The sequence below is a fragment of the Neltuma alba genome, unplaced genomic scaffold (assembly GCF_004799145.2).
Source record: "Neltuma alba isolate B1F8T4 unplaced genomic scaffold, ASM479914v2 tig00010912_pilon, whole genome shotgun sequence".
NCBI lineage: Eukaryota > Viridiplantae > Streptophyta > Magnoliopsida > Fabales > Fabaceae > Neltuma > Neltuma alba.
In genome coordinates, this window is record NW_021635690.1 from 492078 (window position 1) to 564166 (window position 72089).

Genomic DNA, 72089 nt, shown 5'->3' on the forward strand with positions numbered 1-72089 from the left:
AGGCTCTAGTCTATAATGTACAATCAAGCGCTGTAACTAAAAGTAGAGCTAGTAATATGAGTTGGACCCACGAGTCCAACTCGTCAACTCACAAAAAATAAAAGGTTAGAGTTGGCTAAAAGTCAACTCGCTAATAAACAAAGATTTTCAACCTGCACTGCTTAACCTACAACCGACGAGCTAACCTACATTTATTTTTTTTTGTATTTTTAAATTTTATTAATCATTATATGTATATTATTATATTTTATATTCTATCTAAAAAAAATTAAAAAATACCTATATCACTTGTTTATTTGGTATTTTTAATTAAGTATTTGAGGAAAAGATAAAAATTTCATTATGTTTTTTGTATTGTCTCAGAAAAAACATTTAAAAAAGAAAAAAAAAAGAAAAAAGTTGACAACCAACATGGTGGGTTAGGGTTGGCTAAAAGCCAACCCATCATTACACAGCGCTTTTTTAACCCGTACCACTTGATCCACCACAGGTCAACTTGCAACCCATAGGTTGATCTGTATTACTACCTCTAGCCAAAAGTGGGAGCATTTAAGTGCTTAATCTGGTACGAGACCTTCCCAAGCAGTGCGATGAAGAATCAAACCCTCTCTCCCTCTAGTTTGCCTCTTTCTAACGCCTCATAAATTTTTTTTTTCTTTTGATAATTAGATTTCACATATAAAGTGAGTAACAGTTTGATATTTTATAATTATGAAATAGTGCAGTTTTCAATTTTTTACATGATTTTTTAAAGAAAATTATTCTGGAATTATGCGTTTTTATTTATTTTCTTTGAAAAATTATTAAAAAAAATCAAAACTGCACATTTTCTTCATCATAATATATCGAAATGTTACTAATTTTATTTAGAATCTAATAATCAAATGAAAAGGAAAAAAAATTGAAAAAAAAAGTATTAGAGAGAGGCACATTAGAGGTCTCAAGCCCCGAGTAAACTTTACAGCTAAACCCAACGAAGACGGGGTTTTTCACTCTAACATATTATTAATTTATCCGAAATCAAATAATCAAATCACTAATCCAATTTAGAAAACATGGGAGCGATGACTATATACATTTTAATTTTAAAAATTTTGGAGAGTTTAATATCAATTTTTTTCTAGCATTTCAAAATATTTTGTAGTGTATCTAGTATTCTAAAGTATTTTTTCTAGCGTGTCGAGCACCTTGAAGTAATTTTTGATGCATCTGGTATCCAAAAGTATTTTTTATTTAGGTGAGTCTAGCAAAGTAAAATATTTTTTAGTATATTTGACGCCAATGTCAAAAAAATATTTTAAAATATTAGACACATATGAAAAATATTTTAAGGAGCACCACAAAGTATTTTAGAGTGTTGAATGTTTTTTAAACCAAGAAAAAAGTTATATAGGTGTATAAACATGATATAAAGTTGTATATTAAAAAAAAAAACATATAAAGTTTCAAAGTTACATACTAAGCACTAGTACCCAACATAATACAATAATTTAGTGCCCCCACAGTGGCAGTTTCAAAGGGATATACAAATTAAACCTAACCCAAGAAAGCCATATATTTCTGAGTTCATTTCCTTCTTTAGCTCCAAGATCCTCCATTGCCCAAACCACGTTCTTTTCCCACCTCCTAAAATGAATTCCTCTCTCTCTCGCCCTCGATATATCCCCAGCCAAATTCCTGACCCCTTATACGATCGAATCCTGGACACCACCCTCCGCGACGGCGAGCAATCTCCCGGAGCTTCCATGAACTCAAAGCAGAAGCTCGAGATAGCACAACAGCTCGCAAAGCTCGGTGTTGACTCATCGATGCCGGGTTCCCTTCCTCTTCAAAAGATGACTTCCACGCTGTCAAGATCATAGCTCAGGAGGTGGGCAATGCCGTCGCCGACGATGGGCACGTGCCGGTGATATGCGGGTCTTGCAGATGTACCGAGAATGACATTAGGAGTGCATGGGAGGCTGTGAAGTATGCGAAGAGGCCGAGGATACAGACGTTTATAGCGACCAGTGAGATTCATATGAAGTATAAGTTGAAAAAGACGAAGGCGGAGATCATTGAGACTGCTCGGAGAATGGTAGAGTTTGCTCGGAGTTTGGGCTGCCAAGATATAGGGTTCTGTGCTGAAGATGGTGCCAGGTCCTCCCCCCCTTTTTGTTTTTGTTTTTTGTTTTTTGTTCCCCCTCCCGCTAAACTTTACCTGACCCCTAACTTTGGAGCATGTGGATGTTGTTTTTATAAGGAAAAAATGGCAATTAGGTTCCACTCAAGGGAATTAAATACAAGGGATTTTTTGCATTTAATTCTCTTAAATGGGACCTAATTGCAATTTTTCCTTTTTATAACTTCTGAAACTTTATAACCAACCCCTCTAACCCTTACATTTATGGAGTAGTTCCCGTACAATTAATTTTATACGTTACTTATTTGCATGTAATAACTTGAGAATTTGGAGAGGTTGTCCACAAATCAATTAAAATTTGAGGAGCTATTTGCACACAAAACTAAATTTTAAAGAGGTATAGAATTGATAGTTAACGGTTTTCTGCCCAAACTTGAAAGGTTTTGGAAGTTTATTACTCTCTCTAATACTTAATATAAGAATTAATTGAGAGGTTAGATTTGATAAGAAATATAAAATCTTAATTTACTTCTTATCTTATATTTATTATTTTTTGCAAACTAATTTATTTAACTTATAAACCATTACATAATCTATGATGTGTAAGAGTATTTTAGGAAGATTATGCCACGATTGTTATAATTAATTAATTTATTTGACTTTCTTAATCTATTTTTTGAAATGTCATCACTCCTCTGAGTCTTTGAAACCTCATTTTACCTTGCTCTTTGAATCTTACGTTTCTTTTCCATCACATTCGATCTCTAGGGCCAATAAACCGTGTATCATTAAGAGCAAATATTATATATATATATATATATATATATATATATATAGTACCTCCAGTTTTTATTATGCACTTTAAATAACTAATTCACAGATAATGAATGATTAGTTAAAATTAATTAAAAACAATAAACAGGTTATAAATATATTTTTATTTTTAAATATGTCTTTATAATAAATGTGAAAAAAGAAGAATCATAATGTATAGGTAAATGTGATAAATGAGAGTATGACAAATAAAAGAGAACAAATAATTAAGGACAAAATTGAAAAAAAATACATTAAATTCTAAGACAAACATCAAATTGGAGCTTACAAAATAGATTACATCCCTTCTCAAATTTGAAACTTATAAATAGGACAAGAGAAGTATATAATTTCATTGTTCATTTGTGTATTAAATTAACGTGATCAGGTCGGAGAGGGAGTTTCTTTATGAAATATTTGGAGAAGTAATAAAGGCAGGAGCAACTACTGTGATCGTAGCAGACACAGTAGGAATAAGTTTGCCAAGTGAATATGGCAAATTAATTGCTGACATCAAAGCCAACACTCCTGGAATTCAAAACGCCATTATTGCTTCTCATTGCCACAACGATCTTGGCCTCGCCGCTGCTAATACCATAGAGGTATATGTATGGATACACATATTCATGTATAAGCTAAGTCTAATTAAGTCATATGAAGGAGACACAGATTCGGTGCTTAGCATGACGTTGACAGATACTCATATAGTAATTCAACGACACAGTTTTGTACGGCGAGGTGCAATTTTGACTGTTCATGTGACCAAAAAAAGTTGACAAATGTGGCCCATCATAAATGGCAAAAATCTTTGAGATAATTTGGAGAATAGATTATAAATTTAGGAGACTGAATTAGAATCTTATATTTAGAACCGAAATAAATTCCTCTGCACACTTTTAGGCTTCGAAGAGTAGTTGCTTTCTTTCATTCATTCTTTTTTTAAAGTACATTTTGATTCCAAAACTCATATATTAGGAAAGAGGCCATCTAATTAAATTCATCATGTAGTCATATAATTACCAAAATGTTGCCTATTCCTATCTTAGGCAACACTTTTGTGCTATTGCAAAGTTAGCTGTTGTGATGATAGGCCAAAAATGTTGTAGTAAGGTGTCACTTATATCTCGCGCTTTATCTCTTTCTTTCTCCCCTCCTCAGTTGCCTAAATCTATTTCAAAGGATATGAATGTGTAATTAGATTTATGTGTCATTATATATGCTTACGGGGAACAAATTAAGATGAGTAAAAGTACAATTCTACTCCGGATCTTATTTTTCAGGTGTACTTAGAATCCTGATCTTTTTAGCGATGTAATTTTACCCATAATTTTTTGTACAATTTTATTCATGACTTGAGAAATAATGTCAGGGGTAAAATTAGACCTTTACACAATTAAAATTGCACTTAGTGCTATCTAATGATGTTATTTTCAGGGTGCTTGTTGTGGTGCAAGGCAATTGGAGGTAACGATAAATGGGATTGGTGAAAGAGCTGGTAATGCATCCTTAGAAGAGGTAAATAAATCTTCATCTCATATATTGTACTTACAATGCTAAATGTAAGAGTTAGATAACTAATTTGTAAAAATTAAAAGAACAAGTTTAGTTAGGTAACTAATTTTAGGTATTTAAATTTATTTATTTATTTATGTTATTTTATTATATCTAATTATTACTTTGTTAAAAAAAATTTGCATTTTAAAAATAATTTCATTTTATATATGCTCTTTCTAATCTAAGATAAATAAATAATTTTTTTTAATAAAAACGTGTATAACTAAAATTTTCAAGTTAAATCCATGTGCTACCTCTGTTCTTTAAGGAAGTTAAACAATTACTCAATTATATAGCATATGTTATATGATCTCTTTAAAACACTTTTATGTATCATTAAATTATATATAAGTTTATAAGCAAGGAAAATTAATTTGGAGAAAAATAATAAATATAATACATTAAAGTAATTTATACAATTTTCTTAATTTCCTCAAATTAATGATCTTATATATAAGTAGTGTTATAACAGCAAAACACTATATTGTTTCTATAAATTTTCTACTTTACCACCACTTTCTATTTCTTAATCCTAATGTATGCTATATTAGCCTCACAATATTCAAGAATACCCTATTAATAACTGATGTTTTATTAACATTTTTACTTTGTCCGTTTATACCTTTTTTTTTTTTTAATCTGAATTGTCCTCTTAGACTTTTAATTTAATTCAAATTAAAGAATAAGTACCAAGGTCCAAAATTTTGGCCATTCGACAATGATAAAATCGCGAGTAAATTAATTGGATATGTCTTGAATTTTATTACATTATACACACTTCTTTTTTAGTTATTGAAAATTATACATATTTTCCTTAAAAAAAATCGCATGCTTTCCTTTAATTACAAAGCAATTTCCTAAATTTTTTCTTTTTGTCTTAAGGTTGTGATGATCTTGAAATGCGGAGCGTATGATGTGCTTGGCGGACTCTATACAAGGATCAATACACGACAAATATTTATGACAAGCAAAATGGTTTGATATTTACAAATTTACTGTTTTAATTTTTTTTTCTTTTTATTGATGTTTATATAATAATATGTTGTGTTTATTTTCATAATCATTTTCAATAGGTAGAAGAGTATACTGGTTTGCATGTACAGCCACACAAGGCACTTGTAGGGGCTAATGCATTTTCTCACGAAAGTGGGATTCACCAGGTTGGTCTAAAATATATCTTGCAAGTTGCAACTCACTATTATATTATATTAGGATTAACTTTAATTACATGCAGTTAATTTTTGGAAATATTAAATTATATATAGATAAATTCCATGACATATAATGTCGTTTGAGTTGTGAGATAACAGATTAATTAACGGCATAATGGATTTAGAAAAAACTATCATAATACAATCAAATTTCGATTTTGAAAGTTCAGACTCGAAAAATTGTCCTTTAGCTCCAATCTACTACATCCACTACTTAATATGAGTTAGATAGCTAACTAATTTGTGAATATTAAAAAAATTAGTTAACTTAGTTATTTATAATAAATAGGTGTTCCTTTCCTAAAATACCCTTATTAATTATGTGCATTAGGATAAAAATAATTTGAGATGTGTAATCACCATGGGGACTACATTGAGGGGAAAAAAAATGAGGAGTTGATATAATCTTTGGTCCTTTAAGTTTGTCCTCATTTTGGTTTAGGTCACCATAGGTTTTGATCTCTCAAGGGCAAAATAATCCAAGTTTTTATTAAATTATGGGAACCATGAGGGTAAACTTGAAGGACCAAAAATTGTATTAACCTGAAATGAATAAATATGAGAGACTAGATTAGAATCTTATATTTAAATAAATTTTTGACTAACTCTTTATATTAGGGCCAGAGGTAATACTAATCTAGCAAGTAAGAGTGTGTGCGCATCTCCATTTTATAAATTGTTATTATCTTGCTGACCTTTAAAGGGATTGATTAAAACCTCGGTTATTAATGTAGTTTGAAAATGTTAGAGGTATTGTTGATGCCTTGTGAACAATTCATCATATTATATAATTTAATTATATTTGACAATAAATATTGATCTTTGGCCAATTGCTAATATATGCTGATTTTACTGCGGGATCATTATTTCAACCTAGCTTATGCAAATGAAGATTTTAAATCAACTATATATTTTCTCTTGTACAATAAAAGGGATTGATAATAATATCAAAACTTTTGAAAAATTGTTTTTTTTTCTAAATTTAAATCTTGCTGACAAAATATATGCACAAAATTTATATAAATAAAAAAGAGTTGCATACAACATAAGAGGAACCTCACTATTCATGGTTATGGGTAATATAATGAGTCTCCTAATGGCACTACTGGAAATAAAATATCAAATATATAAAGAAGATTTGTGTGACATATATTTTTAGTTTAAGTGAAGTTCATATAAGTTTTCAAAATAAAAAGAATGTTTCTATAATGTAGATAAAACAAAAGATAGTTTATATATTTTATTTGGGTCCACGGATAACTTTTAGGAAGAGGCAGTATGAGGTCTCAAGGAAGAAATGTACATAATCACCAAAAAGTCTCACAATACAATGTCAAGTTTCAGTGCAAAAAATGATTACAAATCCATATATATTACTCACTCGTTGTTATCACTTCTCAATAATTACGTTGTTTTCTTGGGACCTTGGAGGGATTTTGACTTTACTACAATCTTTTGGACCCTTGAATATTGTGCAATTAATTTTTTTTTTTGACAGAAGAATATATTTTATTTATGGAGAAGCCAGCATAATTAAAGCCAATGGAACAATATCAAATACAATAGAATATATCAACCAAATGCCCATTCGATCAACAGCGCAACCATCCTCAGTTTAGGACTAAGATTACTTCCTATAATAGTGGCAGCAGACCTTAGAATCTATTAGAAATGGGATGATACTAAAGTCAACACTCCATTGGAGCTCACCCAACCCCATTTTTAGCACAAGCTGCAACAAATCTACAAAATAATTTCCCTACCTTGCAGCCAGCAAAATCTTGACATGAGGCATTGTGTCTAGCAAACATAGGGTTTCAGTGAATAGTTGCACACACACTACCATTCAGTCTTAGCTATAGACTTATTCATAATAACTATGTATAACTCCTGGCAATCAATCTGTAAGTACACCTTAGGATAATGAAATTGGTAACTAAAGAAAATTGCTTTTTTGAAGGCAAGGCATTATAAATGAAAAGGAGAAAAAGCCTTCACTAATTTGCATACACTTCCAAGAAGCATGCCTTTGTAATCCCCACAGACGACCCAATCCCAGTACAATTAGGATTCTTCTTGAATACCCCATTTGCATTAACCTTAATTGCTCCAGCTGCCTGAACTTTCCAAGTCAACTCCTTTATAATGTGGTTACTTGTCTTTATTTGAGTTTGATCGGTATCAATATTTCTAACAGCCTAAACCTCATTTGCCAATAGGGTAGCCAAAGAAACCACTTTCATAGGATCAATCTGGACTCCTTGGAAGATAACCACACATCTAGCCTTCCAAATCCGCCAACTTAAGGCAGCAATAAGTACCTATCCTCTATCATTAATGTTATTATTGTGTAGAAATAATTGTTCAAACCATTTCCTAATACAAGCAACCTGATTGACATTAATACTCAAAGATGAATAGTGTAATGTCAATTATTTTACTCCCTTTTAGTACATATTCAGAAGTGCTATAGTTTAGAAGAATTAATAATTAACCTCCTACATTAAAATCTTGCATTTTGAACCTTAGGTTACGATTCATTTGGTAATTTTAGTTTTATAATCTAACTTTGAAAATTCATAACTAAATATAGAAATATCATATTGAGGTAATTCAAGTCTTCTTTCAAAGCTCCTTTAATTCTCTACAGGAAAAACTACTACTCATTAGATCAATTACTTGCTCGTTTAATACTAAAAAAGTATGAGAAGTGGCACTGTATATATGGTTAATACTATTTTATAGTTCAATATTTGAAAATTCATATCTATTTGCACACATATCCATTTGAGGTTATCTATCATTTGTTTTAAAACTTATGATGTGTACAATTAACTCATAAAATTTTATAGGCAGATTTGTTCATTTGCTTTGGATTTACTTTGTCTTAATTGCGCATACCTTCACATTGGAAAACTTATCCTCCTATTGATCATAATTTTACTAAAACATCTCTTTTATATATAATACTCATCTTTACATGCCAATATCATCATACATATTTTATTATTTAAATAGAATGTTCATACAAACATCCCATACAAGGAAAATTATTACATAATATAAAGACATATACATTTCTTCAATTCTCCTCATCATTCTTCTTGCTTTACCTTGCGCATTCTTCCTTTATGATCACTATACCTATTATGGTTGGATAAGACAGGGTGAGATTTGAGAGAATCTCAATAGTAAACATTACCTACTATGCATGCAAGATAGATGCTTGGTGCATGACATGCTTGCTTTACATAATTTCATATTCATATAATAACATGCTTACATACTCAATGTTTCATGCATACATGGCCATAGAACATACAAGAATAGAGCATCATTCAACCATTCATGTCTCTTATCATTGTCAAACTGCATCATACACATCAACATATAAGCATATATATCAAACACACAACAAAGATAAGTTCACTATATTGTAACTTTATATCTTCCTCTTGGTCCCTTTGTTCCAACCATTAAAATTGTTTAGTCAGCCTTTTCATTTAATCTTCTTTGACATCACATAGCTCCAAATATATTAACACATCATGCCATTCACTCACTAGAGCCATAATAGCAAGCATCATATGTACTTGCTCTTACTCAACCTTTTAACTCTAACTTTTGGATTTTAAATCTAATCCTTCTAAAAATTAATTCCACATGCTATTCCTACATAATTTTACATTTAAAATCCATTTATAAGCTCAAAATTAACAAGTTCCAACTCCTTCCCCATGATCTAGTCAAGACCAAAACATCAGGGTTTTTAGAGTAAAAATTCTGTTTTCAATTCTAATACTTTTAAACTTACTTTTTTTATTTGTACCCTACACAATTTTTATTTTAAATACATTGAGAGCATCAAAATCATCATAATTCATCATTATCTCAAACCCTAATTATGGCTGAAATTCATGAAGGGTTAACGGGAGGTTGGATTAATTCTTTCCAATTTCACGCAATAACACTTGATTAACCTTCTTTTTCACATCTTAATTCTTAATCTAACTTCAAATAATTCTTTTAATGCCTTTTATGGATTTGGACAGTACCTTTCTTAGGGTTTTAAGCTTCCAAAACTTATTAAATTTCATAAACAAACTTAACTACTCAAGCAACAACATCAACAATATCAATAACAACTAAAATCACAACTTATCTTATGTTAATGCTTGATTTGCTTAATGTTCCTTTCATTTTATTTTCTTCTTCTTCCTTTGCACTTTCCCTTCTCCATTTCATTTTCATTCTCCCTTTACTCTCTTGGCCAAAAACTCACACAAAGTTGAAGGGAAGGGGTATTTATAATGCTTCCAAAAATTAACTACATTAAAAGGTCGTTTCAAGTCCATTCTTTGTAATTACCATTTTATCTATTGATTTTTCCCTCAAAGTTGCATGAAATTACAACTATGAGGTGACAAGCTCATAAACTTTACATGTGGGATTTAACTCCAATCAATTTTATTTTGGAATCCACCAATCATAATTTTCCTCTTGTCTCATTTTCTAAAAACCTCACTATTTAATTCTTTTATTTCCATCACATGGCATTAGAAAAATTCCACAAATAGAGAGGCTGTAGGTGGTGCAATTCTTAAAGGAAAATGGAAGAGAAGAGTTCAAATCATCTCGTAGATTATAACACAATGCCACTCAAAAAATCAACCAAGAATTTGATCGTTCCATTATTTTCATTCACATCTTATTGTCTAGAATTCTTCACCTTATTAAATAGAGCATGTGAGGTTTAATAATAAAATCACATGGATATAAATTGAGCACATGGGAGAGGAGAGATATTTTTCATTTTGTCTCCCATGTTGGAAACATTTAATAATTTTATTTAGGAGTAAATTTTTTTAATGGTCCACAACTCATAAAATTCATCCCTTACATCCAAAATTTCCTTCTTATCATAGATTTTTTTTATTTTTCTCAAGCCAAAACTTGTCTCAGAAGTACTTCTTAAATTTCCCAAAAATTACTTTCTTTTGGCATAAATGGATTTTAAATATTTTTAAAGCCAATCTTCTTGTCTCTTGTCACATCCTAACTTTTGATATAAAAGTACCAGAATTAGCCTAAATCGGGCAGGCACCAGATCCTTTTTAGTAGAGATTCCCTAGAAGGACAGAGGGATTCCCAGGGACTAAATCACAGAGGGAAAGTTTTCTAAGACTGAGAAAAGAGGAAGTTAGAGACTCAGAAGAAGTCTGAGGGTCTAGGAATGAGAAATAGAGATAAATATAGGCTAAAGATTATGTTGAAGGCCTCAATGAGGTGAATTTTGAGGTTAAGCCAAACCAGGGACAAAATCATAATTTCGCAAAGTTTCGTGCTAATAAGGGTAAAAAAATAGAAACTATGCTTGAAAATCCCAGAAAATGAAAAATTGTAGGTCAAGGCCCAAATACTTCAGAAAAATTTTAGAAAAATAGTAATAAGATTCAAAGGCTTGTATGAGGCTAAAATGACAAAAATACCCTTAGAAGGAATTTGTGAAATTCCCAGGTTTTGATTGATTTTGAATATCACTGAAAATAAATTATTTAAAGTATAGGGAGGCCTCAGATAATTAGAAGACAATGGGGCAAGATACTTGAGGAATTATCACAGGTTTTAAAAATAATTCCATCCCCAGAAAGCGAAGAGGTTGGTTTTAATGGAATTTAGAGCCTATTTACATATTATCTGGGGAAAGTCAAAGTCAAATGTCTAGAGGTTGACTTTTGACTTAAGAAAAATTTGAGCAATTTCCTGTGATGAATAAATAGTATTGATACCTGGAGACAGATTCTCGGAGTTGTGGATCGGTAGAAAGAATTCGGTCAAGATCACTCCGAAATAAATATTATTAATTATTATTAATTATTTTAATGGAAGAACAAGGGAAGAGCATCACTCTCTCTCTAGGCATGTTATATAATGTCATGTGGATTTATTTGAGGTGAGAAAATAGTGCCATAACATGTCCCAGTGGTCTCAAGTAAGTCAGGGCCCGAAAAAGTATCGTATACGGTGCAAAACTCATTGTCAAAATTACAAGACCTCCCAGTTCTCCCTATCTCTTCCTTTCACATTCTAGTTTTCATTAAAAATATAATTGGGGGGTCTGATTTTCCTATAATAGTCTTCCAAGTTTTTTATTGTCAAAGAAACCCTAAACCTTAAAAATTCCAACAAATAAGCTTCATAATTCTAAGTGGGCTATTGAAGGCTAGCCACCCTTGCCCCTATTGTTAGAAAGAACCACAACACTATTAGCTACCTCTTTAGCCTTGACTTCCTCAAGGCTACCCTTCTCATCATTTTTGCCTTGATTTTCCTTAGACTCTCTGCAAATTTAGAGATAGAATTTCTCTTATCAATAACACCATTATCCAATTTCATCCTTTTCCTCACAAATGACTCTAAGCCATTGTCAGCCTCTCGCTTTAGGTCCAACTTTCCTAAGTTTGCGGCAACACTATCAAATTTATTAGCTTTATACACCACAATCGCTTTAAAACTATTGAAGTCCTCAGTTTGATTAGAAATATGTGGGCCAGGGTCTAAATTAGAGATATTGATTAGATCTCCCATAGCTACTTCACATTCTATAAGAAGTTTTCCAAGAACTGTTAGTCCACTAATGCCAGCTTCATGATCATTATTTCCAAATATCAATCTTGTAGCAGATCCACCACTGGTTCTGTCCATCAAAGATTCCAGAATGAGGTCATAGCACTATCATTCACCTTTTGAAAAGCCTCACTAGACTTTGCTAAATTCAGAATTTGTTTCTTACTCTTCATTTCCTCTTATAGATTACTCTTAAAAATGCTTCATTTATCCTCACCACACCAACAATCCATCCTACCCTTCTCTTCAACCATGCCCATTTCAAATTTGTCTTAGGCCATCCTTCATGCCACCTAACCACTGTCTCTTCCCAAATTCTAACTTGTCTAGTAACAGACCATGCCCCAAACCTTGGTAGTTGAGGATTTTGCACAGATATTAGTCTAGGTTGATTACACACACGAAAATCATGCCCAATACAACAACACTTATAACAAAAATCTTGTAGCTTCTCGTATCTAATAGAAGCCCAAGTTTTCCGACCATTAGGTTTATGTAGCCAAAATCAAGTGCACAAAGGTTTCTTTAAATCCAGAATAACACGTACACGGAGAAAGATCCTTAGTGCTCTATTGTTGAAGACAAAATTCTCAATCATAACCACCTCCCTAACTTATTTTCCCATCTGAACTGCATTTTCTAAATTCATGGCTTCCAACAGAACTCCATCTATTTGGATCTAAATCGAACATTTATCAAAATCATAGTCATCCACATTCTTAAACTTCTGCCATTCTACCAAATTAAGTAAATGGTCATTAACGGACCACAGCCGACCTCTCATGACACTATTATACTCCTCCATATCCAAGAATTTAAAAAGAAAGATATTTCTTGCAACACTAACAACATCTAGATCAATAGAAAGATTCCAGGACTTATGAATAATCGCCTCCATCATAGCTTTGGAGACCTCTTTATTAGCCAGAACCTTTCCTACCAGGACATTTTCTGACTCCTCTTGCTGGATCAAAGGTTCGTTGATTAAGAATTCCTCTTGTTCCTCAGCCCCTAAAACACAAGATCACAGACAACTGGACTCTCCCGTGCACTCTTCAACAAAAATGATGAACTTATTATTCACAACTAGCCGTTATGGTTGAAACCAACTCTCACATGTGAACACAGAGAGAACAAAGAAACTCTCATGCTTGGTGGAGATAACTGGGTATTAACCCACTTAGAATTCTTCATTGTTGCATCAATAAATGTAGATTACATGTAGATTATTCTTTCACATGCAAATGTGCGCGCCCCTATACACTGGCGGGTGCATGTATATACTTGTTCAGTCCATAAGACTAAGTCATTTTCTATACAAATATAATTCCAGTTTTTTAATACCTAGAACGCTTAGTTTTTGTATCCTAATTTGGGTCCTCTATACAATTAAACTTTATAAGTAAAATTTTTTATTACAATTAATATAGTACTGACTTTTGTCAGTGGCATAATTAAATAGCTATTACGAATTCTCTACATATTTCATGTTTAAACTATCTTTGCACGTGAGATGGCTAAACAAAACTTATATTATGGAGTGAGAGAGAGAGTGTGTGTGTGTGTGTGCAGTTCTTTTCTTAATAATTCATGAGAACTACATTCTGGTTTGCTTCCTTAGACTTCATCTAATATATTAAGATTTAGTTGTTCTCAAAAGTTTTTCATAATGCTGAAGAACCGAATGAATTGTTTTCAACCTCACTGGCGAACTGAATGGTGATTGATTAGAATTTACTATATTTAATTCTTGTGCTTCTACCAAATTCTTGTGTTTCTACCAAAGATAAATAAATTCAGATTATGATATTTATACCATTATGTGTCAGATCTTACTTTTATCTGTTTCTGTAGGATGGAATGCTAAAAATAAAGGTACATATCAAATCATATGTCCTGATGATGTTGGGTTTGAAAGAGCCGACGAAGATGGAATTGTATTGGGCAAGCTCAGGTGGGCTTTTATCACTTCGGTTCCCTGCTACCTTCATATCTTGCTTGAATAGTTCAAAATTTCTCTAATTATTTTTATTTTTTCAAAAAATTGTGAAATAAATAGATTATTTTTATAGATTTTCTTCTCCCCCGCGCCGTTCTTTTTTAATTATGTTCTACATTTTTCCTATAATAATTTTGTAGATGTTGTTTTTTAAAAATTTGTCTCATCTTCAATCTTTCTGACATTGTAATTTATTTCGTAATATAAATACCTTTCGTTTTTCTGGACAACAATATGCTTATATAGTATTAATCTTGACCTTATGATAACTGAATCCTGTCTCTTCCCTTACCATTATATATCATTTTATAAATTTGTATTATATTAATATATGTGATACATTTTATGGATAAATATGTCTGGATCGCATCTTCTCAAACCCATACTCTAAAGATTCAATTAATGTTTCTTGAACCCATCCAAATTCTTGTACAAAAGTTGACTTACTAGGAAGAGCAGGTCGAGTACACAGACACACGCACATAATTGTTTCATGATTTCGTTAATATTTATTTCATTTCTTTGGGCCAATCGAGACCTTTGTGCAATTAGCCCTAATGCTTGGTATATAAGGCTTCATTTGGTCCTTTAATTTTATAGAAGGGTCTTTTTAACCTTATAACCCTATTATTAGTAGTTTCATTAACAAATGCTAATAAATTAAAACGTTGACAAATGCTTATATACTAAGTCTAATTTTTCAAAATAACAATTATTAGTTCAAAAAATCATCGTTTGAGACTAGTGGTGTTAAGAGTTAAAGGATTAAAAAAAATACCTTATAAAATTAAGAGACCAAATTGAATCTTGTAAAAGTTAGAGGCCAAAAGGCGCATTTTTTTCTTTAATTATCTTCTCTTATATATTATGCTTCTTTTGATGCAGTGGACGTAATGGCCTGAGGAAACGACTGGAAGAGGTCTGAATCAATGTTTCTATATACATACTTTGTGCGTGTGTGGAGTTAAGAGCTAGCTTATTCTCTATTGTTTCATTAAAGTTTTATTCTCTTTTTTCCTATAGAGATTAAAATTCTATTCTCTATTGTTTTCAGCTGGGTTACGGGCTTGAAGATGAAGAAATTGATGCAATATTTTGGAGTTTTAAAGCATTGGCTGAGCAAAAAAAGGTAAATATAATAGCTACTCTTGCACCAAAGGGTAGTTTAAACCTGCGAGTATAACAATTAATGCATAAGAAGGAACACATTGACTTCCAATACGAGAAAAGTTTTGTTTAGAAGTCTGATAAGAATTATAAGCATATTCATTAAATATTTATTGAACCCCGTTAAAGTTAAAATTCTGTCTATAATTTACATTTGAGGATAAAAGGCACTGCTTATTAAAATATCTCACATGACAAGCGATTATATAAAGAACCATTAACATAAAGAGTGAAACCAACATTTGCATTCATATCGAAACTTCTTACTTCATCCAAAGCACTTTGCAATAGAGAACAAATGCTCATTTCCTACTCTTAACAAGCCATTTCTAGCTTCTTATGCTTCCAAAATTACATTTTTCCTTACTTAAGTTCGTATATAAAACTCAATTATGAAATCATGCTCAAAAGCACCTATTTTATAATACAGTAACCAATTTTTCCCACAACAACCAATTTTTTAACCCCCTTCCTTCCCCTCCCCTTAAAATGGGAATTTTTTTTTTTAAGTGAAGATGAGAGAAAATAAACTAAGGCTTCCTTATATTATTTTGAAAATCCCAAACTATCCTTAACATTAAAAAGTTATGTCTTATTATCTCCTCTTTCTCATAATAATAAAAAAATTTATTTAATGAAATCAAATATATAATTATAACATTGATATATTGGTTCTTAATGGAAAGATATAATCAATAAGTCGAAAGTGTAGACAATCTTAAAATAACAAACTAATAAAATATAATAAAACTACTTATTCTTCATTTCGAGTATAATATTTAATCTAATAATCAATGCAAAAGAATTAGAAAACAAGTTAAATATGGTAGAGGTAAAATAATCAACACATTATTAGCTCCCATTCCTCTCCTCTCCTAAACAGAACAAATTAAGCTTATTAAAATCCCTCTCCAACACCCCTCTCCCTCTCTTTGATTCCGTTGAACCTAACTAAAGTAACTCAATACTTATAATTGACTTCCAAATCATTATATGAAGCTCATTCAAAATACTATATGGATTAATTCACAACCAGTCTAGCCATGCATACCTTACATTTTAATTTCTAAAACTAAAGTCTCATTGCTCTTCTCATATTACGTCACCACTTGCATATGTGACTGTGAAATATAATAAATTTTTCTGCAGCCATATTACGTACAGTATGATCAAATGTATGCTCATAAGGGTTGCATTCCTAATTATATTGTCCTATATGATCATCTTTCACTATAATTGATAAAGTTAATACCTCATGCAAGGGATAATCTTATATAGGCTCGGTGAACTTGTAATTACTTGTAGCAAGCAAATATCATTCCATAGAATTGAGATTCGTGACAATTGAGGGGATGATAATGCAAGAAAAAGAGAGGTGAGATCCTAGTATACTATTTAATATAGATTCCTTCAAGTGACTTTGGGTAAAGTGAGAATGTGAGAGAGAGAGAGAGAGAGAGAGAGAGAGATTGTGGGCCACACGTTTGTGAAGCTTGCATGTGAGGAGGCCCCTTTGTCTCTTTTTCTGCTCACTTCACCGAAAGTCATATTTAGGAAACTCACACCTCTTTCTCTGGTTTTCCCCCTTTTCTTACTGACAATGCGATGGACCTAAAACTCACAATTATTTTTCATGGTATCTCCTAACTTATCTATGCATGCATGCTCTCTTTGTTACTTTTTGGAAAAACATTTTTCTTCTGATTGTCACATGACCCTAATGTATGTTGTGTTCAGAGAGTTTCTGACGCTGACCTCATAGCATTGGTATCGAATGGAGTTTCTCAAGCAAATCAGTAGAGAAACATCAAATCAAAAAGGTGCAAACTTGCCTTGCAGTTTTCACTCACAAGTGCTAGGGACCCGGGATTTTCTTGAAGGCAAATTTATCGTAGAAGTTTACAATTTTAGCAATTTAGCCTCCTCCCATTAAAAATGTTAGGGATCAATGTTACTCTTTTAATGATCAATGTTAATTTTTTTAATAATGGGGACCAAAATTGCTATGATTTTAAACTTTTTAGGCAAATTTGTATCCAGAAAAGGCTCTCAGGTGCCCAACACTTTTGAATGAGAACTTTGTAAAAAAAAAATTTGCACCTTAACCCATCAAATATTTATGGCCAATTTGTAATGAATTTGCTTTTGTGGTTGTGGGTGGTTTGTTCTTTCTACATATTTAAGACCAAAAAAGGGATGGTGGTTATTTGAAAGAACAAAATTACTATTGTGCTTTTGCATGAGTTATCTCATTACTATTGTGATTTATTATTAATTAAACATGTAAATATAGGCCAGTATTTAGAAAATTTATTTATTGTGCAAGTATTAAACAGTATAATATAGAAGGAGGAAGGATGAAAACTATAAGAAAATTGAAGTCGCTCAAATTCTATGCAAGAGTTACAAAATATATTTTACAAAATATAGTGCATGCAAAATCTATAAGAGAGAGTTTAATTTAGATAAGTTGAATGGCAACAGCTAAACCAATTTAAGATAAATCTTATCATGAAATATTACTTACAAATTATTTATAACTAACTACTAATAATATTTTTACACTAGCATTAAGCTATAAACTAGTTTTTATATTAACGATCGTAAGTAGTATATTACTACTCAGGAGGGAGAGAGAAGAGACTGAATTTTTAAGCCCATGATAATCAAGGCACTACAACAAAATGTGTTATTTACCTCCCTCATTTATATCTGTTCTAAAAAACAAAAGAGAAATATTAGTGTTCCTATCTGTTTAGGAACAACAGACGTTACTTCATATCTGTTTTAAACAAAACAGAATTCACATCTATTTACATAAACCAGACGTGAAGTAACGTCTGTTGCTTCTAGACAGACGTTAATTCACGTCTGTTTACACAAAACAGACATGAAGTAACGTCTGTTGATCCTAAACAGACTTGAACTAATGTCTGTTGTTTCATAACAGACGTTACTTCACGTCTGTTTAGTATCAACAGACGTTACTTCACGTCTGTTTTCAAATAAACAGACGTGAAGTGGCTTGATTTTTTTAAAAAATTTGCCCGCAGCTAGCGTATTAGCTTCATATCATCAGTACAACGAACCTCCAGCCCGCAGCTATCTCGCGCGGTAACTCTGATTTTTTGCTCTCTTCCTCTCATTTTTGTCTTCTACCTGCAGCAACCGTGAGCTACTCGAAAACTCTCCCTCTGATTTCAGCTCTCTCAAGACCGTAGCCCTCCCTCCATTGCCGTCATGTGTTCTGCATCAACTTGATTTTTTTGTGTTGCAGCAGCTCGCCGTCGATTAGTTAGTTAATGTGTCAATATATTGATGAAGTTGTGATGTTGATATGCCTTGGCTGAAAATATTGACTAGTTCATTCTATTTCAACTTGCTGGAAAGTGGCTATTATGGCTATTGTGGCTGTAGGGGAAGTGGTACATATGAAGTGAATTTTTTTTTATAAAAAAACGAGCACATTCACATTTGGTTTAGGAAATAGAAGTAAAAAATCATACTTTTAATCTCTTTTTTACACCAAAACAGACATCAATTTACCTCCGTTTTAACAAAACAGAGGTAAATTCACGTCTGTTTCTCTAAAACCAGACATGAATTCACGTTTGGTCTTTTTAAACCAAACGTGAATTTACGTATGTTTTTGAAGAAATAGAAGTAAAAAAGTGATTTTTTACTTCTGTTTAAAACAGACGTAAATAATACCATTATTCGCTTCTGTTCAAAACAGAAGTAAAAAGGGGGTACTTTTTATGTCCCTTCTTTTCATGTCCCCCGCAAAACAGAAGTAAAAAGTCATGCAAAACAGAAGTAAAAAGTCTTCATTGTAGTAGTGAGAAGGTGGAAGTTTTAGTTATAGTGGAACCTTTCTTCTTCTCATCCTCCTAAATTTTGGTTTAATATTATCAATAATGGTTTATGTAACTGAAGAGTGGTCCATCTTTTATATTTTTTGCAAGGTCATTTTTTTTGTTACTTCCTTTTCTTTTATTTTCGAGCAAATATCATGTGAAGTTCGTTTCATTTTTCTATTCATGTCAAACATTATTTTTTTAATAAAGAAGATACAATTAGAACAAACTAAATTATGATTATAGCCATTAAAGTATCGCTCTAACAAGTCTCAACATTCGGTGTCAGTACATGTTTGATGAAATTTGGGATAGTGGAGAATGAAGTTAAACTGTGCCAATGTTAAGAGCTCTCTATGCTAGCAAATTTGTGACCTTATTCACTGCCTTCGACAGACTACAATCCTTAGCTCCCAATCCTTGTTAATATATCATGTATTTCTTAAAGGAGTGTTTCACCCTAGTTATTAAGATGCCATCCTTCTTGTATCCAGTCCACAACTTCCTTGCAATCACTTGCTACTTCTAATCATCTCAAGCCTTTGTCCCGTGCCAATTTCAGGCTTGACATACTTGTCTCTAGCTTCGTGAGCATATTACTACAAAAATCCAACCAAATTATAAAGCCTTTGAACACTCATCCCTTGCTCTTTCAAGCAACTCCTCCACAAGCTGCTTTTTGTGTCACTTTATTGCATGCTCTATCCACATTCATTTTCACCCAACTTATCTCTGGCATGACCAAATCTTTTGAAGCCTCTTGGAGTCCTTGCAAACTATGTATTTTGATCACTGCCCAATTTAAACAAGGAAGCGTTCCTGCTTTTAGTACCTCCGTAACATTTTCAAATACCCTCTTATTACGAGCAAGTTATATATTTCTACAAGCAATTATAAAGCAAGCACTATAGCTCACCTCACCTACTTTGTCTCTTTGGTTATGGGTCTATAGCACCTGCCTCCCCGAATCCTCTTGCTCAAAGAACTCATGTTGCATCGTGGTTGGAAGCAATTCCCTCCATCGTTCTCTAGCATTTGAGCATTGATATAAGGCATGCATGATCATCTTTATCCACTTAGAACAGATAGGACATGTATTATCTGATCTAAAACCTTGCTCATAATGCAAAGCATTCATCAAAAGTCTTCCTTTATCCACCAACTAAAGAAAGGACTTATACCTCTATGGGATTTGCAACTTCCAAATGTTTCTCTATCTAGGCTCACCCCCTCTTGTCTTGAGTGGCTGGTGATGTTTGCTTAAGCTAATTTTATAGTAAACTCTCTCGTATTTGACCACCTCTATATTGGCACATCCCTTGCCAAGCCCTTCTCATCTATCATTATACTTTCAACTTTATCCAAAATCGATTGAGGCAGTAGGTTCTGTATCAATTCCCATCTCCATCCACGTAAAATAGACATTGGCTCGCACACCTGCCATTCAAGCATACTCTCTAGTATGATGTTTGAAGCATATGTTTCCAAAGCCTCATGCTTTGGTAAGCCATCTATTCCTCCAAAACGTCACCAGGGACTTATCATCCATGTTCCAAGCTAGACCCCAGTTGATATCTGCCAATACTTCTTAATATCCTTCCAAACTAACGACCCTAAGTACCTCTAATCTCTTTAAACTTGGCTATCATTTCATTGCCACAATTATACTTTTCTTGTAAGAATTTAACCAAGGTGAGTTCCTTCTAGTTATCATACGCCATGCCAACTTCATCATGCGTACTGCGTTTTGCGATCTTGCCTTCCTTAGCCCCAGCCTACCTTCTTTCTTACCCCTGCATTTGTTTTCCAATACTACCAGGTAAGGTTTTTAGGCTTGATTAGAACTGTCCCACAGGAATGTTCCACAACATTTATGAATGTCATTGCAAACCACTATAGGGAGAGGATAAGTTTTACATTGTGTATGAACACAACATCCATATTACCAAGGCCACAAGTATATGCCAAGTTGTGAAAGACAGAGTTGAGGCTTGCCAATTCAACAAACGTTTATCCATATGATCCAAAGTCTCCTGGTAAGTGACCTTATTAACCTTCTTATGATGAAGAAAAACTTCAAGATATTTACATGGTCCTTATAAGAGTAAAGTTCAAGAAATCACAAATCTCCTTCTTCCAGTTATGATTTATGTTCTCTGAAAAAAAGATGCGAGACTTTGAGGCGTTGACCTTTTCTCTAGATATAGCACAAAAGCCATCCAAGCAAGCTTTGTCAACCCCCACTTGCTCTATGCTAGCTTCAATAAACAAAAAGAGGTCATCAGCAAGAAAAATAAAAAGATATGGTTGTATCATGCTTGTTTAGTATGAACAGGAGCCAAAATTCATTTTTCATGCTTGCCTAGATCTAATGCGCTAGATGTTCCATAACAATTAGAGAGAGATATAGAGAGAGTGAATCCTTCTGCCTTATCCCCTTAGAAGGTTTAAACAAGCTCACCTTCTTACCATTCAATATCAATTGCATAAATAGAGACTTTATGCATTCTCTAACAACTCCACTCATCCAACCAGATAAACCCTATAACACCTTACTTTATTGCCTAATTTTATATCAAGTAGGAGCATTTGGAACCATTTCTCAAGTCATTAAGTTGAAAAAATTTGAATTTTTAGATTTAATTTCTTGAATTACTATTCATTATAACCCTAATTTTTATCAATTTTGAAAAATTGTAACTAATTCTCCAAAAATTGAAATGATATGGTTCTAACTCCTACTTGAAGCTTGTAATGAGTTCTTTAACAAAAAAATACATCCAAAGCATGAACTCAACTTGTGTGTGCTTAGTTTCAATGATAAAGTGTACTATTTATTTGGTAACTTTTTCAATTTTCCAGAATTTATGCCCAACTTTAAGAAGGCATAACTCTTTACACAAAACTCCAATTTTTATGAATTACCACTAATTTTAAAGCTAAAAACATGAACTATTAAAATGTTAAGTTTCATATCTAGACCTTCTATGCTCAAAATTTCGCATGGTCAAACTTTGCCCTTGACAAAGTCAATTTTCATCCCTTTGTGGTATCATTTGTTAAAATAAAACTATAGCCATTCAGATATGATTCCAGCCACATATCATAGCATTTAACAATTAATTCTTTATAGTTTACAACCCTTAAAGTTTATCAAACACATCCATAAATATTGCAAAATTTGTATATAAAGTTCCATATAAATTCAATAATGTTTATCTTCATATGAGCCCACCTCCTTTCCCTTGGCCACACCTATTAGTGTTATTTAGACATAGAAAGGAATGAGATTTCATAGAAATTTCAATAGCAAAGAAATTACAACAATAATGTTAAACATACAAGATATATTACAATCAATTCCATAAAAAATATTTCTTTACCTCTATGCTATGTAAAAATCATAACAAGTCATTCCAAATCAATATATTAATGCATCTTGCCAAGACATGCCATGCAAACTAATCAAGCACATTACCATCAAACAATTTCAAATACCATGTGGCATATATTCAAAGAATCATATCATGCAATAATCAAGCAAGTCAACATTAAAATTGTAAATTCCATGGTACCATTTTGAGTCCAATTACACAGCCTCTTCTCTAAATCCTTGGACTTCTAATTGCTTGCTAAAATAACCTATCAAACAATAAGAATGATAGTGCTCCAAATCAATCATATCAGCAATTACACAATTCTTTCCAAAACCCTAATCTTTTTTCCATAAATTTGGGGTTTTAGTATCATTAATTTGTCCATAACTCCCATAGGTGCTTTCTACACAATATTCCATGTAGAATCTATTTTTGAACTTAGATTCATCAAAATCCAACTCCTCCTATCACTTCTCCTCTTAGCCAAATTAATACTTTAGGGTTCAAAATTCTATTTTTAATTTTAATGCTTCCAAACTCATGTTTTTTCTTATATCCCTACACAAAATCACCTTCTAAATCCATCAGAAGCATCAAAACAACAACAATCAAACCCTAGGAGATCCATTCTCACTTGGCCAAATAGTATGCATATTAGGGTTAGGATTTTCACTTTTGATTCCAATAGTTTCAAATACTTTCTCTTGGTGTTTTCTCACACAAAAAGCACATTCTAAACTCATTGAAATCATCAAATTAAACTGAAACAATCTCTAATGCCTTTAACTAAGCTTGGCTGAATAGTTGCTCTAATTAGGGAATTTGGAGTTTCTTCTAAAAATCAATCAAAATATCAACCAAACAAGCTAATTCAAGTTCTAAATCATGGTTTCGATCCTTCCCTAATCATTCCTCAATATTTTGAAATTTTGGACAGCATGTACCTTAGGATTTTTGTCACCAAATTCCACTTGAAACTAGCTAGAAACATAGTAAATTAATAGCTCTTATATACCTTGAGTAATCCTTGATTCTGGCTTGATAATTTCTGATGTTTTCAGTGTGTTCTTTGCCCTTTAAGACCAGTTTTTCTGCGGCAAAATCTTCTCCCTCTAAGGTCCAAAATGTCCAAAATTGAAGGCATGTGTGGGGGTATTTATAGACATAATTTTTTCCTCCCTTTTGCTCCAAGTGTCCCTAAAAAATCTGAGGTAATAAGGCCATGTGTCCCATCTCATAAGCTACAAAAATTTTGGAGTGTCCAAGTGTCCCATGTGTAATGATGTTTAGAATAAAATCATGTGTTAATTTATAATATTTTATTTCTTAATCTCACATGCTACTTGGGCCATGAATTTCTCAATAGTTTTTGGCCCAAAATCATGCCCAATGGGCTGGAGAGAAAAGGAAGGAATATTACATTTTATCTCAAAATATTTTTCCAATCCGATTTGGACGTATCGACTAAAATTCCTGTCTAGTTTTCAATAATATTTTTGGACCTCCAAAAATTTATTTGTGCCCATATAGAATCATATTTTAATATAGGAAGGCCCCCTGAATTTTTCTAGAATTTATTTCAACCTCTAACTATCTATACCGAATTTTTCTTGAAATCAAACTTTACTGATAAGATTTTGGTAATAATTATTTTAAAATTAATCCTTTCACTTCCAGGCCCTAAAAATAATTTTATGAACTCATATAAATCCTCAAATATTTTTTTCATAATTATTGAGGCCTCTATATATTTAAAATAATTGTTTCAAGCTAATTTTTCATTGTTTTTTTAAAAAAACCTTTGTTTATAGAAAATTTTGTAATAAATTATTTTCATACTATTTCCACCTTTAAGGCCTCAAATATGGTTTCAAACTCCCTAATTTATCTTTTTACTATTTTTCAAGAAATTTTTGGAATTTTTTTCTAATTTTTCTATTGTGCCCTTCTTAGATCGATAATTTTAAAAATATTAACCCGAACAAAAGTCAGATCTCAACTCAAAAGTTGTTCCGGCTTTGTATCTACTTTATTGCTTGACTCTTTTTCTAATTTATTATTGACACTCCCAGGGTAAAAATTGGTGGATGTGACAAACCTACCTCAAATAGACAACTAATAATAAAATCCCACGTTAGGTGATCATATGCTTTCTCAAGATCAATTTAAAGGCCATAAAGCTTTTTGTGCTGCTCTTCTTCTCCACAGAATGAATGATTTCCTATGCAAGAATAATTTTATCAGCACCCTGCCTCCTTAGCATAAAACTACTTTGGTTGGGGCTGACGATATGTGGCATTATGATCTTCAATCTAGTCATCAACACCTTGGCAACCATTTTATGTATGACATTACATAGGCCATAGCTGTAAAATCCTAAAAAGTTTTAGGACACTCAATTTTAGGGATCGCAACAATGGAGGTATTATCAATTTCATGTACCCGCCGCAGGTGACCATATGTATTACCGAATTGCTCACAGTATCCCATTGACTTTAATAAAATAAGGGATTCAAACTATCTAGCCTAGGGGCTTTGAGTAGACCCATATCGAATAAAGTGTGTTTGACTTCTTTTCTAGATAGCATATGGTCCAAACTATTGATATTCTCCCTTCGTAGCATGAGATAAGATCGTTCAATAATGACTCCACCTTCTGGTTCTACCTCTCTCAGTAAAGCTACTTAATGAACTAGGTCCCTTTGTTCATTAATGCCTCTGCATTGCAGGACCATTCTCCATTATCAAGCTTAAGTACTTTAATATGATTCTTTTTATGATGGTTATTAGCCAAGTAATGGAAATATTTAGTGTTTCTATCCCCAAAAGAGTACCAATTGTACCTAGATTTTTGTGGCCACATAATTTCCTCTTGTAAGAGAAAATACTCTAGATTCCTCCAAACCTCCTCTCTTTTATTTAAAAGTTGCGAGCATCTTGGATGAGTGCTTTACTTGGCTTCTATCTCTTATAGTTTCTTGGTGAGGCAATTCTTTTGAGCTCCAATATGACCAAACGCCTCTTTGCTCCACTTAGTCATGCATTTCGTGAATTCTTGTATCATATCTCTCCAATCTATAGGGTGTCCTAAGCCTCCTATGTAAACCCATGGAACTTCTCATATGTAACCTGGGGGGGGGGGGAATGGCAACTGTCTTTCCTCTCCATTCAATTCATCCTGTCAAACCAACTTTATTATCCAATTTTATATTAAGTGGGAGCATTTGGAACCATTTCTCAAGCTATTAAGTTGGAGAATTTTGAAATTTTAGATTTATTTTCTTAGGTTACTATTCATTATAACCCTAATTTCTCCAAACTTTGAAAAATCATAATTAATTCTAAATAAAATCAAAATAATATGGTTCCAAGTCCTACTTGAAGCTTGTAATGAGCTCTTTAAGAAAAGAATACATCTAAAGTATGAACTAAGCTCGCGTGTGCTTAGTTTCAACCACAATGTGCCCTGCTCATTTGGTAAATTTTTCAATTTTTCAGAATTTATATCCAACTTTGGAAGGACATAACTTTTTATACAAAACTCCAAATTTTATGAAATACCACTCATTTTAAAGCTAACAAAAAAATGAAATATTAGACTATTAAGTTTTAGATCCAAACTCTATCATTTGCTCAAAATTTTGTATGATATATCAAACTTTGCCCCTAATTAAGTCAACCTTCATCCCTTTTATGCATAACTTGCCAAATTAAGATCATAGCCACTCTAAAAACATTTAGCCATATATTATAGCATATAATGAGTAGTTTCACATAATTAACAAGCTCCAAAGATCATCCAAATATCAATCACATACATTACAAAACCTATACATAAAGTTGAACATAAGTCCTTGTAAGTTTCACAATATTCTTCTTTATGATGACATCACTTCCTTGACCCTAGTCACACCACTTGCTTGTCCTATTGTGTTATTTGAACATAGAGAGGAATGAGATTTTATAGAAATCTTAGTAGCAAAGAAATTACAACAATAAAGTTAAACATGCAAGATATATTACAATCAATTCCAAAAAAAATTTCTTTACCTCTATGCCATGTAAAAACCATATCAAATCATTCCATATCAATATATTAATGCATCTTGCCAAGGCATAACATGCAAACAAACTAAACATATTACCATCAAACAATTTCAAATACCATATGACATATATCCAAAGAATTATGCAACACCTAACTTTCTCATACTAATAGGATCATTTTAATGTCTGTGAATCACTAACGCCAGGTTTCCGACCTGGGAAAAGACAGGGATTTTTTTTTTAAATTGGAATCCGTCAATCAAACATTTCAAACCTTTAATGTAATTGAAGAGTGATCCACACTCAACCCTACATTGAACTTAATCTATTATCACCTAGAATGATTTCATACTGTGCAATCTCATACTATTATGTTGAAAATATAGTAACCATCTTGGTTAACAGTACATACCTGCACCCGGCAGTGCTCTCCTCATTATGGAAGATACAAAATAATATTTACATAAAGCAAGTAAAGTTACTTGCCCATGTGACATATACAATAGTACAAATATTAACTTATCAAAATATTCTACTTCATAAGTACAAAATATAGTAGGCATCTTTGCTCTTCAACCAGCTCACCTTCTTCTTAAACAACCTCCTTATCCTTCGAGCTATTAGCCTTCACTGTTCATCATGAATGGGAGGGTGAGATTCTAAAGAATCCCTGTAGTAGTAATTTCTATCAAACAAATGTGCAGATTACATAAAGCATGCAAAACAAGCCAAAGTGGAACATAACCTTGCAAGCTAATGCAATTAAGCATTTATGCGCAACGACAGATAGACGAGCTGAATAAATAATATGCAAATAATTGGCAAATACTGCCCCATGTCTATCAGCTACACGTGATCACGGCTAAAGAATCCATGCAAGGAATTAAGGATTACACGTTCTCATGCTTTAAATAGCAATATAGCACAAACAGACATGCAGTAATCATACACAAGTGTAAGGTAGGAAAGAACTACTACCTGGGCGGCCTCCCTCCAAATCAAACCTTACCGTTCTCCTTTCTTTCTGCTTCTTGGTGGGCTTGAGTAGATATAAAAACCTATCATATTAGTAAGGGTAGATTAACACTTGATCCAACTGTATCTCATAAATTAAGTAACTCTTTAAATCTCAAATCTTCTTTAATCTCTACCCTTTCGTAGTAGCCGGTCATCCTAGACAATTATTCTTGTTTAAACCATTCTCTTTGGAACGCTTCCTCCCTTATCTTAACCCATTCTCAACCCATAATGTTACTTTACTTAGTAACTAGTCATCTTGATCAAATATATTATCTTTAATTATTGCATTTAAGGGTAACTCCGTGTCCCCAATTCCAAATTAAGTTCCACTATTAAGTGGTTGGTATCATGGAAAAAGTAAAGATACACACACACACACACACATATTTACGTGTATTACTTTAATCCTCATTTAACTTCATTTTTTCCAAAATAATTCCATAAGCTCTCTTAGTTTTTATTCACAATTAACTTAATACTTATCATTTGATTCCAAGCTAAGAGATTTCAATTTCTAACCATCTATTGATCTTCTTAAATCTTTGATCTAACATTCGTCCAACCACCTTTCCAATAACTTCTATTGATTGTCACTTGTTAACCCATACCTTAAAATAATTTCCAAACATCATAAACATTAGTCCATTTACAATGTCCATTCACTATTTGGAAACCTCAAACAAACCCCAACAATGAATTTCAAATCAATTCCTAGCTTAATTCCCTTCATCCTCAAAACAGCCACCAAATTAATTCCTAAGTTCAATCATTTAATGTTTAAAACTTCCTATTGTTTTCTTTCTATTACGATTGATCTGTTCCTTACTATTCTGTTAATCCTTTCCCAAAATCTTTCTGCAATATCTCCATTCAAAACCCCAGGCTCTAACCTGTTCACAACCCATAGTACTAAATTCCAAATTAACAATCCATTAAAAACCCGACTTCACACTCAACAAAACAGGAAGTTTAAGTTTAACCATTACTTCCACAAACAAACACCTACTGTATTGCATCTAGATATTTTAAACTTATTCTTACTTATCATTCCCAATACCTATGCATTAAGAAACTTAAACTCTTTTTCGACCATCATAGAGCAATATCAAACGGTAAGCATTCGGACACAAGCATCACATATATATATCTATATATTTCACGGTTCTAGTCCCCCATAGATTATCCTATCAGACACGCTCTCAGAAAACAACAACCCCATTCCGTCACCGTTTTGGAATTTTCCCAGCATCAACTTTCAACTTAAATTCTATTTTTGAACCATCATTTTCGAAACATAGCAGCAACTTCGCATACAGCCAGCAATTGCACATGCATAAATACCATGTTATTACTTTCTTCCATCTCTAAGTTTCAACACCAACCAGAGGCTCATTTTAATCCCTGTTTCGGTCGAACCAGAACAGGGGAAAAGAGTTATGCACGTCTATATCCTTATATCAGTTTCGGCCTTCAACTTAGCTCCATAAACTCGAAGCTTATGAACCATAGAGCATATACCCCCACACACTCTGTTCAGACAGTAAAGCAGAGGCAAAGAAAGGGACATGCAAGCTCAAAAACAAGCATCATACACTTCAATCTACCCATAGAATTCGAATCCATCGATCCATCTCTTCACTGGTCCATTTTCTCTCTCTAAGCTCATCTCTCTCTCTCCCCTCAACTTCGCCGGTAACGTGAACCAAAACCAGAAAATGAAGACAGCAATAAACTCGTGAAGCTCACCTTGTGCAGGATCCAATCTTGCATGCAATGGATACCACCTCCAGTCACTCCTCCAGCTCTGCCAACTCAGTTTCTCCTGTGCTCTCCCTCTCTCGCTCTCCGTCTCTATCTCTCTTTTCTTTTGGACACCGAACGAAATGAATTAAGCGCATGGGTGATCAGCTGTTAAATGGAGGAGTGAATCAGGTGGCTAAAAGAGAAGGCAGCACGTGTGTTACAAAGTTCTTGGACCATTTTGCCCTTACACTCAATGCTTTCTTTCATTTTCATCCTTCCTCTATAATTCTGAGATAAATAGATAAACCCAAAAATTATTCCACCATGTTTCATATGGAGCTTTCTTTCCATTAGCTTCTTTGACCCATAAAATAATTTCTCTGAAAATTTTGGGTCAAAAATTAACTCAACTATTTTTCTTGAATTTTTCAAGAAAATAACTCTTAATTCCAGAAATTAATCCTTAACCCATTTTAAGGATTTTATGCCTCAAATAACTTCTTTACCTCATAAAATAATTTCCCTAAAATTTTCTAGTTAATTGGAAACCTCTAAATATGTTTCTTAGAATTTTCTAAGAAATAACCCATTTTGCTATGAAAATAGCTTTAAAATTATTTGAGCCACTTTTTGGGGAATAAACATTTTCAAAATATTTCTACACCTTGAAAAATCAATATTCCATAATTTTTCCCAATTGTGATTGAGCTATTAAATAATTTTAATGAACTTCCTCTTTTCTGCTCATCCTGAGTCAGAAAATTCGGGATGTTACAAATTATATCATATAATAATCAAGCAAGTCAAAATTAAAATTGTAAATTCTATGCTACCTCTTTTAATCCAAAGCTTTCAGCCTCTTTGATTCCTTAATGTTCCTCCTTGTTTTCTTGCTCAATGGCTATCAATTCATGCATAAATACATGCCAAATTATCAACCATAATATATAAAATACCATTAGGTATCAAGATAACTCTATAACCCTCTGTTCTTTGACTTTTTGACCTTACTTTCCATCTTTGTTTTGACAAGTCTTAGAGGCCATTCTTACATAATTTTTCATGTAGAATCCAAATATCAACATGGTTTTATCGAAATCAAACTCCTTCTCATCATAATGAGCTTGGCCGAATTGAATGCCTAATAGGGTTAGAATTTTTATTTTTGATTCTAATGCTTTCAAACACTTTTTCTTGGTATAATTCCACGCAAAAACACATTCTAAACTTATTGGCCCCATGAATTAAGTTCGCTAAAATGTCACATAATTAGGAAACTTGCAATTTCTTTCAAAAATCAATCCAAACATCAATCAAGTAAGCTATTCTAAGCTTTAAATCATAGTTTTTATCCTTCCCTAATCAATCCTCATTATTTCAAAATTTTGGCAGCATAATAGCATCAAATTTTGTCACCAAATTCTACTTGAAAAAAGCTAGAAAATAGTCAAATTAAAGTTTTAACAAACCTTGATTAACCATTGATTCTTATTTGATAATTCTTGGCTTATTTTTGCACGATCTTGGTTCTCAAAACTCATCTTTTTTGGAGCGAATCTCCCCCCTTTAAGTGTCTAAAAAACCGAAATTGAAAGCTTGTGAGGGGGTATATATAGACCTCAATTTGGCATCCTCTTCCTTCCAAGTGTCCCTTAAAAATTTGAAGTGTTAAGGCCATGTGTTCACCTTAAAATGCTGTAGAAAATTTGGAGAGTACAAGTGTCCTAAGGTGTCATAATGTTTTGGATAATATCATATGATACTTTGTATTATTTTAGTTCATAATCATGTGGACCACTTGGGTCAAGAATTTAATGTTTATTTCTGGCCCAAAATAATGCCAATGGTCTAGAGAAAGAAGAAAGAAGTATTATCTTTCATTTCCAAATATTTTTCTGCCTGATTTCGCCGTATCAGCTAAAATTCTTGTCTAATTTCTAATAATATTTTTGAATCTCAAAAATTCATTTCGACCCATCTAAAATTATATTTAAATATATAAAGGTCCCTTGAAGTTTTTCAGACTTTATCTCAACTTTTAACTATTTATTTTGAATTTTCTTCGAAATCGGCCTTTACCAATAAGATTTTGGTAATAAATATTCTAAAATTAATCCTTTTACCTACAGGGCCTAAAAATAATTTTATAAACTCAAATAAATCCTCAAATAATTTTTTCATATTTTTTCTAAAATTATTGAGACCTCTACATATTTAAAATAATTATTTTTACCTAATTTTTCATTATTTTTTCAAGAAAAACCTCTGTTTACAGAAAATTCTGTAATAAATTATTTTTATGCTATTTCCACCTCCAAGGTCTCAAATAGGGTTCCAAACCTCCTAATTTATCTTTTTACTATTTTCTGAGAATTTTCTAGAATTTTTTCTAATTTTCCTATTTTGCTCTTCCTGGACTGATAATTTCAAAAATATCGATCCTAATAAAAGCCAGATCTCAACTCAAGAGATGTTCTAGCTCTAAGTCTACTTTATACTCAATCCTCTATCTAATTTATTATTTACACTTCTAGGCTTAAAATTAGCGGGGTGTGACACATCCCAAGGGCCCGCAACAAAATCAGCATATGGTCTGATTCGCAAACTTTTCTTCTCAGGCATGGTTTGACACCGCCTTATCCAGCCTGCTATAGCCTCCGCCATTACTCCAAGAAAATTTTAGCCCTAAAACCCCACCTTTACTCGGTCATAATTGGCCAGCCAATCTCGGAAATGGGAGTCTACTCCTATTCTGTTCGTAGTTGACATAAACTATTCATCCTCCTGAAGCATTGTATTAAAGTCACCGCATGTACAACACGGTGCATTCATACCTTGACCAATCATCTTAAGATGGTCCCAAACCCATCTGCAGAGTGCCACATGTGGTTTTCCATACTGATGATAGAAAATCACATATCAGCCTTTCCTTCTTAACCACACTATGCACTAACTGATTATTCTTTATTTTAAATTTAAAGTTAACATCGCTCACCCAAAAGTACCATATGCCACCACTACAGCTTTGTGCCTCCATTATCTTGATCTGCGAGAGCTTAAGCCATTTGGAAAACATTTTTGCCTTCTTTCTCCTCTATCGAGTTTGAAGGAGAGCAAGGAAATTGAACTGTCACCTTGTTTGTATATCTTTTAGGAGCCAAGAAAACATTTGACTACCAACCCATCTACAATTCCAACCTATGCAATTCATTAACCTACGTGCAAATAGAGAAAAAAAGACCAATAATTAACTCTACATATCCTCGTACGAGGAGCCATGCATTGTACCGCTGTTTGACTGCCCATCTCCTCCGTTTGATGGTTACTATAAAACACTAAGCTTTGCTGCTTTTTCTCCCTTGGGTCCACTGGATTGTCACTTCCCTGGTCACGGGACGTCCATGCAAGCATTTTAGGTAATGCCTTCTTATCCACACACATGCCTATGGCCCTATAAGAACTGTCTCCTCCCTTCAGCCTGTCCAATTGCCTCCGTCCTCCATCATTGTTACTCGATGTCGTAGGCAGTATCAAGCACAACTTACTTTTCTTCTTTAAATTTCTACTATTGGACTTGGTCCACTCAAAGCATTTTTCCCTTCCTTAACCTTCACCATTTGCAATGATGGCCCACTAATAACGCCCCCCGCTTGTTTAACCATACCACCATCAGTAATATCCTGAAGTGGTTCCTTACTTCCCTGTGACATTTGTGCTGGCGCTATATCTTTCCCACTCTCATTAGATAATACCAAGAATCTTGATCCTAAAATTTTAGAGTTAATGATCTGACGCAAATCCCTATTGATTCTCTTTGCCCCGGAATCTAAGACATACCCTTTTCATGCATGTCCCTCTGTACCATCGTCTATTCCCTGTAAAAGCCACCGGCAGTGATCTATTGACCATCCGCGGTGCGATTGCCGAACCTGAGTTGATTCTCCTAGTCTCATTTTTAATATTTTTATATTCTCTCTTACTGACCTAGGCTGCTTGGTCGGCCCAACTCCTCTGTACTCCTTTTGAATGGATAGGGATCGTGATCATGCCTATATCGCCTACAGGAAAAGCATATATGAATGTCCTCATATTCGATCTTCTGTTTTTTCCCATTAATCAAGATGATCGGAAGCAGCGACTTCATTAGCTCAAGTTCCACACAAATTTTGGCCAAACAACCCTTCATGCATTTAAGGGTAGTCAAGTCTACCTTCAGCATACTTCCTATTTGGTTAACCAGAGCGTACATGATCTCCTTATCATAATAATCTAGAGGGAGTCACGATATTTGCACTCACGCAGCAACCTATGTGATCTCTTCGATATCAGGATCAAAATCTTCATTCTAAGGCTACACTACTAAGTAGCGATCTATAATTAACCACAGACCACCTATTAAAATAAACCAATAATTAGTATGTCTCTTGAGCTTAACAAGGAAGAAAACTGCCCCTACGTCAATCAACTCAATTTGATCACCATTGGCACTCTAAAGCTGTCAGAGTTTATCAAATAAATAATCTTTTTATATTATACGACCTAAAAGTTCCACTATCAGTGTCTTCCACCACTTCTTGTTCAATCTCTGCTTTTTCTCTGGTGTTATAACAACATTCGACCCCTTTTCGTACTCTCCACATGAACTCTCTCCTTCCATCTCTCCCTACTCCATTAATCCTCCTCAACTTCTTCCTCTTCCTCCCCTTCAGGCTGATCATCTTGAACGAATGCATTCTTGTAAGGTTTTCGCACCTTTGGCTCATCATTGCTCTCCTTCCAAACCCCCTGACTTTCCATGTCTTTTTTCTTTACCTAGTCCTCCACCTTGGGTCTCAGCGTTTAATCCTTCAAGAATAAGTGATCGCCCTTTTGGACTTTCTTTGGCATTCGGTCTTATGCATCTACTTTCTCTGGTGAGAGCTCTGGCAGCCAACCTTTTCCTTGCGTTATCCCTTTGTGCTTTCATAGTTTTTTCTTATATATTATAGTGATATATCATAATATTGTCAGGCATAATTTTTTTAATATTTATTTGCATTCCATTTTTTTTTTGTTTCTTCAAACACTGGAATACTTTTTTCTTGCATATGATGCATATGAGAGATAATAATTTAAAATTTTCATGAATTTTTATTTTGATACTCTATTAAAATATGTAAATATGTAATTAAAGAAGTAAAAGCGAGATTATAAATGGAGTACAAAAAAATGGGTCCAATCTTGTTATCTTTGTCTCTTTGGAAGCCTTTCATTGTGGTCCTTTCTTGGATTGCTTCTTATTCCTACGTGATTGCTGCATTAGTTTCTCATAATCTCACCTCTATCTTTCTTTCTTTGTATTTTTTTGTTTAATAGGTTTCTTCTATACTAGTGGCTTGTTGTTTGTGTTTAATTCATTGCTTAGTGTTTCTTTTTTTGTAACATTCTGAATTTCAAGGCTCCAAAGAATAGGCTATTAAGTTCAACGGGATTATTTGAAGAATTAGAGCCTCAAAGTAATTTTATTGACCCAAAACCCTATTTTTTATGAGATTTTAAGGAAATAAAGGGGGAAAATAGGTATTAAAATTATTTAATGCATGAGAAAATTTTGCGAAACATTATGGAATACAATTTTTGGAATATAAAAAAGTTTATAAAAAGGTTTATTTCTACAAATATAGCTAAATGATTTTAAAGCTAATTTCACGAGATAAGGACTATTTTCCCAAAAATATACTCAAAGGAAAAAAGTCAGAGGTTAATTTTTGACTTGAAATGTTTAAGATAATCATTTTATAAGTTAAAGAAGAGAGTTAAGGCAGAAATCCTTATAATGTGTTAAGGATTAATTTATGAAATTGTATTGCTAATTAAATACCAATAGAATAGGGTAAAAAAATAACATGTAAATTTACCACCCCAAACTCAAAAATAGAATTGTGCCGCACCTAAACCCTAAAAATCAAAGTCCATTATGTGCTGCCTTAGCCAAGAAATTTGTGATCAAATTTAAGTGGATTATACCCTATAAGCTGCTTAAAGAGGTAGCTTGTGAGACTAAGACTTCCTCTAGGGAGAGAAATTCTAGAGCGAGAAATTCTTTCTTCCTTCCCCAACAAGAAGAGAATCCATCATTTGTGAACCTACGCCTCTACTTCTCTTCCTCTTTTCTGATGACATTTCCTTATAAATCTCTTCTCTCTCTACTTTTAGCAAGCTGTGTTTCTTCCTTATTCCCAAGACTCCTCCAGGCAATTCACCCTCATCTTTACTTAGGTTCCCTAGTCGATCTCCTATTAAATCAATCTGCCTTAAAATCTATTACTTAAGTCTAGTCCTTCAGCTTAGTGATGACTATTTGCCCAATCAGAGGCCTTTCTTCTTTATCCTTCTCATTATTGATTGGCCACCAACATCTTATTCCTAAGCCTAGTGTTAATCATTTCTTACCCTTGTTGTTTTCTTCCTTCCCTATGCAACCTATGTCACGAGCAGCCGATCTTAATATTGTTGCTTCCCTCTTTGGCTCTCCCTTCTACCTTGTTCTTCCTCATGTTCTTCCTCTATCTCCTACTTATAAATAGCTTTGGTGGATCTTTCCTTTTCCACCTTTCATGACAACAAACCCTAAATTTCTTCTTCACCATTGCCCTTCCTTTAGGTCACCTCCAAACCTAATCCTTTTCTTTTTCTTTGGCTTTCTATAGTTTCTCTGCCTAATTAACTTTACTTTTTCATCGTTAGAATGGCTATTGTAACACCTTATCTTTATGCACTAGTAGGATTATTCTAATTGACTTCGAACCTTTAGAAGCCAGGATTCAATCCTGGGAAAAAAGAAACAAAATTTCTCTATTATATATTTATTTTCTTAAATATTTCCCAAATAGAGTTTAATCCTATTTAAAGAATGAGATTTTTAAAAAAAAAAAAATTTCAAACATTTCAAACTTATTTTCCAGCACACCTTACTTTCAGACCTTTTTATACATCAAACAGAAGCAATTGGAACCACTTATTAAGTCATTACGTTGAGAGAATTCAAGTTACAAATTTCTTCTTCTCGAGTTACTATTCACTTGTAACCCTAAAATAGATCCAACTTTAAAAAATCATAACTAATTCTACAAAGATCAAAATAAAATGATTCCAAGTTTTATGTGAAGCTCTCTAGATTCTCTTTTGAGAAAAAATAGTCACTGGACGATTACTCTAGCTTAAAATTTAAAACTAGCTTTGTACCAATTTTTACTATTCATTTGGTTATTTTCTAATTTTTTGGTATTTTTGCCTAATTTTGGATGGGCATAACTTTTTGTGTAGATATCCAAATTAGACAAAATACCACACATTTTAAAAGCTAAAATGAGCTCTAATTGCATACCAAATCTTGTAGGCAAACTCAACCATTTGACCAGAATTATGTGTAGCCAAAAATTGGTCATTTTCAGGTTATTTCTATCCCCTAAGCACTTTAACTTTGTATATTAAGACCATTGCTCCTTATACTGGCCATTTACTCATGCAATTAGATATCATAGCATATTTTAATACACATATACATCAAAATATCCCTTAAGTTCATTCATACAAAGTCAAATTACAAATTCCACGTATTTTGAAAAAAAGGTTCAAAGCCATATAATATCACAAAATATGGCATTCCTTCAAGTCATAGCCATCTTCTTTCCTTTCTCCCTCGAAGTAGTAGACCCGAAATGGTTTATTTGAATATTGGGAGTGTAAAATTTCATGAAAATCTTGGTAGTAAAGCATCACAATTAAAATGTTAACAAGCAAGGTATAATATGCTATATGTCGCTAGCTATTTCATACTTATAGAAAGGTAATAACATGCTTCCTCAATCATCAAACTCAATTAAACATATCAACATATCACTATCACAACCACATCATAGCATAGCAAAAACATAACATGCACATAGCCAATATACAATGCTAGTCAACATAGAAATTGTAAATCCTTATTACCTCTTGAGGAGTTTAACTTTTTGCCTCCAAGTTCCCTCTCTGATAATTCTCCTACTCTTTTGATGTAAAGCCTATTGATAAAACAATAGGGTATCACACATTACCAACTTATCCAACTTAAACTATCAATATAACCCTTAACTCTTTTCTTTGATTTGTGGGTTACTATTTCTACCCTTGATTCATTTAATTCTATAACATCATATAAATTTTAACCCTAAAGATGAGGGAAATAACATAGACCAAGGGCCAGCTAGTATAGAGGGGACATAGATATCATAAGTTTTAAACTAAAACCCAAGTAATGTTCGAATTGATATTTTTGAAATATCAGTTGAAGAAAACTCTGACTAGGAAGTCAGGCTAGAAATTCTCAAAAATTTCCACACAATCATGTAAAATAGAATTAAGGGTCAAGGAACAGTTTTTGAGGCCCCAAAGAAATTATTGAAAGGAAAATGAATTAATATAAAATTTTTTATATTTTTGGGAATTTTTGGGTACATTGAGTAATAGTAACCGAAGTTAATTATTTAAGATATTTAGAAGCCTCATTAATTCTAGAAAAATGCGAGAAACTTTCCTAGAGGATTATAATAATTTATAAAAAAATTTTCTAACTTCAAATGATAAGGAGATTAGCTTGAATAATATTTAAAGCAGAATTATTATCAGTAGAATGCTAGTTTCGCTGGAAATGGAATTTATAAGATTTCAAAGTGAATTAAATTCTAAGAAAAATCATGGAACTTTCATACACTTAGAGGAATTTTTTGAGGCAAGGGATTAGATAGGATACAGGAAAAATTCGTCTGGCATAGCACTAGTACTTAGTGCAATGTCAAGATACTTGGGGAAGTGTGTCTTTCAGCAAATTTTTTTAGCCCAAAAGGCCTATATATCACGCATAAAATGGCCCGTTTAGAGAAAAAAATATTTAAATGAAAAATAAAAATAAAATGGAGTCTTTAGAATGTGGCTAAGAGGAGTTAATCATGGTGATTCAAGAAGTTAACCAAGATTAGGCTAATTGATCTTGGCATGATATAAGCATGTGACATGAAACATCCTTTCTTTAATCCCTCAGAGTATATATTTGGAAGTGTTACGGCTCAAATGATTCACGAAATGAGCCCGTAGATTGAAATTTACAATTGGTTCTCAGGTTATTGTTCACTAATTAAATTCTAAATTTTCAGTCCAACTTTAAAAAATCATAACTAATTATAGAAAAATTGTATTGAATTGGCTCAAAATTCTATTTGAAGCTCTTTTAGTTCTTTATAGGGAAAAAAATATAAAACTGGACTTAACCCTTGCCAATTCATATAGTTTATTTGTTGAAATTTATTATTTAAAAACTATACTTTCTAGTTTCTCTATCCTAATTTTGATCAAGCATAACTTTTAGCACACACATCCATTTTAAGTGATTTACCACTTGCATAAAGCTCTGGATATTTACTTTAATCATATTAAACTTTACAGGCAGAATCAATTGTTTGCCTTACTTCCATTTTGTCACTATTTCATGACTAATTTAAGGATGACTTATACCCCTTATTTGTATTAACAATTCATGATTAATTTCATCCATACATAATACCATTCTATTCATTCATTAGCCATTCCCATACAGCATTATAGCCAGTTATACAAGCCATCATCATCATTTATCATCACATACTATCAATGGCACATTTATAACATACGTTGGTATACAAATTATACAATGTAATGTGATAACTTTCTTCAATTTTTTTCCTCTTTCCTTACTTCCACTTCATGCATCTTTTGCTTGATCATTATCACGTATTGCAGTTGATTAAGAAAAAGTGAGATTTAAGAGAATCTCAATGCAAACATTACCATTTATGCATGCAAGATGGGTGCAAGTGCATTATATGGTTACTTGATCTAACTCATGCTTATTTATAACATCATCGCATGCTCAATGTTTCATATTAACATGCACATTAATAAAAAACATTAATAAAACAGAGCATCATAGTAGCATTAAGATCTCATAACATCATCAAACAACATAATATATATCAACACACAAGTATACTCATCAAGCACACAAGAAAGGTAAGTTCACTACCTTGTAACCTTTAAGCTTTCTTTGTGCTCCCTTTACTTCCAACCATCAAGGTTGCTTGCTTGACATTTGCCATTCCTTTTTCTTGATGTCTTATGGCCCTAAATGTATCAACACATCATTTCCAATTCATTCATTAGAGCCATGGTAATCAACAACTTCAACACTTTGTTTTCTTTAAACTATATTAGCTTCTAACTTTTGAGCTCGATTTCCAACATTTCTAAAATTAATTTCACAGGCTATTTCCACACATTTTTGCATGTAGAATCTATTTTCAAACTCAAAATAATCAAAATCAAACTCCTTCCCCATAAACCAGCCTTGACTGAATAATATGTGCTTGGGGTCCAAAATTTTTATTTTCAATTCTAATGCTTCCAAACTTGTTTTCTCACTTGTACTCTACACAATTTTTCATTTTAAACACATTGGAGGCATGAAAATCATCAAAATCCAATCCTAGCCCCAAGAACTACCTCTGGCCAAAATCTCACTTAAGTTACATAATCATGAAATTCAACTAATTTCAATATAAAACCACTTGATTCTTGTTCCTTTCAAACTTTTAAACATTATTCTAACATCAATTTCATCTTCCCTCACACTTAATAATTTCGTGCAGCATGTCTTCTTAGAGTTTCAAGCTCCCAAAAACCATGAAAATCCATAATCAAGCTCAACAACAATAAGGGTAGTGAAAACTACATCAAAAACGGTAAACATACCTTATTTTAGAGCTTAATCTTGCATAGGATCACTTGGTCTTTCTCTTTCCTTCTTCTTTGTCTATCTAGAATTCATTTTGCAAGATTTTTCTCATAGTTTCTGAAAGTCTTGGACGAAAATGAGGGGAGGGGAGGGGAGGGGGTATATATAGAGTTTGTGAAGAAATCCTAGCCATTGATATTGAAATTGCCAGATTAAATCTTGGCTATTCATTTTTTTCCTCTTGTCTTATGGTGACAAGAGTCCTCATGACATCATGCTTACATCATCAAGCCACATGTCTTTAATCTAACGGTACACGTGTCTTGTATCCGACTGTACACATGTCTTGTATCCAACCGTACAAGTGTTTTTCATCCAACCATACACATAATCCCTTACATGTCCTATCATAATTTTGGCATTAAGATAGGGATAAAATTAATGTAAAATTTGTGCAAAATACAGCCCTTAGGCACTCCTCCACCTATTTTGTCATTCTACACCGTATCGGGTACTTTTTCAGGTCTTGACTTACCTGGTACCATTGGGACATGTTTTGGCATCATTTCCTCATCTCAAATAAGTCCACATGGTATTGTATGACATGCCTAAAGAGGAAGTGATGCTCTTCCCTTATTCTTCCATTAAAACAATTAATAATATTTATTTCAGAGTAACTTGACCAAACTCTTTCTACCAGTCCACAACTTTGGGAATCTGTCTCTGCATACCAATACTATTTATTTATCACGGGAAATTTCTCTAATTTTTTTAAGTTGGAAGTCAACCTCTAGATAATTTACTTTCACTTTCCCTAGATAGTGTATAAATAGGCTTTAAATTTTATTAAAGCCAGCCTCTTGGCTTTTTAAGGACAGAATTATTTTTAAAACCTATGATAATTCCTCAAGCATTTTCTCCCATTTTTCTTTCAATTATCTGAGACCTCCCTGTATTTTAAATAATTTATTTTTGATAATATTCAAAATTAGTCAAAACCCTGCAAATTCCACAAATTCCTTTCAGGGGTATTTTTGTCATTTTTAGCCTCATAATCTCATTCCTATTTTTCTAAATTTTTTCTAAAGTATTCAGGCCTACTTTCTATCACTGTCCTTTTCGACATGAAACTTTTCAAATTTGCGATTTAGGTCCTTACTCGAATTTAGCCTTAGGAATCCTTTTACTCAGGTTCCTAATACAACCTTTAGCCCTTAATTACCTCAAACCCTTGTACTGGACTCCTAAACTTTTCATACAGGTCTTAACATGACATTTCCCATTTTATGGGATTTTCCTGAAATTTTCACGTATAATTTCTATTTTTGTTTTTACCAAACTGAAACTTTACAAAATTACAATTTTGTCCCTAGTTTGGCTTAACATAAAATTCACCTTATTGGGGCTTCCAACATCACTGTTCGCCTATATTCATCCCTATTTCTCATTCTTAGGCCTTAAGACTTCACTAGAGTCTCTAACTTCCTCTTTTCTTAGTGCCAGAAAACTTTTCCTTTGCGATTTAGTCCCTGAAAATCCTTCTATCCCTCTAGGGAATCTCTGGGACCTCTGTCAAAAAAAGTCTGGTAGCCTGCCTATTTCAAGCTAATTCTGGTACTTTTAAGTCCAAAATTCAGGATGTGACATGACTTATCACCATAACATCACATGAACAAGTGGCAAGATCATACTCTTGAAGAATAGGATTTGTCCATTTATTTTCATTTTATTTTTCATTATTTTTGGAAGAAGAATGAAAGGCTAGGATTTGTCCACATAACACCTATAATTTTATTAAAATTCAAGGGTTAAGAGTTAATCAAATTGCTATAAATACCCCCTCCCACACTCACATATTTTGGCCAAGGAGGAACCATAGGAGAGACCTTTTTGTTCTTGAAATTTAAGGGAGAGAAGGGCAAACTCTAGAGAGAGAAAGTCCACACGAGCTTAAGCAATCATTAGGGCAAGCTTCTGTGCTTCTTGTGAATTTATGTGGGACTATTTTTATGGTGGTTTTATGTTAATTGGATGGCCATTTTCTTAAGGGGAAATGCTGTCAAATTTTTTAAAAAATAGAGGGAAAATAGCCAAGAGATTAAAATGTAGATTAAACCCATAAAGAAGGTAGGAATTGATTAGTTATTTTTGAGTTTTGGAAAGAAAATAATCCAACCCCTCAACTTATGTATTGTTTCGGCTAAGAGGATAAATAGGGGGTTAAAGTTGGATTCAATTCAATTTGATGCTTTCAATTTAAATGATGAAATAGTGTAGAGAAATACCAAGAAAGAAAGCTTGGAAACATTAAAATTGAAAGTGAAAATTTTGGAATTAATTCCCCTATGTTCGGCCAAATGGAGATCGATAGGGAGGAATTGGATTTTCATATGTCACATCCTGAATTTTGGGCCTACAAGTACCAGAATTAGCCTGAATTGGGCAGACTGCTAGATCGCTTATGGCAGGAGTCCCAGAGATTCCCTAGAACAAAAAAGGGATTCTCAAGGACTTAATTGAAAAAGGGAAAAGTTTTCTAGGATAGATAAAAGAGAAAGTTAGAGACTGAGATGAAATCTCAAGGCCCAAAATGAGAAGTTGAGATGAGTGTAGGCCAAAGGTTTTGTTGGAGGCCTCAATGAGGTGAATTATGGGGTTAAGTCGAATCAGGACCAAAATCATAATTTTATGAAGTTTTGGATTGGTAAGAGTAAAAAAGGAAAGTATGCCCGAAAATCCCAGAAAAATCTCAGAAAATGAGAAATGGTAGGTTAAGGCCTAAATGCCTCAGAAAATTTCTATAACAATAGGAATAAGGTTCAAAGGTCAGTATGAGGCTAAAAATGATGAAAATGTCCTTAGAAGGTTCAGAATTTACAGAATTCCTAAGGTTTTGACTGGTTTGGAATATTTTAAAAAATAAATTATTTAAAGCATAGAGAGGCCTTAGATAATCAGACAAAATGGGGAAAAATACTTAAGAAATTATCACAGGTTTTAAAAATAATTTCGTCGCCAAAAAGTGAAGAGGTTGGCTTTAATAGAATTCAAAGCCCATTTATACACTATACGGTAAAAGTCAAAGTCAACTGTCTAGAGGTTGACTTTTGACTTAAGAAAAATTAGAAGAATTCCTTATGATGAATAAATAGTATTGGTACCCAGAGATAGATCCTCAGAGTTGTGGACCGGTAGAAAGAATTTGGTCAAGATCACTCTAAAATAAATATTATTAATTATTTTAATGGAAGAACAAGGGAAGAGCATCAATCCCTCTTTAGACATGTTATATAATGCCATGTGGATTTATTTGAGGTGAGAAAATGGTGCTAGAACATGTCCCAATGGTCCCGGGTAAGTCAGGACCCGAAAAAGTACCCTATACGATACAAAATGGCAAGATAGGTGGAGGAATACCTAAGAGCTATATTTTGCACGAATTTTATATTAATTTCCTCCCTATTTTTCTGCCATAATGATGAAGGGACATGGGAGAGATAAGTGTACGATCATATGGAGAAAAACTGGATGGCACGTGTACAGACGGATACAAGACACATGTATGGCTGAATGCAAGACACGTGTATGGTCGAATTGGGGACATATGGCTTGATGATGTAAGTATGATGTCATCATGATGAGGTAAGCATGATGTCATAGGACACTTGTCACCATAAGATTAAAAGAGAAAATGGACGGTCTAGATTAAGCCACACATTTTTAAGATCAACAACCCAGATTTAGTCTTGTTTTCTATAAATACCCTCTCCCATCCCTCATTTTTGTCTAACTTAGAGGAAACCTTGGGGAAGCTTTCACGAAATGTTTCTAGAGAGAGAAAGAAGAGGGAGAAAGAAAGGCTAAGTGGTCCCATACAAGATCAGGCTCTTAAACAAGGTATGTTCATAGTTTTGATGTAGTTTTCACTACCCTTATTGTTGTTGAGCTTGGTTATGGATTTTAATGATTTTTAGGAGCTTAGAAATGGATTCTACATGCAAAATTTATGGGAATAGCATGTGAAATTAATTTTAGAAAGGTTGAAAATTAAGCTCAAAAGTTAGAAGTCAATATAGTTCAAAGAAAACAAAGTATTGATGTTGTTGATTACCATGGCTCTAATGAATAAATAAAAATGATGTGTTGATGCATTTATGAGACATTGAGGAAGATGAATGGCAGTTGGTAGCAAAAGGAGGCAAGAGGAAGTAAAGAAAAAGTTTAAAGACACAAGGTAGCAAACTTGACCATACTCTTATGTGCTTGGTATTTGTTTGCATGTATGACATGTTTCTATGTTATATGACTTTATGAACTCATGTGTCGTGATTGTGAATGTGTTTGAAATATGCCATAGGCCTATGTGTTTTATGATAAATGCATGATGATTTCCAAATATGTCATTATAATGTAAAGATGTTAAGTTGCAAGCATGCTATAAATGCCAAGCTTACCATGTATGTTTGGGTAGTTATTGTTCGCTACTGAGATTCTCCCCGAATCTCACCCCTCCCTAACCAACCATTTAGGTTAAGTATGATGGACAATGATTGCATGAAGGAGAGCATGAGAAGGAAGGAGAAGAAAGTGGAGAATTATTCATGTTAATGATTGAAGCTATTGGTTAATGTATAACTCTTTTATTGTATAAATTATGTGTATGAATGGCAATGATGCCATGTATTTGTTTAGAATGGTTATGGTATGAACGGAAATGTATGAGTTAAGCCATGAAATTTGGCAGACATGTTGTACACATCCCAAGCTTTAAAATGATAGATAGATCACCTCAATTGGATGTGTACACAAGAAGATACGAATTTCCAAAGTTGAGCTATAGAATCTGGAAGTTCCAAATTTTACCAAATGAACAGTAATCTCTATTTATTAAACTGTACGAATTGGGTAAGGATAAGTCCAATTGGATATTGTTTCCTTAAAGAGCATTAAAAGAGCTTTCTGTAGAATTTTAGAACACCTCAATACGATATTTATAGATTTAGTTATGATTTTTTGAAGTTGGACCTATAATCTGAAATTTGAACAGTGAATAATACCTGAGTAATTATGTTGAAATTTTAAATCAACGGGGTTGTGTCATGATTCGCTTGAACTATAACGCTTACGAATGCATACTCTGAAGGGTAAAAGGAAGATGTTTCATCATAAATCTAAGTTGATATTTGAATTCTGTATAAAAAATTATATAGGAATAGCCTAGGGGAATTAAGGAATCAAAGCTAGAAATAATAACCCAAAAATTAAGTAAAAAGGATTCAGGGTTAATATGATGAATGAAGTAATAATGTGTGATGTCCTATTGTGTTACCAATAAGTTTTGCATCAAAAGAGAAGAAGATTTGCCAAGAGGAGGAGATTAAAGACAAAGGGTAAGCTTGAGAGAGATAGCTAGCAATTACTATTTTAATGTTACCTTGCATTGTATTTATTGTTATGTTATGCTATATTGCTATGCCATGATATGGATGAAATTATAATGTTATGTGATGTATAACACTGTGCATTTAATGCCTTGGTCTATGCAACGTTGAGTACTATGAATGAGAAGCATGTTATTTCCTTTCCTTGGCACATGAATGATGAAACATCCTTCCTTTAACCCCTCAAAATATTGGTTGAAAGTGTTACAGCTCAAGCGATTCATGAACCAAACTTGTAGACTAAAAATTTGCAATTGGTTCTGGGATTACTGTTCACTGGTTAAATTTTAGATTTTTACTCTAACTTTAAAAAATCAGAACTAATTCTATAAAAATTGTATTGAGGTGCTATAAAATTCTACTCGAATCTCTTTCAATTCTCTATAAGAGAAAAATATCAAACTAGACTTATCTCAAACCAATTTGTACAGTTTAATCCATGAAAATTATTGTTCATTTGGTAAATTCTAGAACTTCCAGCTATCTTGGCTCAACTTTGGAAATTCATATCTCTTAGTATACATATCCAATTGAGGTAATATACCTATTATTTTAAAGCTTGGGATGTATATAATATGTCTGCCAAGTTTCATGGCTTAACCCATACATTTGATAGGTCAAACTGGAGTTGAGAACTGACTGCTTTAGGACCTACGTTTTATCTATTAGACAATTCTTGCTTTAATTCTTTTTATTGTTTTGGCATGCATAGCTTGGCCCTATCCTTTCCTATTCATTCTTATAAATTTCCATTCATGCCATGAACATTCTAAACAAATACATTGCATTATTGGCATTCATATACATAATTTATATAATAGGAGAATTATACATAAATCCTTAACCAATCATTAACATCAATAATTCTCCACTTCTTCTCCTTCATGCAATCATTGTGCATCATTGATTGATCTACATAGTTGGTTAGGGAGGGATGAGATTTGGGAGAATCTCAGTAGTAAACAATAACTACCCAAACATACATGACGAGCTTGGTATCTATAACATGTTTGCAACTTAACATCTTTATAACATAATAACATGTTTGGAAATCATCATGCATTTATCATAAAACACATAGGCCTATGGCATATTTCAAACACATTCAAAATCACATCACATGAGTTCATAAAATCCTATAACATAGAAACATGTCATACATGCAAGCAAATACCAAGCACATAAGAGCAAGGTCAAGTTTGCTACCTTGTGTCTTTAAACTTTCTCTTTATTTCCTCTTGCGCCCTTTGCTACCAACCATTAAGGTTGCTTGCTCAACCTTTTCCATTCATCTTTCTCAATATCTTATGACCCTAAATGCATCAACACATCATTTTCATTCATTCATTAGAGCCATGGTAATCAACAACATCAATACTTTATTTTTTTTGAACTATATTAACTTCTAACTTTTGAGCTTGATTTATAATCTTTCTAAAATTAATTCCACATGCTATTCCTACATAATTTTGCATGTAGAATCCATTTCCAAGCTCAAAATAATCAACATCAAAACTCCTTCCTTATGAACTAGCCTTGACCGAAGAGTATGCCTTTAGGGTCCAAAATTTTCATTTTCAATTCTAATACTTACAAACTTGTTTTCTCACCTCTATCCTACACAATTTTTCATTTAAACACATTGGAGGCTTTAAAATCATCAAAATCACATCCTAGGCACAAGAACAAGGTCTGGCCGAATTACTACTTAAGTTGCACAATCATGAAATTCAACCAATTTCAACATAAAACTACTTAATTCTTGTTCCTCTCAAGCCTTTAAACATTATTCTAACATCAATTTCATCTTCCCCTTAACTTAGAGATTTTGTGCAGCATGCCCCCCTAGGGTTTCAGGCTCCCAAAAATCATTAAAGTCCATAACCAACCTCAACATTAAGGGTACTAAAAACTACATCAAAAACCATGAACATACCTTGTTTTAGAGCTTGATCTTGCATGGGATCAGTTGGCCTTTCTCTCCCCTTCTTTTTTCTCTCACTAGAATTCATTTTGCAGGAATTTTTCCAAGGTTTCCATGAGGTTAGGACCAAATGAGCGGTGGGAGGTATTTATAGAAAACAAGACTGAATCTTGGCCGTTAATCTTAAAAATATGTAGCTTAATCTTGACCATCCATTTTTCCTTTTCATCTTATGATGACAAGTGTCCTATAACATCATGCTTACATCATCAAACCACATGTCTTCACTCCAACCGTACACGTGTCCTTTTACTAGAAACTTCCAACATTATCCATGAATTTTAAATTTTATTTAATTAATTTCTGTGAGCGGGCAGCAAGTCACAAAATTGGGCTCTCTTCCAGGCCCAATGTGGGTCCTACATATGGTCTAGGATGGCCCAAAAAGTTGGCTCACAAACCAAATCACAATCCCAAACCATTCTAACAATTTATCGATTACTATTCACTAGCAACATTCATAATTTTTTCAGACCTCCAAACAATTTTTTCTCTCTATGAAAATTCACCTTTTAATATGATAACATGATTGAGTGATTTTCAGAATTTTTTGCCATCTTTAGGTATTTATTTTGAATTTTCTTTAATTAGGTCTCTATAGGTGTCACTGCAGGAAAATAAATTTCCTAAAATTAATTCTTGAGCTTCCAAGGCCTAAAAAAATTTTATAAATTCAAAAAATATTTAGATGATTTATCCATATTTTTTCAGAATTATTGAGGCCTCTAACTAATTAAAATAATTATTTTCCTTTGATTTCTTAATATTTTCCCGAAAAACTTCTGTTTACGGGAAATTCTATAATAATTTATTTTCACAATAATTCCACCTATCAGGCCTCAAATGAGGTTCCAAAACCTCTAATTTTCATTTTTCCATTTTTCAGGAATTTCTAGAATTTTCAGGCATAAGTTCCATTTTACCCTTACTAGCCTGAAACTTTGCAAAATTATAATTTTGCCTCTGTTTTGGCTTAATTTGAAATTCACCTCATTGGGGCCTCCAACATAACTTTTGGCCTATATTCATTTCTATTTCTCAGTCTTGGGTCTCGAGACTTTGTCTAAGTCTCTAAATTTCTCTTTTCTCAGTCCCAAAAAACTTTCTCTTTATGGTTTAGTCCCTAAGAATCTCTTTGTCCTTCTAGGGAATCTTTGGAAACTTTGCCAAAAAAGATTTGGTAGCCTGCCCATTTTAGGCTAATTCTAGTATTTCTAGGCCCAATATTCGGGATGTGACAAATGAAGTTTAAAACATGTGATAGCTAGTTCATGTGGCATATAATACTTTGCTTGTATGACATTGTAAATATGGTGCTATGCTACTAAGATTCCCATGAATCTTACCCCCCATATTCCAACAATTTCGTAGGGACTACTACATCCAAAAGGAAAGGGCAAGGAGGTAGCAAATGCTTGAAGAAATAATGAGTTTTATAGAATGTTCTATGGCCGTGAACCTTTCTTATGAATTATGTCTATTGTGTAATTTTCTTTTTATTGGAGTGTATTGTGTAATTAACTTTCTAGAAATGTCTCCCTATGATATTTTCATGTAAATATATGTTACGGTATGTCATAAGACCCAAATGCATGAGTATATAGATGAACTAGAGAGCTATGGTCAAAGTGTGCAAAACCAAAGTGATCAGGCCATCAAAGTCAACATATTGAGGCTAAATTTTGACCAACCTGATTGTGGTCAAATGATAGAGTTTATCTATGAAATGTTGCTTGCAAATAGATCTCATTTGTCCTTTAAAATTAGTAGTAATTCATCCAGAATGGATGTGTGTATTAAAAGTTATGCCATTCCAAAATTAAGTAAAAATACTAAAAAAAATAGAAAATGACCAAATGAACAATAACTTTTAGAAATTAAATAAGGCCCGAACTAGAGGCAAATCGATCAGTGCTTATTTTTTCCCAAAATATTGAGCTTCCAATAGAATTTGGAATCACTTAATTTTGATTTCTTTTAGAATTAATTACCATTTTTTAAAGTTTGGTCAATTTTTGGGTCACTATGGATCGTAAAATTAGAGATGTAATTGGAAATGTTAAGAAATTTCAATAGCTTAAATTTATTTATGTATTTTTATGTAATATTATGATCATAATTTTATAAGACATTAAATCTCAACTGTTTTATAAGTAATATGAGGATTCAAATCCTTTTTTAATACTATCTCAGAATCTATTATCTTGATATATGAATATAAATATAAACATAACATGGGAATGAGATGTGGACAAAGAAAAGGAGAGAAAAGATGAGTAAAGATCCAAGTTCTTTCCTAATTCTTTCATAATCTATAATTAATATAAATTTATATTTAAAAATTTAAAATAATAAAAACTGATAAGTTAATGTAAAAAATTTTCAACAAAATTTTAAAAATTTATATAATTAACAAAAAGAAAAATAAATTTTCAAGTAAGGAAATTATTAATCTTTCTATATTAACTTCTAACGTAATATTTAGATGGTAAATTATTAATTAATATATTCAATAAATATAAATATAATATAATATAAATTAAGTTAAATTAATATTTTTTTCAAAAAGACTATTATAAATATTATACTCGTTATAAATTAGCGTTATATTTGCTAATTTAATATATATTGAAATGCATATAAATGTATATACGTTGATATTTATATATTAATTATACATGTATTTACATTACATGTATTAAAATATTTTTATATATCATAATTAATAAATATAGATATTTGTGTTTGTTGTGTGTGTGTGTGTGTGTGTGTGTGTAATTCAGCATCAAAAATTTGCAGGTTTATTATAGCTCACGTGACAATAGGCTTCACATTGCAAAGAGGAAATCCAGGATTTGAATCTTGGGGGAAGCGCTTATGAGGAGAAAAATTGGAAGGTGATGTTGCGCAATGAGGTGTTGACACATGGCAAGCAAGGTGGCATTGACATGGCAACACACGCAACAGGCAAGGTGATGACATGGCAGTGGCCAAAGGCAACAAATTAAGACTAATGATGTTTATTCTCTTTTATTTTCTTGAACTTTTGTTGGCTAAGACAGACTTCAATGGTGATTCAATTGGAGGAACTTACGACAATGATCACAACACAGCCACTCTTTTCATATGCACTACTTCATAAAATGCAAAAACTAAGGTTGTTTACAATATAATATAAATGTTATTGGGAGAATTAATCTCCCAGTCCTTCTAAAATCAACTGTTTTTGAATCAAGTCCTTTTAGTCTTTTTCTTTTTAATGAAATCCTTTGTGTTTGCCCAATTACATTTATTGTCCTTCCATCCATAAAACATGAATATTCTATTACTTCGAATTTACGGAGGTGAAGTGGCGCTAACTAGGCTAATCTTCTTTCCCACTCGTGCTGACTCTCTGCGTGAAGAAAGATGTTTTCCCATACTTTTGCACCCCCTCTATTCTTGCAAGGATAAAGAAATTCTTACCATCGATTGCCACCATAAAGGGATTATTTGGTGAGAAGAAATCACGATTGCACATATGGTCCCAATGCCTAACCTTTTCCACCAGAATAAAGCCAATGTAATTATACGCAAGGTCTGAATTGCTATAACCGGGATACGTGACATTGGGCGAGAGAGAAATTTTATAGGATTTGAGCCAAGGAGTTCGATTCTTGTCAACATCTTCACTTCGCCATTGTTCTCATAGGCTCGGCAGTCACCAAGACTTGCCTTCCCTCAGTTGCTGCTATCCTCAATTTGAGCATGCTTCAGATGGAGAAGCTTAAGGCGACCAATGAAGATATTTGTTTATAAATCTCATAGCCAAATTATTGTGCCAAAGTTGTGTCGTTGGATCCGAACATGGCCGGGTTTTGAATGTGTTTGCTTCAGAACGGTTGGGTTGGGCTGGGTGGGAAATACAGAGCATCCTCATCTAGGAGAGTCAGCGATCGTGGGGAAGAAGATTAGCCTAATCAGCACCCCATCACCTCCATCAATTCAAAATAACGGAATATTCATGTTTTAAGGATGGAAAGACTAACACATGTAGCTGGACAAACATAAAGGATTTCATTAAAAAGAAAAAAACTAGAAGACCTAACTCAAAAATCGCTGATTTTAGAAGGACTGGGAGATTAATTCTCTATATGTAAGGATTTGGCATACATCCAATAAATATAAGTAGAAAGCAAGAATCGAAAGGAAAAAAATATATTAAATAACTGTTTCTAGAAAAAGAAACAAGTTCTTTTTTGTCTGGGCATATTATAACTTGCAAATTGTTGCACAAAAACATTATCGCGTCGTCTAACTGTCTCCCCCCAGGTGCACACTGCACAGGTTCCCAGCTCAACAAATCAAGTTCATTTTTACTTATGAAAATCGATTCATAATTCAAGAAATCGATTTTCTCAAACCCCCCCCCCCCAAAAAAAATTTCATATGTCAGTGTGCGTGTCACTTCCCTTCCTTTACAGCAACTTAAAATTGGTTTCTAAGCCAATAAACTCGATTTCATACTTACTAACGTTTATTTCTCATTTATATAAAATTGATATCTCTTCCAAATTGATCTCTGTGACCAAAATGAAATTTTAAAATGTGTGATTCTATAATGTTATCCCTTATTTTATATATATAGAAAAAAAATCTACCAACGTTGTGACCCCAGCAGTTGGCTGACTGTCAAAGCTCCGGCATCAGTGGCTGCCTTCGTTGCAGCTGATTTTTTTTTTCCTGAGCATTAACAATACTTTTATCAAGTTTCACTACTCTACTAACACTATTAATTAACGATAATTTTTTTACAATTTAATTACTTGGATAAAAGACCCAAAATAAAAGGTTCTGTTAAAAATCATTTACTACACTACTAACGGTATTTACGATAGTTTTACTAGGTTTCACTACTTTATCAATATCATTTACAACACCTTTTTTAAAATCTCAAACTCTTCAAGGGAAAGAAACCCAAAATAAGAGGTTCTGTTAAAAATTATTTACTATTCACTGGCGACATTTATAATAGTTTTACTGAGTTTCACTACTTTATCAATATCATTTACAACAACCTTTTCAAGATCTCAAGATTTGAAAATCTCAACCTTTTTACGAATTTATGAATGGTGATAATTAGGTTAACAACTTTTTAGGGCGTTTATAAAGTTTAGAAAAATATAATTTAATTAATTATCTTGGATGGTGATAATTTGATTAAATCTATAAAAAATTTCAAATAGTCACTTGAATAAGAGAAACTCCCATTGAGATACATGTGAGTTATCACCAAATGGGAATTTTATAATTTGATAGAATGACCACATTACCCTTATAATTTTTTTTTTAAAGAAAAGTAATCTTAAGTCCTCTTCACTGCTTGGCCATGCCGGAGTTCCAGTAGGCTACTAGTCACTGGAGCTCTAACATAATGAGAGTTAAAGTTGTAAAAATACTACTTTTTAAATTTTCTGGAAACCCTATTATTAATGGCGATATCGAATTATTAATAGCGTTAAAGAACTTGTTACTCACGTAACAGGGTTTGAATAAATTTTCATTTCTTATGATACTGGAGCTCCAGTGATCGATTGTTGGAGTTCTAGTAACTGACAACTACCACTAAAAGCTTGTCTGAGGTATAAAACTACCCGTAAACTTATAAAATCAGAGCAAAAATGACATCCCCATTAAATTTGCCTAATAAATGTTACTTTTTGTGGTGGGACCAATGCTAATATCATGAAAGTACCAAAATGCCCCTAACTCAAATAAAAGGGTCAATGTGTAAAAGTGCTGATAAACTTTTAACCAAATGGTCCTAAACACCATATGTTTTTTTGTAGGTGCAACAGTACCCATAACCATGCAAACAAATTAATTCTTTTAGTCTTAGAAAAACAACTGCATTAAATTATTATATTATTGTAATACTAATAATTTTGTGGTTAATCCCCTTAATGTTAATGCCGTTTGTCTCATCAACAGAAAAAACTGATTTAGCGAATTTAAATCATAAGTCTATAATTAAATATTAAAACACTATTCTTAAGTTTGAAATTTGTAAATTAAAAAAGATTTAAAATAAAGCCTAATAAATATGTACTTTGATTTTCATTTTTAACATCAGCAACCCGTCTTTCAGTATATTAAAATATTAGTGGACTAAAAATAAATTTTATAATTTTAAGACACTAAATTAAAAGTTAGATTTAAATTTAGAGGATAAAAAATATAAATTTACCATAAAAATTTTTAACAAAAATTAATTATAAAATTTACTAGTATTATAATAGTATAATAAAATTTAATAACTTTTTTCAAAACTGAAATGACTAGTTTACTTACACGTTTGTTGGTACCTTTGTAGAGTTATCATTTAAATTTATTGAGTTAGTATTATCTGTTAATGAAACCAGTGGGTATTAACATTTAGTAAATAAAAATATACTTTATATATCTAAAAAAATACATTAAAAATTGATGAATTTAGAGAACCAAACATATATATTAACCATAAAATTATTAATACTATAATGGTGTCATAAAATTTAGTGGAGTTTTTTATTGCTAAAATTGAAACAATTAATTATTTGCACGGCCATTGGTACTTTTGCACATGTGAAAAAATATATGGTGTTTAGCACATCTTGGTTAAGAGTGCATGGGTATTTTTACACCTTCGCTTTTTTTTTTTTTTTTGTCTTTTTAGTTAGAGGCATTTTGGTACTTTCATAACATTAGTATGGGTTCCACCACAAAAATAACATCCGTTAGGCAAATTGAATAGTTATCTCATTTTCGCTATAATTTTGAAAGTTTATAAGTACTTTTAGACCTTGAAAAAGCTTACGGTGGTGATGAATGCCTTTTGGGTAAAAATTTATAAGTATTTTTGCTCCTTCACCATTAAAAAACAGAAGATTATAAACAAGGAGAATGCTTATCTACGTGACATTTGAAATACGTTTAGTTACAACATTCGTACCTCACATTTTTGCATTTGAATGACTGTCTTCACATGCAACAGACAGCCACATTTCACATGTTTGTGTATGTTGTGTCCTGTTGGCTTCAAGGACCTATACTTCCAAGTCTTACAAAAGATTGTAATTATTATTGTTAAATGCTTGTTCGAATTGAAAAGTACACGACGTTTGAAATACGTTTAGTTAAATCATTGGTACCCCACATTTTTGTAATGTGGTCTCTAATCTCTTCGTAAGGCAACGGAGAATAGATAACTTCTCTTCTCTTCACATAGTTTTAATAATAATTTATATACACGCAGACTTGAAAAAGCTTACAGCGGTGAATGCCTTTTGGGTAAAAATTTATACGTATTTTTGCTCCTTCACCGTTAAAAAACAGAAGATTATAAACAAGGAGAATGCTTATCTACGTGACATTTGAAATACGTTTGGTTACAACATTCGTACCTTACATTTTTGCATTTGAATGGCTGTCCTCGTTTTACATGTTTGTGTATGTTGTATCCTGTTGGCTTCAAGGACCTAAACTTCCAAGTCTTACAAAAAATTGTTAATTATTATTGTTAAATGTTTGTTCGAATTGAAAAGTACACTACATTTGAAATACGTTTAGTTAAATCATTGGCACCCAACATTTTTTGAATTTTAGCTCTCAAACCTCTTCATAAGGCAACAGAGAATGGATAACTTCTCTTCACATAGTTTTAATAATAGTTTATAAACATGAAGACCTATATATCTAATCCTTAGAAAAAAACTTAGTTATTGTTAAATCAATCAGTTGGAAATTGGAATAAATAATGAACTTGAAAAACGAAATCATTATCAACGTGTCAGTTTATTTTACTAGTTTAAAATTTTGAAAATTCATATATAACTTTTTCCAGGAAATATATAAATTTACGTATTTATAAAATTATTTTTTTATCAGAGTTTATAAAACTATTGTTAAAAGATATAACTTTTATTAATTAAAATAATAAACTGTTAAGATTTGTATAAAAAGGTCAGCTTTATTCAGCTCTAAATCTAAATGCTGCGACCGCCGTTCCTTCGCTTTCCTCTCCTTAAAAATGTAGTCGAACTTTTGCAGGATGTTAGTTGGGAGATGTTGAATGCGACTCAAATTAATCATATACTTCCTCCGGTCTTTAATATAATAGCTTGTTTAAAATATTTATTTGATTCACAAGAATATTTTAGAAAAGACAATACTTATTTATTACAAATAACTAATTTAATTAATTTTCTTAATATACTCATATTAGTTAACTAACTCTTATATTAAGGACTAGAGGTAGTATTATCTTCTTAATCTTGCCTAACTCAGAAGCTAATGATTTTATTTCTTTCTCTTTTTTTTTTTTTGGCTCTAATAACTCATTAAACCACTTTGGATTTAAAACTAATTTCTGTCAAGCAGAGAGCATTAATGTTAAGGTTCTCCCAACAAATATGTATTTCGAGATTTGACGTTGTGTTTTCCTCCCTACAGGGGTGAGACTATGTCACATCTCCTTTATTACCTCATTATATAGCAATTGGAACCCTTTAGGATCATTATATGACCTGTAAGTATGAGAAAATGCTTAAAAATTTGAAAATTTTCATTTTCTCAGTCCAGGTCGCGAGTTGAAGTCACAGAATGTATAGGTTTCAATTTGGTACTTTCAGGTCGTGACTTGAAGTTACAGAGGCCATTTTTAGCGCCAAGTTGTGACTTCAACTTCTCAGGTTGCGACCTCAAGTCACAGACTGTCTCTGCACACTACTCACATTTCACTGAAATCTATGCTAATTTTGAAAATTCATAACTAAATCTAGAAAAATCGAAACGATGTGGTTCCAATTTTCACACGAAGCTTGCTAAGAGTTTTATAGAGAAAAAACATAATCATTAGGTCCAATTCCATCTAGAATAATTCCAGAAAATTCGTCAAAGTTTACTGTTTATTTGGTAAATTCTCAAATTTTTAGTATTTTTTTCAACTTTGGAAGGATATAACTCTTAGCACACAACTCTAAATTTAACAAATTACCACTTGTTTTAAAGCTAAAAATGAGATTATTCGCCTATAAAGTCTCAAATCCAAACTTCAACAATTGCTCATTGTTTTATGTTCCACAAGTTTGACACTTTGTAGGGAATTTCTATCCTCTAATTAGCATTTTCTTGATTTATTTCCTCTTTTTCCTTCAACCACGTTCCTCCTACAATGCCTCAAACATAACTCCAACATTAGAACATGGACTAACAATATGATTTACAGTGTAATATCATCCATAGCTTGTTACAAAATCCATGTAAATTTCATTATACATTGCAAAACAATTCACCATAATACAATGTTCATAAAACACCCTTATCCCAAGATCAACTCCTTTCCTTGCTCCATACATGGTCCACTTCCTAAATTAGTGCATAAAATAACATAGGAAGAATGAGATTTCAAAGAAATCTCAGTAGCATATGAATTATAATTATCATGTGAATCAATGCAAGTTTAATTGTGACATGTCATGCAATCCAAACCATTCCCAATTCATAGGAATTCATACCACATATCATGCAAGGAGAGGAACATCATATTATCCACATTCACATGCCACAAAGCATTTGGCCAAAGCATAACCAATGTCAATCAAACAATCAAGGTCACTACAAAGTTCCTCCAATCCAAGCAACAACAATCACAACAAACAAGCAAGATAAACAATCAAATTATAATTCAAAGCTACCTTTACAAAGCTTGTCCAATTAATTCTTCCAAGGAGCAATGCTTCTTCTTAATTCCTCCTCTCAATGCCTATTAAACCAAACATAAACATAGGCACATTAACCACTAAACAACTTGGTTCCGGCACTTTAACATTAACTTAACAATTTCCCCCTTTTTTCTTTGATTTTTAACAAATTGATTCCTTCTTTAGAATCAATCATCTCATGACTCAATCCTACATAATTTTTCATGAGGAATATAATGGTGCAATCAGATTTTTAAAATTCAAACTCCTTCCTTATGAACTGTGACTGGCTAAAAATCTTTCCTTTGAACCCTAACCTTGATTTCATCTAAAAATCAATCCATACATCACTTAATCTTGCTTATTCCACTTGATTATTAAGGTTTCTATCCTTTCCCAAGCATCACATATCCAACCAAAATTTTGGCAGAATTTCCAACAATTTTCCAAGCCAAAATCTTAATCCAATCAATGGAAAACTTAAGGATATTGATACTTAGACATACCTTAGTGTTTACATCAAGTGAGTTGGATGATTCCTTGCCTAAAACACCTCAAGATTTTCAAAAAAATAGGGCTAGATGAACAGTGACAGAGTCTCCCCTTATTTTTTCCAATTTTTTAACATTTTCTTTGTATTTTCAAGGGGTATTTATAGAGAAAATGAGCTGCTCCTCCTCCCTCCTGATTTGGCCGAATTGAGACACCTCAATAGGGTTATGTGGCAGCCATCAAGTGTGGGAATTGATCAGATTTGAACATGTGGCCTTGCACTAGATTTTTCCAAATATTTTCTCTTGATTTTTCAATTTTTATTTAATAAAAATGATGGAATCCAAAAAGTGCACGAATGTGGGCCCTTCTTAGGTGCATTGTGGGCCCCACAAATGGTTTGGGCTGGCCCAAAAAGCTAGCCCACAAACCAAATCACTATCTCAAACCAATTTGAAACTTTATCAGTTACTATACACTGGTAACCTTCCACAATTTTTCCAGACCACCAAAAATTTATTTCTCTCCATGATAATTCACCTTTTAATATAATAATGTGATTTGGAAATTTTTAGAATTTTTTGCCACCTCTAGGTATTTATTTTGAATTTTCTCCAATTAGGCCTTTATCAGTAGTTCTGAAGGAAAATAAGTTGCCTGAAATTAATTCCTGAGATTCCAAGGCCTAAAACTAATTTTATAAATTCTAATAAATATTTAGATGATTTATCTATCAATCTCCCATATTGATTGAGGCCTCTAGCTAATTAAAATAATTATTTTTCTCTGATTTTCCAATATTTTCCATTAAAACCTCCGTTCATTTTGACCGAATTTCCACCTTTCGCACCTCAACCGAGTTTTCAAAACCTCTACTCTACACTTTTTCCATTTTTCAGGGATTTCCTGAAATTTTTCTTAAATTTTCCCGTTTTGCCCTTCTTAGACCGATGATTATGAAAATGTCAGTCCTGACCTTTTTGGGGTTTCATATCACAAGTTCTTTCATTTTCTTGTCTAGTTCCTACATTGACTCTCATCCCAATTTTTGATCATTTATTGCCAGATGAAAATTTTTGGGATGTGACAATTCCTCCCCCTTTTAAATAAATTTTGTCCTTGAAATTTAGAAACATACATTAATTAAACAATTCTGAGTATCTGGCCTTCATGTTGTCCTCTTTTTCCCATGTAGCCTCCCCTTAGGTCAAATCCCTCCAGAGAACTTTGACCATCGGAATAGCCTTATTCCGCAGTTGCTTGATTTGCCGATCTAACACTTTCGCTGGTTTCACCTCAAAAGTGAGGTTATCTTGCAGCTCTATGTCTTTGTATTTCAAAACATGTGAGGGATCCGGATGATACTTCTTCAACTGAGAAACATGGAAGACGCCATGAATCTAGCTCAAATTAGGGGATAGGGCCAATTTGTAAGCCACCGGGCCAACCTTTGATAAGATCTGGAAGGGTCCAATAAATTTCAGTGTCAATTTGTGGGCTTTGATCAATCTTCCTATACACGTAGTTAGAGAAACTTTTCAGGAAAACATGATCTCCAACTTTGAACTCTAGAGGCCTTCTCCGTACATCGGCATAACTTTTCTATTTGCTCTGTGTTGCGAGAAGCCTCTGTCAAATCATCTTTATTTGCTGTGAGGTTTGCTCTACCAAGTCGGGACCAAATATCTTCCTTTCTCCCAATTCAGTCCCACGTGATGGGGATCTACATTTCCTCCCATACAACACTTAATAAGGAGTCATCTGGATACTAGAATGATAACTATTATTATAGGTGAACTCTACTAGTAGCAAGTATTCATCCCAGTTCCCTTTGAAATCTAGGACACAATCTCTCAGCATATCCTCTAACATTTGAATAGTACATTCTGTTTGCCTATCAGTTTGAGGATGACAACCTGAACTGAAACTCATCTTAGTATCCATGGCTTCTTGTAATGCTTTCCAAAATCTAGAGAGAAATCTTAGGTCCCTATCAGAGACAATTGTCTCTGGTACTTCGTGTAACCTCACAATTTCCCAAATGTATATCTGGGCTAATTTCTCTAGTTGATGCTCTTTCTTAATGGCCAAGAAATGAGCTGACTTCATCAGTCGATCCACAATCACCCATATCGCATTATAACCTGTCAAAGTATAGGGTAATCCCATCACAAAATCCATGGAAACGCTTTCCCATTTCCATTCCAGGATACACAGGGTTTGTAAAGATCTTGTCGGCTTTTGGTGTTCTGTTTTTACCTTCTGACAAGCGAGGCACTTCAACATGTAGTTCGTGACATCTCTCTTCATACCAGACCACCAGAACGATTCTTTAAGATCTCGATACATCTTGGTCATGCCTGGATGTATGGTGTACCAACTATTGTGTGCCTCCTACAAGATTTGCCCCTTAACTTCTGAATTCGGGGAAATGTAAATTCTTCCCTTATACTTCAGGATCCCTTCTTGAGTTATCTCAAAATTCTTCGTTTCATTTCTTAGCAGTCTGGCTTTTAATATATTAGCTAGTTGATCTCTTGTTGGCTCTTCTTGATCTATTCAATGATTTGCATTTTCATTTTTACAATACTGATTTGGCTCGCCATTAGTCGTATCTGGCCGGTAAGATCCCAATCTCGGATATTCTCGATCAACTCTTATTTCTTTATCATTAACGATGTCACCTGTATCGTCTTCGGGCTTAATGTATCTGCCACTACATTCGCTTTTCCCAAATGGTATTTGATTTGGTAGTCATAATTCTTGAGCAATTCCATCCATCGCCTCTGTCTCATGTTGAGTTCTTTCTGGTCTTGCAGGTACTTGAGGCTCTTATGATCACAATACAATTCGATGGTTGCCCTATATAGATAATGTCTCCAGATCTTCAAGGCATAAACAATCGCTGCCCGCTTAAGATCATGAGTGGGATAGCTCTCCTCATGAGTCTTTAACTATTGTGAGGCATAAGCGACCACTCGACCCTGCTGCATTAGCATACATCCCAATCCTTGCTTACTCGCATCTGTATACACCACATATGGCAACGTAGGATCGGGGATTATTAACACTGGAGTTGAGGTTAGCTTCTATTTCAACTCCTGGAAGTTTGCCTCACATTTTGCATCCCAATTAAATGGTTGATTCTTCTGGGTGAGCTTAGTCAGCGATAGGCAATTCTAGAGAAATCCCGTATAAACTTTCGATAGTACCCTGTTAGACTCAAAAAGCTTCTCACCTCAGTTACTGTCTTGGGTCGCTCCCCATTCAACACGGCCTCTACCTTACTTGGGTCTACGGCTACTCCATCTCGGGTTATCACATGGCCCAAGAATTTCACTTCATTTAGCCAAAATTCACACTCACTCAACTTGGCACACAGTTACTTTTCCTGTAACGTGCCCAATACGACTCACAGATGCTGTTCGTGTTCCTCTGGTAACTTAGAATACACTAGGATATCATCAATGAATACCGCCACGAATTAGTCTAAATATGGCCCGAAGATCCTATTCATGTAGTCCATGAATATAGTAGGTGTGTTCGTCAATCCAAATGGCATCACCAAAAATTCATAATGCCCATACCTTGTTTAAAAGGTAGTCTTCGAGATATCTTCTGCCTTAATTCTCAATTGATGATACCCAGATCTCAAGTGAATCTTCTAGAATGTAGTGGTTCCTGCTAACTGATCTAACAAATCATCAATTCTCAGTAACAGTTACTTATTCTTAATTGTCACCTTGTTCAGCTCACAGTAGTCTATACACAACCTTAAACTACTGTCTTTCTTCTTCATAAACAACACTGGTTCACCCCACAAAGATACACTGAGGCGTTTGAACCCTTTCTCCAAGAGCTCTTCTAGTTGTTTCCTCAGCTCAGTCATTTCATCTGGAGCCATCTGATATGAAAAGCTTTTAAGATTGGATTTGTCCCAAGCACCAGGTCAATAGTAAACTCAATTTCTCTTTCTGGAGGTAGTCCACTAATTTTTGTTGGAAACACTTCAAGGAATTCCTAGACTATCAGGATATCCGTAATCTCTTCCTCCGTCTCTGCCTTCACTAAGAAAAATACCATGTACCCCTGGCAACCTTGTCAGCCATTTATTTGCTTGAGCTGTCGAAATCACGTTTAACTTTACTTTTGCCATCAGGGTTAACTCTCAGGTAGGAAGGATCAATGTTTTGTTTTTACAGTCAAGGAGAACATTTTGGGAGGACAACCCATTCAAACCAAAGATAATATCAATATCACAGAAAGGCATGCATATTAGATCTAACGTAGTACAACAGTGAGCATATCGAACAATACAACTTAAGCAAACAGTAGAACTTAAAATTTTCGTTCCTGTGGGAGTGGAACACACAAATCATACAGCAATGTGTCAAAAGCAAGATCTAAGCGCCTAGCACAATCATATGATATAAACGAGTGGCTCGCACCTAAGTCAAACAAAGTATCCACAAGGTAGCCATTCACAGTAACCGTACCTTAGATCATCTCGGGCGACTTATGAGCCTCTTCCCGACTGAGGGCGAACACCCTGCCCTGTGCCTGAGGTCTTCTCGTGCTGTCAACACCTTCCGGGCACTCCCTAGCAAAGTGTCCAGGTTGTCCATACCTAAAGCACATGCTTTGACCCATTGTGCACGACCTATCCCCGTGATTGCGGCCACAATGCTCTCATTCTTTTCCTTGGCGAACATTCTCCGCTCCCCAACAAACATTCTTTGTCCCTCCTTGACGAGCTCCCTACCTTGACTACCTGTTCTCTTTTTCTTCCAGCTACCACCGAAAGAAGTGCCTTTCTGACCTGCTTTTGCCCCTGGCTTTTCAGCTCACGGGGTTGCTCTAGTAAGCTCAGCATGATTCTGGCTATTCTCAGTGATACAACAGACTTCCACTACCTTATTGAAAATTTCCAACTGTCTTGGGGCTACCTCTCTCTCAGCTTAGGCTTCAGCCCCCTGATCATTTTCTTCGTAAACCAGTGTTCATCATTCATGTGCTGGAGATAAGTAGAGTATCTAGACAACTTGATATACCTTTCTAGGTATTCATCGAAAGGTTCATTTGCTACTTGTCTTATAGTGAGGAACTCTGCCTCTTTCTCATCCCTCACGGATCAGGGAAAATATTTCAAGAAGAATTGGTCCTTGAACACCTCCCAATTGATCAGGGTATTGGTAGCCCGAAAGACTAGCTTAGTGTTCTTCTACCATCTATTTGCCTCCCCTTCTAGCTTGTATATTGCCATCTAAGCCTTCCTCTCAGACGGATACTCCAGGATGTTAAAAATCTTTTCTAGCCAAGTTATCCAGTCCTCGACTATTTACATATAAAAAATTCCCTTAAAAGCAGGAGGGTTGTGCTTTGTAAACTTCATAATCCACTGCTGTAGCATATTAGGTTTTGTAGCAGGGTGATGTCTCATAGGAGTAGGTTCCTGTGGTTGCTGTGGTGGTATGGGCTGAGCTATCCTGGCTATTCCTTCCCCGGGTCGCTGTAACTGTGCCAGTGCTGCCGCTACCACTATCGCTGTAGCTATAGTAGTATCCCTCTCTTGTTCTTGTCTAACTTGTATGGCTTGTATCTCAGTCATATTCCTTTGCTATTCCTCTAACCTTTCCATTATCCATTCAATCAGATCAGTAGAGGGTCTTGACGACTCTTCTCTTGTACCAGGTCTCCTATCTCTTGATCCTCGTCTTGCTCTTACCATTTTGTTATTTTCATCTCAACTACAAGAGAAATAGAATCATTAATTTACATAAACATTACTTGTATTACTTTTTCAATATATATACATGGCACAGTTAACAAAAAAGTAAGGTCATAGTCCACCACAGATAGTATAATATACAGTCATCCTACATTCACAGCACAGAAGCAAAAAAAGGAAAAGTAGTAACAATAAAGAGCTCTAAGTCATCTAGCAGCTGATGGAATGTACGGGACACGGAGCATCCATAGATCCTCTAGATCTCCTCCTACCAGACTCTAGTTCTTAGTAAAATCTCCATTAATGCTCAGCTCCAAAGAGTATCATTGGTATTCAGATTCTCCTCAATTACTTTATTGTACAATAACCTCACATAAAGGAGAAAATCCAAATAGGTAATACCATACTAATTCTGGGTTTGGTCTATATGCCTCCACAGCTCTCGAAGCTCCCTTAGGATGCTATCATAATCTCTAAACTCTTTCTTTATCAACAAGGTTCTCTTCTTGATTGGTAGATCTTTGGCTTTAAGCTGTTTCGGCCTCACCATCCTGATGGGTACTACCCTGATGGCACTAGGACCTGCCTTATTAGGATGTGGCTGAGGTCTTGTGGTGCTCTGATCGAGCATCTCCTTTCTCAAACCTTATAATATCATCAGAGTTTTCCTCTGAAATTATATCCACTATCTCTGAGAGAGCTGATAATATCCGGGTGCTGGAGTCAGATCGTCAGGGTCAGAAACATGTGGATGGTATCAGTCTGGGTACGGCTCCCTCAGCATCCTCTACCATTTCCCCGGAGTCATCACTATAGCAGGCCATGGCTTATCCTGTACTCAACTCAGTCTATAACATACTATTCCACCCTAGATATAATCCAACTAGAAGCATTCAATCAACAATCAAACAAACAATTCACAATCAATCAACAATATTCAATCATTGTGCACAATATATAACTATCAATACGGTGTACTAAAACAGAACCAGAACCTTTGCTCTAACACCAAAAAGTATCACATCTCCTGCATTACCTCATTATATAGCAATTGGAACCCTTTAGGATCATTATATGACTTGTAAGTATGAGAAAATGCTTAAAAATTTGAAACTTTTTCATTCTCTCAATCCAGGTCGTGACTTAGTACTTCCAGGTTGCAACTTGAAGTTACAGAGGCCATTTTTGGCTCCAGCTCACAACTTCAACTTCTCAGGTTGTGACTTCAAGTCACAGAATGCCTCTACACACTGTTCACATTTCACTGAAATCTTTGTCAATTTTGAAAATTCATAACTAAATCTAGAAAAATTGAAACGCTCTGGTTCTAATTTTCACGTGAAGCTTGCAAAGATTTTTATGAAGGAAAAATAATCATTAGGCCCAATTCCATCCAAAATAATTCTAGGAAATTCGTCAAATATACTGTTTATTTGGTAAATTTTCAAATTTCCAGTGCTTTTGCCCAATTTTAGAAGGGCATAACTCTTAGCACACAACTCCAAATTTAATGAATTACCACTTGTTTTAAAGCTAAAAATGAGATCTATTTGCCTGTATAATCTCAGATCCAAACTTCAACAATTCCTCATTATTTTATGTGCCATAAGTTTGACACTTTTTAGGGAATTTCTATCCCTTAATTAGCATTTTCTTGATTTATTTCCTCTTTTTCCTTCAACTACGTTCCTCCCACAATGCCTCAAGCATAATTCCAACATTAGACCATGGAATAACAATATGATTTACATTATAATATCGTCCATAGCTTGTTACAAAATCCATGTAAGGTTCATTATACATTGCAAAACAATTCACCATAATACAATGATCATAAAACACCCTTATCCCATGATCAACTCCTTTCCTTGCTCCATACTTGGTCTACTTCCTAAATTAGTGCATAAAATAACATAGGAAGAATGAGATTTCAAAGAAATCTCAGTAGCATATGAATTATAATTACCATGTGAATCAATGCAAGTTTAATTGTGACATGTCATGCAATCCAAACCACTCCCAACTCATAGGAATTCATACCACATATCATGCAAGGAGAGGAACATCATATTATCCACATTGGCATACCACAACATAGTTGGCCAAAGCATAACCAATGTCAATCAAACAATCAAGGTCACCACAAAGTTCCTCCAATCCAAGCAACAACAATGACAACAAATAAGCAAGATAAACAATCAAATTATAATTCAAAGCTACTTTATAAAGCTTGTCCAATTAATTCTTCCAAGGAGCAATGCTTCTCCTTAATTCTTCCTCTCAATGCCTATTAAACCATGCATAAGCATAGGCACATTAACCACTAAACAACTTGGTTCCAACACTTTAACATTAACTTAACAATTTCCCCCCTTTCTCTTTGATTTTTAACAAATTGATTCCTTCTTGAGAATCAATCATCTCTTGACTCAATCCTACACAATTTTTCATGAGGAATCCAATGGTGCAATCAGATTTTTAAAATTCAAACTCTTCCCTTATGAATCGTGACTGGCTGAAAATCTTCCCTTTGAAGCCTAACCTTGATTTCATTCAAAAATCAATCCATACATCACTTAATCTTGCTTATTCCACTTGATTATTAAGGTTTCTATCCCTTCCTAAGCATTGCACATCCAACCGAAATTTTGGCAGAATTTCTAGCATTTTTCTAAGCCAAAATCTTAATTTAATCAATGCAAAATTTAAAGATATTGATGCTTAGACATACCTTAGTGTTTCCTTGAAGTAAGTTAGATGATTCCTTGCCTAAAACACCTCAAGAATTTCAAAAAATAGGGCTGGATGAACAGTGACAGAGTCTGCCCTTATTTTTCCCAATTTTCTAACATTTTCTTTGTATTTTCAAGGGGTATTTATAGAGAAAATGAGCTGCTCCTCCTCCCTCCTCATTTGGCCGAATTGAGATAGCTCAATGGGGTTATGTGGCATCCATCAAGTGTGGGAATTGATTATATTTGAACATGTGGCCTTGCACTAGATTTTTCCAAACATTTTCTCTTTATTTTTCACTTTTTATTAGATAAAAATGATGGAATCTAGAAAGTGCATGAATTTGGGCCCTTCTTGGGTCCATTGTGGGCCCCACAAATGGTTTGGGCTGGCCCAAAAAGCTGGCCCACAAACCAAATCACTATTTCAAACCAATTTGAAACTTTATCAGTTACTATTCACTGGTAACCTTCAACAATTTTTCCAGACCACCGAAAATTTATTTCCCTCTATGATAATTCACCTTTTAATGTAAGAATATGATCTGAAAATTTTCATAGTTTTTTTCCACCTCTAGGTATTTATTTTGAATTTCTCCGATTAGTCCTTTATCAGTAGTTTTGAGGGAAATTTTTTAAAATTAATTCCTGAGCTTCCATGCCTAAAACTAATTTTATAAATTCCAATAAATATTTACATAATTTATCCATCAATGTCCCATGTTGATTGTGGCTTCTAGCTAATTAAAATAATTATTTTCCTCTGATCTTCGAATATTTTTCCAAAAAACCTCTGTTTACGGGAAATTCTGTAACAATTCATTTTCACTGAATTTCCACCTTTCAGGCCCCAATCGAGTTTTTAAAACCTCTACTCTACACTTTTCCCATTTTTTGGGGATTTCCTGAAATTTTTCTCAAATTTTCCCGTTTTGTCCTTCCTAAACCGATGATTATGAAAATGTCAGTCTGAACCTTTTTAGGGTTTCATATCACAAGTTGTTTCATTTTCCTGTCTAGTTCCTACATTGACCCTCATCACAATTTTTGATCCTTTATTGCCAGATGCAAATTTTTGGGATGTGACAGACTACTTACCATCTCAACCAACAACTAGCTGGTAGCTAAGGATTTTATTTCTTACATATTACATATGTGATAAGTGTAATAAATCTATTTTATACACAATATAATAAAGTATTATCTGTTATTTTCTGATCTAAAAAAGATACAAGATTATTAGATACTATACCTCTGATAGTCCAATCCTTAGTATAAGTTCTTAGATTAATTTCAATTAGGTCCCTTAATACAAGAAAATACTACTTAAGTCAAACATAGATTTAGCAAAATTTAAAATTGAAGTATATCTAGTAAAATGTCCTTGATAATGATTCATAGAAATGAAATTACTCTTTTGCCATGAGGCCGTTACCATTGACCATATCATTGGTGCCAAAGTTGTTGACAAAAAGGTTTTTGTCCCTTTCTCTCTCTCTCTGGAAAATCAGAGAAATTCTGGAGTTTCATGTAATTTGTGGTCTAACCAATCATAAGTCAACAACTTAGAAGCCTTTTCATCTGATCTAGCATCTTCTAAATATTAGCTAGCAAATAAAGAATTAAAAGGGAAAACTTTTCACTTTCTAAAATGAGAAAGACGGAGAAAAATAGAATGCTCAAAGAAGTGATGAACTCCCCTCCTCTGCGTCCTCTTCCTAGCAACTTCTATTTAGTTCACACCTGGAGTGATCTAAGATCCTAATGACGAGGAGGCATCACTCTGTAAGGTGGCAGGAATCTAAGATTGCAACGACGATGAGGTGAGAAAGAAAGTGAAGAGCTGTAAGTGGGAAGGTCGGAGATCGTGGTACATGTAATAGTAAGATGTCGATTTAGGGCTAATCAAACTAAGGTTGTTGATGTTAATATTTTTCTCTTCTCTAACTTTGAAATTCTTGTTTTTCATTTGCCTCTTAGAAAAGGATCTAGAGTGACAATCAGACTTGGTTGCCTCCAATATCACTAGCAACGACGGAAGCATCATCATCTATTTCTCAAAGATTCAAATCAATTTCAACCTTTTAGGTCTCTTCCATTTTCCATCTCCCATACTTTCTTGCCCTGTTTTGGCCCCAAGAAGATTCTGATCTACTCATTCTCCTCATAATTGTATTCATGTAATTATATAATAGTCAAAATGGATTATGGATCTTTTGCCAATTAATTCTTTGCAAACAAGTACCGTGGCATTGATATCATTAATTGGGTGAAGGTTGTTGCTTATTAGTGGATAGAGAATATAATAAAGAAATTAATCATGTTTTTTTTTGTTAGTTTGAAGCGAGAAGAGATTAGGAGCGCATCATTTATGTTGACTCAATATGATATCAGTTATATGGCAGGTTCATGTGTTTTAATATTTGTGCTGCTGTTTTGAAAAGTTCTTATGAAAATGCCCATAAAAAAATACAATAGGGAAAACATTAGCAATCAAGGTTGATGCTTCTAAAAGAATTACTGTGTTTGTGCATATGGATTGTTTGCTACTATAATTGCACTTTAGTGGACTGATTTTCGAATGTAATGTATGTGTGTTGTAGCTTAAGTTACTCATTCAAAAGTGTTAATTGTTAATTTGCTATTGCTAATTATTAGGACCAATGTGATGTAAGAATGAAAATGTGTTTCATGAATATGGTTTTTTGTAATATGATGCTGTCAAATTGTGGTGCAATACCCAATGGAGGAAAGACATACAATCAATAAAAATATGTTTCATGAATCTAGTTTTGGCCAACACCCAAAATATATAATATGACAATAAATACATAATACTGTCAAAATATACTGTTTTGATGCTCTTAAAATATGCTTTACAGGGGACCACAAACTAAGCTTTGTTTTGGTGTAGGAATCTTTATGCAAAGTATATTTTGCATATTTAGATTTGGTGCAAGGGATCCCAAATTTGTTAACAGAATTTTTGTTAATTAGGAACTACTTGTTTGCAAAGAGATAACAATATGTGAAGCAATATTCAAAGACCATAGATGGTGATGGAGTGGAATTTCTAAATTAGCAAAATTTGGAGCATAATGGTGAAAGAGATATTAGAGAAAGAGAAGAGAAGACAAGACAAGACAAATGTCACTTTGGGGTCAAATTAAATTAAATTTAGAATGCATCAAGTGATACAAACCAAAGTTTTTTTAATTAGAGCCAAGAATTAACTAGGTTGTAAATTAACTAAAATAAAAAATACTATTAAAAAGGGTTTTTTTATTTTAAAATCTAAAAACTACTTTCAAAATGAATTAAAAACAATTCTAAATTTTTTGATTTTTATTTTATATAAAAATATGAAAAGATAATTTGAAATTGAATTTGAAAGAAAATTAATTAAAAAAATAGTAAACGATAAAATTTTGGATTTTAGGAAAATATAAGAGAATGCTTCCTGGAAAATGAAAATTGGGTTATCCTTGCTCAAAGTAATCTGGGAGTTATTTTGTTCACTAATTTAAAATCAAAACCTTAATAATTGATTAAGACAAGTAATCTTAATTAATGGATATCCTAGGACTTTGGCTACAATTACCAATTAAAAATACCATTAAAAACCAATTAGTGTACAATTAGGATTAGATAAATGCAATTCGGATCTCTATGCAAAGAGCACTCAACTTGACATGTCTAACAAGTACCATGCAATTATAAAATTTATTCAAACTACAAAAGAGTAACATAATTACATAGAACTTTAAACAGAATTTATATATATATATAGATATAAATCTCAAATTTCAAAATCTAATCTCAATGACAAAAATTCAATTCCAAACTACGAATTACAACTAGTAATCTCAGAAAATTGAATTAAATAATATCAATCTCAACTCAGAAAATCCATTACTTAATTAAATCAAAGGAATTGAAATAGAAGAACTCCCTTAATTAGCTCTGAAGGTCAAAGCGAATCCTTCATTTCTAAGAAGCTTGGTGAAATTAGCTACACATGGTTTGAAATTCTACCATCATTAGCTCACTGTGCAACTTGGCCATGGAAGAAGAAGAGGCTAGCTTTGATGATCTGGCCGAAGGTGATAATGAAAGCTCCAGTAGAGGTCACCGGCGATTTCACAGACAAGAAAGATCGCTACTCGCTGTCTCCCTTGTGTCTCCTTCTCTCAGCTCTGCTGCCACTGCGAAGATGATGAGGCTCATTCCAGAAGAAGGTGATGGATGGTGATGAGGGTTCAAGACAGTGATGAAGGTGGAAAGGAATAAGGTCGCATCTATGTGGATGGATTTTTGGTGTGTGGGTGTGATGGTTTCGTAGGATGATTATGATGATTTCGTGATGTGGTAGTGCCGCCTCTCCCTCTGTGGTGTGTGGTTTTTCATATATATAAGAAGATGATGGAAGACCTTCAATCTCCTGCCACTGCTTGTTCTCGTTCAGCTTTTTTCCCCCCTTCAATTTCTCCCAAATTTTCTACAATAAAATCTAAGATATTGTAATATCATGTTTTTTTCAAAGAAAATCAATCAGTTAAAATGAATAATAAAAATATGATATTTTTGCCCCTTTTAGCACAATCACAATTAATACAAATTAATCATAATAATGCAATTAAGCCCAATTTAATTGATAAAAATTCCAAATAAGATATGAAAAATCAATATAAAGTCAAGATTTATCAAATTCCCCTACACTTAACCTTTGCACTCCTAGGCAAAGAAAAATCCAAACGAATGAGCTAAAGACTAAAGTAGAGTGAAAAGAATTAATCATTTCTCAAGAGTTATCAACCACATTTTAATCAAGTATAGTCCAACCATTAGCAATCAATCCATAAAACATTCCAATGCAAAAAGATTCAAGATTGGTATACAATTTAGCAAGGAAAAATGAGAAGTGAAAAACCACACAACAAATTAGTGTTTCACTTAACTCGCCTAATGTTTAGGGTTCTTTCACTCAATTCACTTGCTCAAATACCCTACCATATGCTTGTAAAAATGCTACTTCTTTAACCATTCATACAGAAATGCATTCAAGAATCAAAAGGACTTGCATGGCTTGTAATGTAAAGGGTGAAGATGAAATGTGTACAAGAATGCATATTAAAGAAAGGGTTAGATGCACAAAACACTTAAAATTCACAAGCATTAGCAATATTCAGTTGGAGGAGATCTTTCCTTTTGGACTTCTAAGGTGCAAGAATACTCATTCCTTCTTTCTTTTCTTTTCTTCACTTTCCTTTTTCTTTTCTTTTTTTTTTCCCCTTTTCTTCTCTCTTTTCTTTCTGCATTTTTTGAATCATTTTTTTTCCTTCTTGCATCCTAATCAACATATGCACAATTCAATCATAATACTACTCATTATCAATCCACCAACTAGATCATTGAAATGCTAATGAATTCCAAGATATATGAATGTAGCGACATATGCATTCTTGTAAGAGGGGTGTATAATGAATGAATGAAAGGAATGATTAACTAGCAAGATCAAAAGGGTAGCAAGGGTTAAAACTTTTAAAGGTAGGCTATTTGGTCTCACTAGCTAAATGAAGTGAATGCCTTAATCATGTTCAAGAGATGCAAATGTAAAATATGGTTTTATAAAGACAAGTTCTAGAGGGTAGTTTGAGACAAATGAATACA

The 72089-nt window shown here is 33.3% G+C and overlaps 1 pseudogene; it reads left to right on the top strand.

The window, feature by feature from the left end:
* Positions 1–1427: 1427 nt before the first annotated feature.
* On the top strand, positions 1428–17882 carry LOC114759867 (2-isopropylmalate synthase 1, chloroplastic-like; annotated as a pseudogene).
* Positions 17883–72089: the final 54207 nt, after the last annotated feature.